General features: G+C 37.6%; 3 protein-coding genes across 6 annotated transcripts; 1 reads left to right on the top strand and 2 right to left on the bottom strand.

Annotated features, from left to right (window-relative positions):
• Positions 1 to 27,891: 27,891 nt before the first annotated feature.
• Positions 27,892 to 36,280, bottom strand: LOC112741870 (pumilio homolog 6, chloroplastic). Of its 4 annotated transcripts, none has more exons than XM_025791031.2 (11): positions 35,798 to 36,275; positions 35,311 to 35,377; positions 34,043 to 34,736; positions 32,432 to 33,804; positions 32,180 to 32,321; positions 31,972 to 32,079; positions 31,205 to 31,417; positions 31,017 to 31,127; positions 29,667 to 29,861; positions 29,072 to 29,240; positions 27,892 to 28,311 (listed from the first exon to the last, which is right to left on the bottom strand). In XM_025791031.2, the coding sequence occupies exons 3-11, from the start codon at positions 34,673 to 34,675 to the stop codon at positions 28,286 to 28,288; spliced, it is 2,970 nt and encodes a 989-aa protein (XP_025646816.1). In that variant the 5' UTR covers positions 34,676 to 34,736; positions 35,311 to 35,377; positions 35,798 to 36,275; the 3' UTR covers positions 27,892 to 28,285. The 4 variants fall into 4 exon arrangements, with proteins under 4 accessions (XP_025646816.1, XP_025646818.1, XP_025646820.1 ...); XM_025791033.2 differs by having other exon boundaries at positions 35,845 to 36,265; XM_025791035.2 differs by lacking the exon at positions 35,311 to 35,377 and having other exon boundaries at positions 35,845 to 36,280.
• Positions 36,281 to 39,282: 3,002 nt separating this feature from the next.
• LOC112742458 (uncharacterized) lies at positions 39,283 to 40,439 on the top strand. The gene is made up of 2 exons (XM_025791692.1): positions 39,283 to 39,922; positions 39,994 to 40,439. The coding sequence occupies exons 1-2, from the start codon at positions 39,283 to 39,285 to the stop codon at positions 40,437 to 40,439; spliced, it is 1,086 nt and encodes a 361-aa protein (XP_025647477.1).
• A 19,711-nt stretch (positions 40,440 to 60,150) lies between these two features.
• LOC112742459 (uncharacterized) lies at positions 60,151 to 60,723 on the bottom strand. Its single transcript, XM_025791694.1, has 2 exons — positions 60,444 to 60,723; positions 60,151 to 60,287 (listed from the first exon to the last, which is right to left on the bottom strand). Exons 1-2 carry the CDS (start codon positions 60,721 to 60,723, stop codon positions 60,151 to 60,153), a joined length of 417 nt encoding a protein of 138 aa, XP_025647479.1.
• Positions 60,724 to 72,089: the final 11,366 nt, after the last annotated feature.

The raw sequence follows: 72,089 nt of genomic DNA on the forward strand, positions 1-72,089 counted from the left end.
TTAAATTCGTTTTTTAAAAATTTTAAATTAGTCATATTAGTCCTTCTATCACTTTATTTATTGATGGTATCAAAATTTGCTAATGTAACACGTTAAGTGACATTCCAATACATACCTAAAAATCTTAATTGACTATCAACATAATAAATTTATGAAATTATATCAAATCAAAATCTAATTGTGAGGAAAACTTGAGACGTTAAAATCCTTCAATTTAGGGTTAATTTGGTATAATTTTATAAACTAATTATGTTAATAGTCAATTAAGACTTTTAAGTATGTTTTGGAATGTCACTTAACGTGTTACATTAATAAATTTTGACACCATGAACAAATAAAATAATAGAAGGACTAACATGACTAATTTAAAATATTTAAAAAACGAATTTAATTAAAAAAAATTTTCAGAGACCAATTTAAAGAATGAATAATCTTTTAGAGACTAGTTTAACTATTTATTTTTTTTGTCTTTAAATTAAATAAATTTAATATTTACCGACCTGAGTATTGTGCATAAAATCCCATCAAAAATACATTTCGAGTATTGAGACATCTATGTTAAGTCCGGAAAAATTTTACAATTTATTGTGACGAGAAACATTAGATTGAATAATTATAATTTAATTGTTTGTGCTAAAAATTTTTAGATTTAGAAAAGACATTAATACTTATTTGATTTAGAAAGAATGAAGTTATTACGAAGGAGGTATGATGCTGCTGGAAAAAAGGAAATAATTATTCTTTAAAAAAAAAATTGCAGTTGCACAAACAAAGAAAAGTATCGTATCTTCAATGTAAAACAATGTGCTGCAACGGTTAGTATTAACTTGATTTTTGGATATAAGAAGAAGAACCATATTTAGATAAAGGTAAGGAGAATATTTTAGAAATCAAACATTGTATTTTGATTGTCGTTTTTCTTCATTTTTGTTTCTATTTAATATTCAGTTTTTGAGTCTTTTTAGTAGTAAAGAAAAAGCATATGATTACATGAGTGATAAGTTGAAAAAGCTTATAAATGATAAGTCATAAACTAAAAATAAAATACAACTCAGTTTTAGATTAATTTTATCTTGGTTCTGTTTTATTTTGGTGAGTTTGTTTGTTTTTGGAACTAGTTTGAGAAGTACGGTTAATTGCTTCATTTTTTGTCTTGGGAAGAACCAATTTGGGTTGTTTGTCTTTGTCTTTGCGTTTGTCTTGATCTTGGTATTAGTGATTATACTCTTGAATTGGATATAGTGAAATTTCACCATTGTAGAGACTAGACGTAGAACTTATTGTACTTTGAGGTTGAACCAGGATACTTACTAGTGTTATTCTCTCTACTCTCTCTTCGTTTATCTCCTGTAGTTGCAAGAGACTAAAACCGAAAAGTCTTCTGCTTACTCTGTTTCATGCTTTTAATTTTAAAGGAGTGCTTTTTGATTCAAATCCCCATTTCTCAAGGTTTATAAAATCTTCAATTGGTAACAGAGGTTAGGCTTTAGGAGTCAAGCTTAACAGTTTGGAGAAAAGATCTATGGCAACCAATCAAGTTTCTTTCAACCTAACCGAAGGTCAATCCTACCATCATCCACCTTATTTCAATGGAACTAACTATTTTTACTGAAAGAAGAGAATGAGGATTTTTATTCAGGGCACAAATTACAATTTGTGGAAAATCATCATGAGTGGACCTGAGATTCCAACTAAGCTAACAATTGAAGGACAAGTCGTTCCAAAGGAAGGTCGAGAATGGACGGAAGAAAAAAAGATGGAGTCAAATGCAAAAGTAGTAAATATGATGCATTGTGCCATAAGCTTTAAAGAGTACAAAAAAGTCTCCAGATGTAAATCTGCTAAGAAAATATGACAGAAACTTCAAGTTATGAAGAAACAAATCAAGTGAGAGAAACCAGAATCAATATGCTAATGAAAGATTATGAGCTGTTTTTCTTGAAATAAGAAGATTCTGTAGATAAAATATTCGAAAGATTTTTAATCATAATCAATGGACTCGATGCACTGGAGAAATAATTCACTAAAAAGAAGCTGATTAGAAAGATTTTAAGAAGTCTCACAAAGAAGTGGGAGACAAAAGCTACAATAGTATAAGAAAAAAATAATCTTAATCTAATCACTTATGATGAGTTAAGAGGGAAGCTTCTAGAATATGAAACCACTCATTTGAAGATAGAAAATAGGAAGAAAAATGTTGCTCTGAAATCGAAGGTTAAAATCAAATTAGATGAAAAATGTTCCAGTGATGATGAAATAGTCTTCTTTGCAAGAAGGTTGAGAAAAATGATGAGATATAAAGGTAGAAAAATAAGTTCTTCATTTAAGGAGGACAAGAAGAAAAACTAAGGAAACTGTGACTACTATAAAGAACCAGATCACTTTAAATCTGAATATCCAACGCTGAAGCGAAAAGAAGAAGGCAAAAAAGAAAAAAAAAGTTTTGATGACTTCTTGAAAAGATTTAAAAAATGATACATCAGATGATGATGAAGATGTATGTCTTATGACTAAGGACAAGAAATCTAAAAATGAGGTAAATCTTTATGATTGTACTACTGAAGAATTGCATGAGATTATTGATGATTTAACTCATAACTCTAATAAACTTTTGTTACTCTAAGTATAAGAAAGAAACTAAAGTTTTGAGATATGAGATGTCTTCTTTGAAAGTAAAATTAGATGCTTATGATAACACATCTGTTGTGAAATTAAAAAACAAAAATAATGTCTTGAAAAGAGAAATGAATGATTTAAAAACTGAAATTTAGAATTTACAAGAAAAATTTGCATCTAATCTTGTTAAGGCTAGTGCTGAAAATAAAAAACTGCATAAAACCATAAAGTCTTTGAATTATAATTTACCAAAATATGTTTAAGGATATAATAACTTGGATAAAATTTTATCCGTTCAAAAACCCATTACATAAAAAAATTGGTTTGGGATATGAAGAAGAAAGCACTATATATTATTTTCAAAAATCATTCCCATGAAGCTTCTACTTTGTACAATCAAAACAGAAATTTTTCATGCAATTTTATAAATTCAGCAAAAAAAAAATGTTCGCTATAGATGCAATAGACATGGACATACTCATAAACAATGTTTCATTTCTTTAACAAAGTATGGAGACAAAGTTTACACTGTTGTGCTAGACCACAATGACCTTGAACAGCCAAAAAAAATTCACATTAAATGAAATTTGGATACATAAGTCTTCTTAAATCTTATGTAGATTTGTCTAATATCCAAAAGAAAGAAAGACATGTGGTTCATGGATAGCGGATGCTCACAGTACATGACAGGAAACTCTACATTTTTTTTTATCAAGTTTAATGACTATGATGGTGGTTTTGTTACTCTTGGTAATAATAGCAAGGGTAAGATAATTGCCATTGAAAAAGTCAGTAAAGATTTCTCTACTTTTATAGATAGTATTCTTTTAGTTGATTGTTTGAAATATAACTTAATTAGCATGATCAATTATGTGATCTTGGCTACTTAATTTCTTTTAATCGCCTTGAATGTAAAGTTGTTAATGAAGAAAATGAATCTATCTTATTTATAGCCAAGAGACATGATAATGTGTATAGCCTCACACTAGATTATTTAAAAAATTCAAATATAAAATATTTCTCTTCTTTTGATTCTGAAAAATGGTCTTGACATAAAAGATTGAGACATGTTAGTATGTTTCAAATTTCAAAATTAATCAAAGAAATTTAGTCAGAGGTCTTCTTAATATCAAATTTGACAAAGACATTATTTGTGATGCATGTCAAATAGATAAACAAACAAAATCCTCTTTTAAAGCTAAGGAAGATGTCTCAACTAAAAGAGTTTTGGAACTATTACATATTGATCTTTTTGGTCCTATTAGAACTCAAAGTTTGGGTGAAAAATCTTATGACTTAATTATTGTGGATGACTACATAAGATATGGTTGAGTTTTTTTTATTGCTCATAAGAATGATGTTTTTCTTGTTTTTGAAAAATTCAACTAAAGAGTTCAAAATGCAAAAGATTGTAAAATTGTTTCTATTAGAAGTGACCATGAAAAAGAATTTGAAAACTATTTGTTTAAAAATTTTTGTGATCAAAATGAAATTTCACACAATGCTTCTTGTCCAATAACTCCTCAATAAAATGAAGTTATGGAAAGGAGAAATAGAAGTCTCTAAGAGATGGCTAGAGCCATGCTATGTGAGAATGAACTTTCCAAGTTTTGGTTGAAACTATTAACACAGCTTGCTACATTTTGAGCTAAACCATCATTAGAAAATTTTAAAAAAAGACACCTTATAAGCTATGGAAAAGAATTCCTCCTACTTTACACTATTTTCATGTTTTTGAAACAAAATATTTTATTTTAAATATCAACAAAAATCTAAAAAAATTTGATTCAAAATCATATGAAGGAGTCTTTGTTGGTTACTCCACTTCTAACAAGGCTTATAGGATTTATATAAAAAGTACTAAAACTGTAGATGAGACTATGCATATTACTTTTTTTTATACTAAAATTTTTTCTAGTGTTTCTAAAGATAATTGTGCAGATATTCCAAACATTGAAGCTATAAAGGTCAATACCAGTCGAGAACAAGTTTCTGTTCCAGAAGCTATTCAGGAGCATTCTGCATGAGATAATTCCATTTCATCTCCTGCTACGCCTGCTGAAACCACTACAATAGAAAGTAATAATAAAGCCACTGATTTTGAAATAACAAACACTCAAATTAAACCCAGAGAATTGAGATCTCATGTGAACTATCCTCATGAATTTATTATTGGATATCCATCAATGGGAAGAATTACAAGATCAACATTAAAATAATCAAAATTCAAGTAACTTGGCATTTATCTTAACTATTGAGCCTAACAATATTGAAGAGGCTCTATATGATCTATTTTGGGTGAAAGCAATAGAAGAAAAGCTCCAGCAATTTAAGAAAAACTAAATATGGACACTGGTGCTTAGACCAATAGGAAAGAAAGTTATTGGAACTAGATGAATTTTCAGAAGCAAGTTAGGAGAAAGTAGAACAATAGCTAGAAACAAAACTAGGCTTGTGGCCCAGGAATTTGATCAAGAAGAAGGAATCGATTTTGATAAATCGTTTGCTCCGGTGGCTAGAATGGAGGCTATTAGACTGCTACTAGCTTATGCCGCACATTGCAGATTCAAATTGTTTTAAATGAATGTAAAATGTGCATTTTTGAATGGAACTATAGAAAGAGAAGACTAGTTAAATAACCCCCTGGTTTTGAAAATGAAAAATGTCCTAATCATATTTTTAAACTAGATAAGGCTCTTTATGGATTAAGACAAGCTCCTAGATTTTGGTATGAGAGACTTAGTCCCTTTTTAATTAAAAATAATTTTTAAAGAGATATAACAGACACTACTTTATTTATAAAGAATTTCAATGAAAATTTTATTTTAGTACAAGTATATATTGATGATATTGTTTTCGGATCTGCTGATGAATATCTTTGTGCAGAATTTGGTAGCTTAATGGCAACTGAATTTGATACGAGTCTCATGGGTGAACTCACCTTCTTTATTGGGCTATAAATAACATAAATGAAGGATGAAATTTTTGACAAAAAAAAATATATCAAAGAGTTGGTAAACAAGTTTGGAATAGAGCTTGCTAAGAAGATGAGCACTCCTATGCATCCTTCCACTATACTTGACAAAAATGATAATGCAAAGGATGTTAATGGGATAAGATACCGAGAAATGATCGGCTCACTAATGTATTTAACAGCCTCAAGACCTGACATAATCTTTAGTGTGGGGTTGTGTTCAAGATTTTAATCCCAACCTAAAGAGTCTCACTTAAGTGCGATGAAAAGAATCATTCGATACATCTTTGGCACCATAAATTATGGGTTATGGTATCCTAAAACTAACTTATTTAATTTAGTTAGATATTTAGATGCTAATTTTGTAGGTGATAGAGTAGATAGGAGAAGCACCGATGGTATTTGTTGTACCATTGGAAATGCTTTAAATGTATAGACTAGCAAGAAACAAGGGACAGTAGCGGTGTCCATTGCTAAAAAGCTGAGTATATCGCTGCCTCTCTATGTTGTTGTCAATTTCTTTAGTTAAAAACTCAATTAGCTAACTACAAATTAAATATATCTAATATTCCTTTAATGTGTGACAACATGAGTGTCATTAACATTTTTAAAAATCCAGTTTTGTACTCTAGAACAAAAAAAAATTAAAGTTAAATATCACTCTATTAGAGAACATGTCTACAATAGAAATATTAATATTCAATTTGTTAAGTCTGAAGATTAGCTAGCTGATATTTTTACCAAACTATTAGTTGAAGAGAGGTTTAGCAAGCTTAGAACTGCTCCAGGAATAATTTGTTTCTCTTATTTAAATTAATTTTTTGTTCTAACACTATTTTTCTAATTTTGTGTTACAGATAAACAGAAAATTTTTTTCGCAAATGATGGTACTGACTTATCATCCACTAAAGAAAGTTTGGCTTATGATCTAGATCATATGTACTGTGACTTGTTGATAATTGCATTTGCAAAATTTGTTTTGGGTTTTAATTTTGTTCTGAATGCTTTTTTGATTTAATTTTTTCCTTCTAAAATCTTTTCTATTCGATTCATATCAACATATCTCATTAAAATCGGTTTATCTCCTGCAAATCATATCTTTCCTTTCTCATATCATATCCCTTTACTTCTTCCAGGTCATATCTTTCCTTTTCTTTTTGATAAGTAATTGTCCTCCTTTTCACTACCTCTACATTTAAATCATATTATTGAGTCCAACCTAATAATGACTAAGTGTTGGATTAATATTCTGAAGCAGTATATCAATGATCATGTCTCTAAGCACTATTTTTTTAATGATGAGGATGTTGAGGGAGAAGAACATTCTGCCAGTTCTAATACTTAGTGATTCTAGTCATTAATTTGTTGTTTTCTTTTTAAGACATTTTTTGGTAACTGTATAACCATAAAAATATTTATTTGCTTCAGTTTTCTGCTCTTGCAAGTGCTTCATTTGCTCCCTTGATGACAAAATGAGGAGTAATAAGAATAGAGAAAAACTGTTACTTATAGTTCTTTTTTTTTTTTTTTGTCATGTTTGCTGAACTTGTGGTCTATGTTCTAAGACTTGGTTTATTAAAGTTTATGTTTTTGTTTAAGACTTGGTCTATTGACTGCAATCTCTTGATCACTATAACATATAACTATTATTGTTAGATGCTTGTATTTCTACTGAACTCTGATATTTTAGCTCAAAGACTCTATAGCACAAATTCAGGGGAGCTCTAATCTCTGGTTTTAGAGGGAGATTGTTCTGCATATGAAAGGAAAGTTTTTCTACTCTTGTTAAGTTTTGTTAAAATCTCTCTATTTTAAAATGTTTATCATGAAGGGAGAGATTGTTAAATCCAAAAATAATTTTATAATTTATAGTGATGACAAATAGTAGTCTAAATTGAATAATTAAATAATTGATTTAATTATTTGTGCTATAAAGTCTTTAGATTTTGGAATGACATTAATGCTTATTTGATTTGGAAAGAATCATCCATTAATAGCAAGATTTGAAGTTATTATGGAGGAGGTGTGATGCTACTGGAAGAAAGAAAAGAATTGTAGTTGCACAAACAAAGGAAAGTATCAAATCTTCAATGCAAAGCAATCTGCTGCAACGGCTAGCATTAGCTTGATTTATGGATATAAGAAGAAGAACCATATCTGAGTGAAGGAAAGGAGAATATTTCAGAAATCAAACACTACACTTTGGATGTCGTTCTTCTTCAGTTTTGCTTCCATTTGATATTCAGTTTTTGAGTCTTCCTAGTAGTAAAGAAAAGGTATATGATTATATGAGTGATGACTTTAAAAAATCTATTAGAGATAAGTCATAAACTAGAAAAAAAATACAACACAGTTTCAGATTAATCTTGTCTTAGTTCTGTCCTATTCTGTTTTGTTTTGGTGAGTTTGTTTGGTCTTGGAATTAGTTTGAGAAGCACAGTTAGTTGCTTCATTTGTCTTGGGAAGAACCGGTTTGATTTATTTGTCTTTATCTTTGTGTTTCTCTTGCTCTTGGTATTGGTAATTGTAATCTTGAATTGGATATAGTGAAATTCTGCCATTGTTGTGTTAGAAATTGGACGTAAATCTCATTACACTTTGAGATTAAACCAGGATACTTACTAGTGTTATTCTCTCTACTTTATCTTCATTTATCCCCTATAGTTGCAGGAGACTAAAATAAAAAAGTATTCTGCTGGCTCTGTTTCACGTTTTTAATTTTAAAGAAGTGCTTTGATTTAAACCCCTCTTTCTCAAGGCTTGTAAAACCTTCAACCTATATATGATAAAGTCGGTTGTTGCACATCTCGAGTACACCCGGGATAGAAAATAAATGCATAAAAAGAGTACTGAGTACCGAGATATGTATATAATGGTTTAGGTACTCAGTACCCAATATATGTTCAAACACCTATAAAGACGAAGCACACAATATATGCTCGGTACGTAATTTATATGTACTCGTATTATCCTACTCGTGTAACTAATTAAATACTCCATTTGAAAAGTAACGATTTAAATTCTTTTAATTAAAATATTAACAATTTAAAATCTTTAAAATTATACAAGATAGGTAAAAACCTCTTGATACGTCACTATAATATTTTGGATAGTGTTATGTTGGGTTGATATTTATTTTTTTTTATTTCACCCAATTTTATTCAAAAAATTTAAAATTACAAAATTTTGAATTTAAAATTTAGATGGATATAATTTAAATTAACAATTTAATTCAATTTAATAAAAATAAATGTGCTCATAATTAAACATACAAGTTAATATGAGTACAATAATAGCATTTTTTTTAATTATCAAATAGTCTTCTAATCTTTGTACTTATATTAAAAAATTTAAAAATTAATTAGACACGACTCATAATTAACTATGCGATTACATCTAATTATTCCTTGTATTAGTATTTTCAAGTGTGTAAATACACTAGTATTATATATTACAAGTTTATTTATTTTTATTGGATTGAATTAAATCATTAATTTAAATTATATTCATCTAAATTTTAAATTTTATAATTTTAAAATTTTAAATTATTTTAATAAAATAGGATAAAATAGAAAAATAAAAATCAAACTAACACAATACTATCCAAAATATTATATCAATAGTATTGGTGGGTGATAAAGAGGTACATTGGTAGTTGTTCATATCCTGCCCCACAACTTAGCCAGGCCTAAAATGAATAAATCCCGATCAACACTCTACAGATATTATTCAGATCGATACCTACCCGACCTCATAGAGGTTAGACACGGCGATATGGGCCTAGCCCGACCTAACTAAATAAGTAACTAACTCCTATAATCCCTCCGATTCATCTAGAAAGGAGATCTCAACAACCTCCCTACCAAAAGGGAGTAACCAACCCTCCACTAAAGGTGGAACTACCCAAAAGGTGGTTATTGACTCTACGTCTACACTTATAAAATACCCTAACACTCTCAAGTATTCTTCAAACTCGAATCTACTAAAAATCTGGCTAAAATCCTTGCTAACTTAAGCATTAGAGTTCCTTGCAGGTACCACCTCCACCCTCACCAAGACATTGGATCGGACAGCGGCACCTCAATAGCAGAGACATCAGACACAACCCCAATACGGACTTGGATCTCACGTTCAGGCCCAAATCAAAATTTTATGTAACTCCTAAAATATTGGCATCGTTGCCAGAGACCTAGTAATCGACACCGTACGTACGATGGCAGATGACATTCTAGAAGATAGACACACGGCTTTCGATTCTGAAATCCAAGAAGAAGAGCAGTACAATGATGATCAAGCATTAGTTATTCCTCCCTGAGCTAATAAAGAAAAAGCTGTTGTCAGAGACGCACATCAATCAAACTCGGAAGGACACGGGATGAGCTAAAAATTCACCGATCAAGAGGATCATGCATAAGAGATCTTACAAAAATTATGGGGCTTGTCCACAGAGATCAAAGTCTACTGGAATAACTTAAGCAGGAGCTTGAACGGTAACACGAATATGAACGAGCTCTGGAAAAAGAGGTACGACGATGTAGGAAATGTGAAGAAAAGCTCGAGAAGCTGGAGCCCAACCTAAGGGGTAGGAGACCCCGCATTGATCATGAAGAGACACCTTTAGGAGGTGAAGATCCATTCATAGAGGAAATCATGCGGGCTAGAGTCCCCAGAAACTTTAAAAGCCCAGACATGGACGTCTATGATGGAATGACTGACCCAAGACACCATTTAACCAAGATTATCAAGCTCGGAGCAAAGACAAAAAGTAAAAAAGAAGAAGAATACAACTCGAAAAAACCTCAAAGATGTCACACTTATACCCCGTTGCGAGTTTTTCTTATTGACGTGTACAGAGAAATCTGCCACACTAAAAAGATACTACCTCCTAGACACATTAAAAGTAAGAAAGGTGAAAATTGATCAGAATATTGCGAAATACCACAAGATATATGGCCATTCCACCAAATTATTGCTATGATTTAAAAAAATGTCATCGAACAATTGAATAGAGAAGGTCGGTTGGATAGGTATCTTGCTGAAAGGTCAGACGATCACATCAAAATAAAAAGAGATGAAGATCAGGACAAGCAAGACCGATCTCAACGAGTTCCTGAAAAGCATGTCCACATGATTGTCAGAGGGTTCACAGGAGGGGAATAGCAAAATCCTCCCAGAATAGGCATCTAAATGAAGTGCACCAGGTCGGCTGGGATGCTGAAATACACAACCTACCCACAACTGCCTTCACCAAAGAAGACGCATGAGGAGTGATGCCCGGGCACGATGACTCAATCGTAATCACAAGGGAGCTCGAAAGATATTCTGTTCAAACTAGCTTTTGATAAGCTAGGCCTAGAGGAAAAGGACTTGAGAGCATACCCAGATACCCTTTTCGGTCTCAGAGATACTTCTATCCAACCTTTGGGGTTTATTTCTCTCTACATCACTTTTGGTAAGGGCCTAAATGCAAGAACCTTAACCATAGACTACATTGTGGTAGACGTCGCATCTGCCTACAACACCTTGATAAGACGGAAAACATTAAACTGACTTGCGATAGTAGTCTCAACTCCTTATCTTTGGATAAAATTTTCCACTCTTGAGGGAATAACATCTGTAAGAGGAGACCAGAAACTGACAAGAAAGTGTTACAACGAAAGCCTGAACTTACGAGGATGTGCAAAAGGGAAGAAAGTCAATACCATAGAGTTTGAAGGTATCCGAGTTCGGGAGGAACTGAGACCCCAACCTGAAAGAAAAATTGAAGAGGTCCAGATCAGGGACGACGTCAGGAAGACAACGAACATAGGGGCTAACTTAGAGAAGTAGCTGCAACAAGAACATGCTAAGATCTTATGGAACAATTCTGACCTCAGAAAGCCTCTAACATGCTCGGCATCCATCTTGACCTCATGAGCCACAGGCTTGCTGTTTACCCAGGCTTACGACATGTTCAGTAGAAACGACGAAAGATCAGCTCTAAAAGAGTAAAAGTCATAAAAGAAAAAGTCCAGGCACTGTTAGAAGACGGGTTTATAAGGGAGGTAAAATACCTATTATGGCTTTCCAACAGGTACTCTTGAAAAAACATAATGAAAAATAGAGGATGTGCGTCAACTATACCAACCTCAACAAGCCTGTCCCAAGGATCCTTACCCTTTTCCCCAGCATTGATGCTTTAATAGATTTAGCTTCAGGCTACAAATACCTGTCCTTTATAGATGCATACTAGGGATACAACTGAATCTCAATGTACAAGCCGGATCAAGAGAAACATCTTTTATCACTCCTAGAGCAAACTACTGCTACGTAGTAATGCCCTCTGGGTTGAAAAATACTGGGGCTACATATTAATGAATGATGAACAAAGTGTTCTCACCTCACCTCGGAAAATTGATAGAGGTCTACATAGATGACATGCTTGTCAAGACCAAGGAGAAAGCCAGTCTATTGCCCGACCATGCTAAAGTAATTAACATGTAAGGCAGCACAGGATGAGATCAAATCCCATATAGTGTACCTTTGTAGTTGAAGCCGAGAAGTTCTTGGGATTCATGTGCACACAAGGAGGCATTAAAGCCAACCCGGACAAATGTAGGGCGATCATGGAGATGAAAAGCCCGACCTATCTAAAAAAAGTTCAGCAGCTAAACGGCAGGTTGACAGCCTTGTCTAGATTCTTGGCAGGGTCAACTTTGAAATCCCTACCCTTGTTTGTAATTCTTAAGAAGGGATACCAAAACCAGTGGACTCAAGAATGCGAACAAACTTTTCAAGACTTCAAAAATTTCTTGAGCCAATTACCTATCCTTACCCAACCTGAAGAAGGAGAAAAGCTCGTGTTATACCTAGCCATCGCAAACAAGGCTATAGCCTCCGCCCTCATCTGAGAAGATAAGGAGGGGGCAGTGACCTGTCTACTTCACGAGCAAGGCATTGCAGGGGCAGAATTGAACTATCAAAAAATAGAAAAATTTGCCTATGTCCTCATTCTAGTCTCTGGAAGACTACGACCTTATTTTCAAGTCCACACTATTAAACTCTAAACTAATCAACCCATGAAGCCTATCCTCTTGAAAATAGATATTGCAGGACAGATGTTAGAATGGGCTGTGAAATTGTTCGAGTTCGATCTAAAGTATGAAATTTGGACAGCCATCAAGTCACAGTACATGGCCGACTTCTAGCTAAATATACAGGAGAACTACAAGGGAGCTCTACGACTTGGCATCGGTCATCGAATAAAGCTGGTAATGGGGTAGGAATCATTCTTGAGAATGAAGAAGGAAATCAGGTAGAACTTTCACTAAAATTCAAGTTTCCAGCCTCTAACAACCAAGCGGAATTTGAACCCATGCTTGTAGGCTTGAGACTTGCCAAAGAGGTTGGAGAACCAAAAGTCATAGTGTTTAGTGACTCCCAAGTAATAACCTCTCGAATAAATAGGGATTACTAAGCTAAAGACCCTAACATGAAGAAGTACTTGGAGAAAATAGTAGGTCAAACATATAACTTGGGAGCTCAATTGTTGAGCTGATGCCCTCTCAAAATTGGCCATCACCAAGTCAGGGGGCACCATCAGTGGTCAAAGAAGTTGACAAGACAGACACACTGACAATTTTCAATCTAAACTTGGGTTGGATGACTCCCATTATCGAATATCTCTAATTCGATGTCCTCCCTAAAAAAGAAAGGGAAACAAGAAGACTTATAAGGAAAGCACAAAACTACACTCTGGTTTATGACATCCTTTATAGAAGAGGAGTATCTACACCCTTATAAAGTGTGTTCTGACCTCCAAGACTGAAGAAGTTCTAGAAGAAATCCACAATGGCATCTACGGAAACACTTAGGAGTAAGGTTACTAGTTAAGAAGGTATTATTAGCTAATTTTTATTGGCCAAACTTATAGAGGGAAGCAGCCGATTTTGTAAAGGAATTCCCACCATGTCACATGCATGCCAACTTTCATGTGGCACCACCAGAAAAGTTTATAAGCATCACTTCACCATGGCCTTTCACAAAATGGAGTTTAGACTTGCTCGGGCCATTCCCTCCAACACCTGGACAGGTGAAATACCTTATAGTAAGAATTGACTACTTCACTAAGTGGATTGAGGTAGAACATTTGGCATCCATCACAGCTCATAGAAGTAAAAAATTCCTCTACAAAAATATTATAACCTGATTTGGAGTCCCATACTCTATCACTACGAACAATGGTACTCAGTTCACATCTTCGAACACCAATTCACATCGGTAGGGCACCCTTAGGCTAATGGACAAGCAGAACCTGCAAACAAAGTCATATTAACAGGGTTCAAAAGAAGGCTATAAGAAGTGAAAGGAGCATGGGTAGAAGAACTCTTCCAAGTTCTATGGGCATATCAGACAACCCTTCATTCTATACTGAGAGAATCTCTGTTCCAACTTACTTATGGAATAGAAGCCATAATTCCCATAGAATTCAACGGAGAGATCCTAAGGGTAAGATTCTACAATGAAGTAGGAAACATCCAAGCTCAAAAGAAGAAAGTCACCAGAAAAAACTTTGCCACAAACGACCTTGTTCTCCTTAGAAATGGCATCGGGGTACATAAGTTGGGTGAAGGAAAGTTGGCTGCAAATTCAAAAGGACCTTACAAGATTATTAAACTCTTGGGGAAAAGTTATTATAAAGTGTTTGAATTACTAGGTAACAAACTTCCTAAGTCGTGGCACACATGCAACATGAAGTGGTATTATAGCTAGAAAGCAAACCTTACTCCCTGGTGTACTCTTTTCTCCGAATTCATAATTTTTTTTTTTTCCGAGAAAGGTTTTCCTGAAAGGGGGTTTTAACGAGGCATCATATCAAGGTCTAGGAGTTAAAATAGAAAAACTCTTAGTAGCAAATAGCGAATTCACTTGTAAATTATTTTTAAATGATATTTATCCCCATTTTTATGATTGATTATTCTACTATACGCACCAATTTAAGCTCCATAAAGTGCAAAAATCATTGCCCGACCTAGATGGTCGGCAAGATAAAGTGACAAAATCTAAATTGGTGTAAGAATTTATATAAGAAGATCGTGGTCTGACCTCATCAAACTAAACGTACAAAAATAAGTTAGCAAAAGAGACAAACCTAAAACGAATCACCAAAGTAACTTGATAAAAACGTACCCAACCTTATAATGGTTTGTTAAAAATAAATTGAGAAAAAGAGGGCAATCTAAATAAGTGTCTAGCCTCTCTAAGTCGACATAGCAAGAACAAGTTATCCGACCTCATAGAACAGATCAACCAAACAAGTTGAAAAGAGAGTCCAAAAAAATTGTAAAATTATTACCAACTTTTAGAAATGATTCGGAAAAACATAATTATGCAAAAAATGTTTAGCAAAGAAGATAACATTCTCAGTTAATAAAATGTTTTCCACTGATATTCAAAATTCACAAAAAAGAAAACAAAACTACTATCATGCAAGCCAAAACTAAGAATACTTATAAACCTACAAAATAAGTGTGAAAAGTTAAAAGCTAAAGCATTGAAAATCCCAAATTAGGGCAAAACAGTATCCAAACTATGACTATTACAAAAAATAAAGTGTTCAAAGACCCATAAATTGGGTCATCAAATAAGGATAAATGTTCAAAAATAAAGCTAAGAAGGAGGAGGATCCTACTCCTCGGTAATCATGTCAGCTGCATCATCAACTTAGATCGGAGAAGCAGGAATATTCTTAGTAGTTTGGATAGGGGATGGTCTTAGCCTTAAGAAGAACAATCTTTCCATCAACCACGATTTTTTCAGGATCAATGGAAGCAAGATCCACCTCGGGCGCCAGAACTCAGAATTGAGCTTTCAAATTCTTCGTCATCTCATCCATCCCCTGGGCCACAGACTTTTCCAAGTATCCATATTCTTATCTTAGCCTCTCCAACTCCTCCTTTAGGATCAACTTCTCCCAAAAAATATGGCGGTAGTTCTCCTTAGCCTTCTTCTGTAAACCTTCTGCCAAAGCACAAGTCGCCTCGGCATGCTTCACCTTTCTCGAAGTTTGGAGAGATCAGAAGTGAGGAATCCTTTCTCGACCTCTAACTCCAACTTGGTCTCTCTCAAAGAAGCCACCTCAGAATGAAGATTGGCCAATTTCCTTCGAGTAGCACCAAGAGGAGTCTCATTAAGTGGTTTTAGAAAGGCTGCACAGACCCTAGCTGTCCGAGTTCCTCCTCGGGCTAGCACCTCCAAATGTCTCTTCAAAGAAACGTCATCCATGCTTATGGAACTATGAGGAATAATGTATTCCTCACAGAAAGCAATGGCATCGAAACTTAGGTTGTAAGCACACAACCAGAAAATTGCTTATTACAAATAGATTTGGTCTCTTTTACCAACGAAATTACCGACGGATTTTGTCCCTCTGTAAAAGCCTTGTCGGAAATTGCTTACCGACAGATTTTTTTGTCAATAATTTACCGGCAGATTTTTATCTGTTAACGACAGAATTTCCCTTGGTAATGATCCCCCTTTCCACAAAAAAACCGTCAATTTTTTCGACGGATTTTCTGTCAGTTCCGACTGATTTTTCTTCGGTAATTGTCACTTCACTTTTGCTTAAATCGTCAGATTTTTCGACAGATTTTTCGTCGGTAACTAATGTTAGATTTTTCAACAGATTTTTTGTCAATAATTGGAGCCTGGAAAAGCATTCTCAACTTTGAATATAGACAGAAAATCCGTTTGTAAATCCGTCAATAAGGTAAAATAACAAAGCCAACAAAATAAACTGGTAGAACACACATATTTTCAACATTCTAAACCAATACAAATTGTTTCTCATTAGCAGAGTAGCTAACAAGAACCACTAAACTGTTGAACTATGCTAGACCAAACACATTGCCGTGGCTTTGATCACTTACAGCCTGCCATAAAAGAAGATCATTCACAAGCAAAGAAGACGGTAGTACTAGAGTTACTTCAGAAAGACAGCGCAACTCCAATTCTCAATCTAACCCCATCGCTTATTCCTTTCACAATCACTGTATTCTGATTCCGCCTGACTAAGACATGCAAGACAACCATAAGCTTGCTTCAAGCCACAATTCTCGTAGGATCGACCCTGACTCACTCAGGTATTACTTGGACGACCCAGCGCACTTGCTGGTACTGCTGCTGTTGTACAAAATAGTGTGGGTTTTGCGTACGCGCGCACCACCTCCCTACCAAAGGGAGTAACCAACCCACCACCAAAGGTGGGACTACTTGAAAAGTGGTTATTGACTCCACGTCTATACTTATAAAATACCCTAACACCCTCAGATATTCTTTGAACTCGAATCTACTAGAAACTTGCCTAAAATCCTTACTAGCTTAAGTACTGGAGTCCTTTGCAGGTACCACCCCACCCTCACCAAGACGTCGGACGACGGCACCTCAGCAGCAGGGACGTCGGACACAACCCCAAGACGAACTTGAACCTCACATTCAGTCCCAAATCACAATTTCAAATAACTCTCAGAACAGTAGTCATACGTGCACCAGAAGTACCATCTCGCAAGATAATGCTAAACTGGACTCTAATACAATTGTAGAAGCGATAATACTACTTTTTAACAAATAAGGATAATACTAATTTTTAACAAATACTTAAGATAAAAGTAAACTAAACTTAGTTAACAAGGTATGCTAATAATTACTAATACTATTACTTTTTTAATTAAGTATTCAATTAAAAGATAATTTATTAAATAGAAACCGCTGCTAAATGAAAAATGGCCCCAATATCGGTGGAGTGTAGTGATGTTGGTGCTATTACGAGTGCGAAGTAAAAAGTAAAAATATGTAATGAAGACTATGTAATGAGTGATAATTGTGAAGATAATAAATGTATTTTTGCTTGTATTAACAAGCATCCTGGCCGTACAGCTCAACAAAGATGCCAATTCTTTCACAATTAGCTGATTTTTGTCGTTGCACTCTTTTGTGTCCTACTATGGCTAGAAAGTTTTTGCCTTAAATTTAAAATAAAAAATATTGAACATTCATTAACAACCTGTTAGATGACAAACTTAGCTATGTATAATTAAGTTTTCTTTCTTTTTGGTTTGTTATACTTCTATTGCTTCCAAAACAGATGACTTGTTATTTGGTCTGTTTGTAAGAGGATGAGAATTAGAATTTAATTTTAAATATTAAAAGTATTATGTGATCTCTTGTTTGTCGTTAAATGGATGATTGTTATGAATAGATTTGTTACCGTATATACTTGACCTAACAAAGCACTATAAGTTTGCAATTCAATACTTATTATGTTTTAAATTTTAAGGGTTTTTTCCGTATATAAAATAAAGAGAATCAAAATTATATGTTTTTTTGAATTAAAATTGAAGACGCGAATTTTCTTGAGTCATATCATATCAGAATATGTATATTAGAACTTCCGTTAGTTGTTCGCTAAAATGGAATTTTTTCTGAATTTTGATTTTTTTTTTTAAATAAAAATTTAAAAGGTACGTGATTAGGGGAGAATATAATATAGTGAAAGAGAGTTGGTAAAAACTAAAAAGTAAAAAGTTGCTCTCCATCATGTTCTTTTTTTCTATTTCCCTTACTTTTTTATCCTTTTTTTCTCTTTTTTATTGAAAAACTCATACTTTTCTGCAAATTTTGAGTTTTTGTATAGATAAATTTTATAATGTCTATAATTTGATATCTAATTTTTATTTAATTTATTTTTTAAATAAAAATTTTAAATATTTAATAATTATTTATTTTTATATTTTTAAATTAAATATTAATTTTTAATTCTTTTTAATAAGTTAACAAACACTTTAAGCATCATAACAAAAGGAATCAATCCATTCCAATGAATGAATATCTTCATCAGCTGAAGAATCAGCACAAGTCAGCTGCAGCAGCATCTCCTTCTTCCTCAAGATTCTCTTCTCCTTCTTCCCTCCCTCCCCTCTCCCCTCCTCAACCCTCACCGCAACTAACTCAAATTCACTTTCCTAACTTTAGCAGCTCCTGGCAAAAGAAGAAGGAACCCATCTGACCAGCGCGATGGAAGAGAGGAGTCAAACCACCTCCAGCGGGACGCGACTATAGTAAGAAATCGAACCCACCTTGGCTTGCTTACGTATGATACCGTCAATTTCGTACGTTACTCAACTTTAATTTGATTTCTTCTTTCTATGATTCTTGATTTTCTTCAAAATTTTGTTATTTTGTTTGGTTTTATGCTGTGATTTGTGTTTTAGATACTGAGCTAATAATTAATATATCCGGCTTTTATACTTTTATGTTTTTTCCTCATTTTATCCTTAGTTATGTGGTGGAAATTTTTGGTCTTCATAATGTGCACTTCTAAGTCCACATGACTTTTCTTCTCTTAGGTTTACTTAACTAGATTAGATGTATGTCCTAAATCAATAAAATGCATTGTGGGTGAATTTTAAAAAAGTAATGCTAAATTTTATTACAGTTAGAGTGTGGACATTGATGCTAGTGTATGGAAACTGTATAAAACATCTCTACAGTTTAAGAGAGTTGTAAAATAAAAATTTACTTATTGCAACAATCTTTTTTATGTTCTATTTTCTTTAAGTTTGTTCAGATTTGTGGTATTTTTATATATTCTTTTTTCATTCTCAATGGTCTGTTCTTTTCAAATTGAAAGAATGGAAGTCATGGCAAAGTTTCTAGCTGTTGGGAGTTTTTGTCAAACTATTGTAGGTAGAGAAAGATCCTATCTTTGAATTTTTATAATTTTTGTGATTGTGTTTTATGCCTGAAAATTGTTCATATGCTTAATCAAGAATTTAAAATATTAAAAAATACAAAAAATTAAATATATATGTATTAGTATAATTTAAAAAGTACTGTGATGTTTGATTCATGAAACCACCCCATTTGGTGAGACAGTTCTAAAGTAGGTTTTTTTTTATTTAAATAAAATAAAAAGCAACTAATATTACCTAATTTTTCTAAACTAATTTTTAAAACATAAATCTCCTATTCTTAATAATATATATATCATCTCAGGGCTGTGTATTTTGATTTGTATGTTAACCAGTATACCTTAGGACGATTTATGCTTTGAAGTGCTCTCAAGAAATACACATAAATTGTTCTAAGGTACTGAGCTTTCAAAATTAACATAAATTGTCTCAGGGTGAAATGATTGACACATTTTACACCTAAAACACATTGGGAGAGGATGATTTATGTGCAAAAGCTAACCATCATTAGCCTAGAGTGATTTATGTGTAACTTCCAATTGCATAAGGGGGTGTGACAATTTCTCTCCCTAAATCAATTTTCAAAACGTCAATCCCCTATTCCTAATAATATATAAATTGTTCCAGGGTTGTGTATTTTGAATTATATGTTAACCATTATACTCTAGGACGATTTATGCTTTGAAATGCTCTCGAGAAATACACATAAATTGTTCTAGGGTACTGAGTTTTCAAAATCAATGTAAATCGTTCTAGGGTATAATAATTTACACATTTTATACCTAAAATACATGGAGGGAAGACGATTTATGTACAAAAGCTAACCCTCACTAGTATAAAATCATTTATGTACAACTTTCAAATACCCAATAGGATGGAACGGTTTACGTTGATAATAATAAAGCTTTTGCACTTTTTCTTTTATCTTCTTAAGCTATCATGTGATACAATAAGGAGGGGTAATAGAGTCAAAAGAAGCACACTGCGGGGAGAAGGAAAATATGGCTCCAACTAACTGGAAGCAAAAAATAATGCAGAAGAAGGGAATATCAATAGCTGGAAGGAACTAAGGGAGGTCGTTGAGCATTGTGAGTCTTATTCCTCTCTGATTAAATCTTCTCCTCTCTTCTATTCTATTATCCTCTGATTCTTATCATGATATGCTATTATTCTCTTCATGCAGGTGATCAGTAAAGTTCCATATTTCCATTAATTCTTCTTCTTCCTTCAATTTGTTTGAGTAAAATTACTGTACACACAACAAAAAAAACCCCGCAACCCCCAAATTATAGTATCATACTTATACTTACATATCTTCACTTTGAATTATTTCTCTGAGATCGTATTATTTGGTGCCTTCATTGACGACATGGCTAAGAACACTTGTTTGCAGTCTATGTAAGCCGCCATCAATAAACTCGTTGAGCAATCCAATGGTCACCATGAACAACTCGCTACGATTACACAATCCCTGGCGTCAATTCAGATACAGCTCGCCCAGAAGTTCGAAGAGTCACCGCGTTAACCTTCCCCCTCTCTCCATTTTCGTTGCTCCGCAACAAATGAAAGTTGATTTTCCGTGATTCTCGGGCAGGGATGACGTATTCCAATGGATCTTCCGGGCTGAGAGATTTTTCAGGATCTATGATATTCCTGAGAATCAGAGGCTCTATTTGGTTGTTGTTGGCCTCGAGGGCAGGGCCCTGGCATGGTTCCAAATATGGGAAAAATTGGATCAGTTACATGATTGGCTTTCTTTGTCAACGGCATTTCAGATTCATTTTGGCCCATCTCAATTGAAAATCCTAGGGAAGAACTCTTGAAATTGAAATAATCTGCTTCTGTGAAAGTTTATTTTGAGGCCTTTAACGATTTAGCTGCTAGGGTGTTTAGAATGGATGATACTTTGCTGATGGATTATTTTATTGGGGAATTATTGCCTGAGTTGTGATGTGAGGTGAAATCGCGCTAACCAGCTTCCTTAATACAGGCAGTAGCTCTAGCCAAGCTTTTTTAGGAGAAGTTTGCTCCTAATACCCAGAGGTGGAGATCTCCATCCTTACCACACTCAACTACACCGCCTAAAATTACTCCTGCCATCACACCCAAACTGCTGGCCATTTTCCCAACATCCCAACTATTAAAATAATCGTCAACCTCACTTTTACTACCAACACCACCAAAACCAGCCACCATGCGTAAATTGTCACTTGGACATTCAGTTTTAACGGGAGAAGGGCCTTTGTTTTACTTGTGATGAACGCTACTCCCCTTCACACCGTTGTGCTTCCAAACACTATTTCTTAATCCAATCTGTGGAGGAATTACCCCGGAAAGAGATTGTTGTGGAAGAAAATCTCGAAATCCAGCAGCCACCTTCGGTTGAATCTGATCTGCCTGAGCCATTACACCTCTCTTATAACATTTTAACAGGAACTCCAGGCAAGAGATCAATTCGATTCTCTGGTTTTGTGAATGGGAAAGATGTCCATATTTTGATGGATGGCGGTAGTTTGGATAATTTCATACATCCAGCCCTCACCAAGCACTTGTTGCTGGCTGTTCACCAAGCGCCACAATTCAAGAAGTGGGCAGTGGTGATCTCCTCCAATGTAAGGGAGAGGTAAGGAAAGTTCTGGTTCAGATCCATGACCATACTCTCTTCATTAATGCTTTTGTGTTCCCAATTGCAACTGAGGTATTCATGATTAACACTTATCTTCTTATACTAAACATGATATATTGTGTAGCTTGAGATTTGTGATAACATATTTAGGACTAAGATTTTTGACAGCAATTAGTTGCTCTGTTACAAGGACCAAATTGACATATAATATAATTGATCGGGGATCTGTTTGACTTATATCATAAACTTTAAAGGACTTATTTGACTTATAAGATACATCATAAAGGATTGAATTGTCCTAATAAATTTGCTCATGTATGAGGTAACTCAGCCTGAGACACCAACAAATGCTGTTGTACCAGATATTGGAATGAATGTAAATGTTGCAAGTGTAAGTATGCTTGATAATGTGTTTTACTACTTATCCCTAATACTAAATACTAATATCTTCCTATCTTGGACTCTCAGTCTTGGTAGGGTAGTCTAATTGAAAATGAGTTCATGCATATCTTATGTTAGAATACTCAAAATTGTTTACAATTCTATCAGGGAAGACAGGCTCAACCTCAGCCTCAGCAGCCTTAGACGTCCAAAGTAGACAATAATTAGGCCCAAGAGTCAGGAGAGTGTAAGTGCTGAGACAATGGCAACTGCAAGTAGTGGCACAACTTCCAGAATGTTCAAATTCATTCCAACTCCCAGACTGAACTTCTCTAAGAAGAAATGATGCCTTCTTGAAATTTATTGTGAAGGGGACAAGACCTTGTTTTATTATTTTGAAGAAAATAGACCTCTACTTTTAATACTTTTTGTCTTACCACTTTAAATCAGTGTGTGTAGAAGGAAAAAGACCTTCTTTGGTTTGTTTTATATAGCTACTCAACTTAGCTACTTATGGGCATACTCTATTTTGATGCTACTTTATGTTAACATTTTGATACATGATATTTGTATATTTTGGTTTGGATTATATACTATGTTTTATAATATCTACTTGGCTAAGTTACTTACACGCATACTCTGATTTGGATATAGACTAGCTTCTGTTCAACATCAACGTCAACCTCTAGTGTCCATTTAACTAAAATGAGCCATTCCAATACAATATTTTTTTAACAAATATACAATGCTAATTGCTCAAATAACCACTACATAGATGCAAAACAAAATCACAACTAGAAGTGCACCTATTATTACACCCCTAAACAACCTGAAAATGCTATCTTTCTTGAGTTATGGACTATCTTCATTCTTCTTTATTAACATCTCCTCTAATTGTTTCACTCTCTCCTCCAAGCTATAATTTAAACCTGCAACAAATTTTTCACCCACGCATGTCTCCACAGAGTCCAATCTACTACTTTCGACTACATTATCAATCAAATACCCAAAAATCTCATCAAACTATACAAAAAAAATCACAATAACCTTGCTTTTCCTGCAATCCAAATAACAAAACAAAAATCATAACATTAGTCTTAAACCAATTGTCAAAATTATAACACCACAAAAATCTACCACTCTAAATTACCTTGAAGTGAGGACAGCCAAAGAACAGTGTATTTGGGTTCTTTGCTGTGCAAGACCTAGATATTAAGGCATATGTCCTACACTTGCACTTAGGATGTTCTCCTCTTCTAAGTCACCCCTTGGGGAAGCCAGTCGAACCACTGTCAACACTGAAGACATCAGTGATATTTCTCCGACTTGCAACTGACGTGCTACCTCCACTCGCCATCACCTCCTTCGAAGCTAAAAACTCTCTCTCTCTCTCTCTCTCATACTAAGATACATGGGTTGGAGACAAAGAGACAGGGGTTGAAGATGAAGACCTAATTTTATGTTGGTCTCCCTTTTGAAATAGTGACGTATTGTGCCTCTCATAACAATGTCGTTTTATAACATTTTTAGGAGAAAGGTTGGGGAATAATCTGTCCCACTCAAAATGACGTCGTTTGGATAAGCACTTAAACGGCGTCGTTTTGGCCACATGTGCAAGGATCAATGTGTCTTGCAAGCGATGCGTAGCGTTAAACCTGACACGTCACACTGATCACCTCCATGTAGAAGAGAGAGTGTTTGGTTAACCGGCTAAACCTGGATCAGGGACGTATATGGCATATATCTAACAATTTTGGGACCAAGAACTTAGTTAATTTTTTTGGGAGACAAATCTGTCGGACCGCCAAATTCTTAGGGATCTATTTGAGATATTACTCTTAAAAAAATAATAGCTTGGGATATTTTCATGGAAAGATTATTTTTAGAGTAAAGTGACAAATAACTAATTTATCAATTCAATATGTACAGCAAACAATAATAACTAATTATAACTAATTAGATACTCTAGTTAGCTATGATCTAAATAAAAGTTAATTTTTCTACCTATACAAAAAAAATTTTGTGTTAACTAAATACCTTGACTAAATAAATTAAATTATTATTAACTAATTGGACTCTTCTTGAGACTTTAAATAGATCAATAAAACAAGAGTTGGATTATTAAACCAAAATAAGATTTCGTAGCTTTTGATGAAGCTAAGGTAAAGGAGACAATCTTTCAAGTGGATGCACATGGGTCTCTGGCTAGGTTAAGAAAAGAATGGAGGGCTGAAATATAAATCGTCCTTTCATATTTTGTATTTCAATTTGAACATAAATCACAATAGACAACTATAATTTATGAATTTTTTCTTTGGTTAAGTATGATTTTGGGAGTTAAACCCCAAAATGATCCCTAAGATTGGTGTCATGCACTAAAATCGTTCCTGAGATTCTAATTGCACCAATTATGTCCCTAAGATTGAAAAAAATGCACCATATTAGTCCCTTACCTATTTTCCATTAACGACGTAATGACATGGCATGATGACGTGGACTGTAAGTGACACGTATCACTTCATGATTTGGCCACGTGAAATGGTATGATGATGTGGTGAACAGTGACACGTGGCATGCTGATATTGATGGTTGTGCCACGTGTCACAATGTTATTTGGCCACGTGTCTATTTGTGCCACGTGTCGCAACAGTATTCGTCCACATGTCATCCATTATGTCATCGTTGTATATGCACCAAATTAGTCCCTCACTTTGCATTAAATGACTCATTTTAGTCCCTGAAATTGAATGTCGTGCACCAAACTAGTCCCTTCACCAGTTTTTTCTCATTTTTTTTCTATAAATTCAAAATTCTCAATATTTTTTAATGCATTAATTTCAATTCTATTTTTCACATGTTCTTCAAATAAAAATATTTTTATAAAATATTTTTTCTCTTGTGAATACCCTAACCGCCGACCTAGAGTTGACGTGAAGGCTTTTCAAGCACCTTCACTACCATCTCTGATCTCTTTCAGTACTTTTATAAAATATTTTTTTCTTGCGGATATCCCTAATAACCGCCGTCTTGGAGTTGACGTGAAGGTATTTTAAGCTTCCCTCATTACCATCTCTGACCTCTTTCGTCTAGACTGTAGAGGTCAAAGATGGTAGTGAAGGTGCTTGAAGTGCTTTCAATCTAACTCATTTATACATAACGAAAACGTGTATTTCATAAGAGAAAAATGTTTATTTTAATTATTAATTTATTGTTAAAAACACATATTTTTTTATGAAAAAAATGTGTCTAATCAATCATATAATTATTTTTTTATAATAACATACTTATATATTACAAAATTTACCAATGTTAAATTATTAAAAAAAATTATATAATTAAAACTAAAATCTTAAAAATTTTTATAAAAACACTTGTATTTGAACGATATATAAAAAAATAGAATTGAAATTAGTGTATCTAAGATATTAAAATTTTGAATTTAAAAAAAATGAGAAAAAATTGGTGAAGGGACTAGTTTGATGCACGACATTCAATTTCAGGGACTAAAATGAGTCATTTAATGCAAAGTGAGGGACTAATTTGGTGCATATACAACGATGATATAATGGATGACACGTGGACGGATACTGTTGCAACACATGGCACAAATGGACACGTGGCCAAATAACATTGTGACACGTGGCACAACCATCCACGTCAGTATGTCACGTGTCACTGGTCACCACATCATCATACCATTACACGTGGCCAAATCATGAAGTGACACGTGTCACTTACAGTCCACGTCATCATGCCATGTCATCACGTCGTTAATGGAAAATAGGTCAGGGACTAATATGGTGTATTTTTTTCAATCTCAGGGATGTAATTGGTGCAATTGGAATTTCAGGGACGATTTTAGTGCACGACGCCAATCTCAGGGACCATTTTGGGTTTTAACTCATGATTTTGGTCACTAACGTAGATGTTGAAAATTTATTTCGTCTTTGGCCTTTTTTTTGCTACAAAATGATCCCAAAGGTTTAACTTAATTTTAAAATCGTTCTTCGGACAAAAATACCCCTTCCTTCCCTTTTCTTCCTCAACACCCATCTTCTTCCTCAACATTAACCAGAAGCAGAAGCGCAAACGCAGAAACAAAAGCAGGCAACAATGGATAACAATCAGCAGAACAACAACAACAATAACAATGGATAATGGAATTAGAGCGACAACAAAAATAAAACCAGAAGCAGAAACAAAAACAGAAGCAGCAGAAGCAGAAGCAACCAAAATATCAACAACAACAATAGAATAAAAGGAATAAACAAAAGCAACCAGAAGCATCATCAACAACAACAACAATGGAATCCTTTAAATCTGAAAAATTAAAGAAAAAGGGAATAAAAAATTAAAACAGAGGGAAAGGGTTGCAGCGGTGGTGGGAGAGGAGGGGCTGTGGCGTTGAACGACGATGTGGTGTTGGTGGGGCTACAAATCACCACGAGGAGCGCGCTATGGTGGTCAGCGGCGCTGTGGAGGGCTTCGTTCCTCTCTTCTCTTTCTCTCTCCCTCTGCTCTCTCCTCTCTTGCCATTAGTGTAGGGAGCAGTGGCGGATCACAGGCGGCAGGGCGGCGGAGCGGCAGTGTGCCGATGCGGCTTCCCTTCCCCCTCCCCCCCTCCGATTCTGTTTATCCCTCTCATGGCCTTTCTTTCTTTTTTTTATTTATTTTATTTTATAATTTTTTAATGAGAGGTAATTTGATAATAAAAAAATAAAATTGGTAAAAAGAACAATTTTAAAACAGAAACCTTTGGAACCATTTTGCAGCAAAAAAAAGTTGGAGATGAAATAAATTTTCAGCCTCTACGTTAGAGACCAAAATCGTACTTAACCCTTTTTTTTAGAGTAATACTATACATTCAAGTCTTTTTATGAACTAAGTTCAACTAAATTAAACCATAAGACTTGAAATAATACTAGCCATAACTGATTTTTATTATGTTAAACCAACTTGCTTAGACTTAGTTAATAAAAAGACTTAGAATTATTCTTTTTTTTTATTGCCTCACAACACTCTAGCACAATTAACTATCAATTCAAAATAAATTTGTTAGCATAAATCGTGAAAAAATCAATTTTTAATTTTTTTTGTACACATTTTAGATTTTGCTGTCTATATTCCTCGCAACCAAAGTAAATAAGATAAATAACAAAATGCAAAAACGTAAATATTTCTATAATTATGTGTTAATGTTATATTTATTTTATTTTATTAAAGAACCCCTGGAAACAGCACACTAAATAAAAAGTAGATTTTACTGGAAAAGTTGTTTACGCAATATTCAATTTTTTGGTGGTAAAGTTAAATTCTCATAACATAAAATAGTTCTATTAATACCAACTTAAGTTCTAATTAATGTTTACTTTTACAGACATATAATACAACCACCTCTGTATAACCAGCTCCATAAGCCTAGTTGCGTAATGCTTAAAATATAACCCCAATTAGAAACTCGTAAACACAATAACCTACCACTTCATATTGTTAGATCATTTAAGTTAATGAAGCAGATGGGAAACAGAAACAACAGAAATCATATGACTAAACTAACAGACAAAACATGCAACCACAAGAACTAAGGAGCATCAATTAGGGGTGACAAGCACTAACAACCACTGCTCCCATCTATATCCAACAGCACACACTAAGCAGAGACCATCCATTAAAATTTACATCAGGAAGGTTTCCTTCCAAATAATTATACTCAACATTTAGAACCAATTATTTTTAATGACATAATTACAGTAAGTCCCAAGTACAGATGTATATATATATATACTAATGTCTCATGAAATCATCACTTGATTCTTGGAAGCTATCAAAGGTGTTGCAGTAATAACAAGTTCAATGTCTTAGCAACTTCCTATGATCAGCAACCAAATCTAACGGGTTGAGGTTGTGAGATTTGGATGCCACAGAAGCAGTCCTGAAGACCTGTGTTATCTCTGTATATAGTCATCCTGATCTGGATGTTTGATCCTCTGCATGAAAGCGTATAACATAAGACAAGGTCTCAACTAATATATATATGAAGGCAAGAAAATTCTCACTAAGGACATGTACAAAGTTCTTGATTGAGCAGGTTGAAAGTGAGAAGATGGGAAACAGATAGTACGTTGGAGACGTTTTCCAACCACGGCAAATAAATTAAAGATAACCAAAACCTCAATGCCATCCTCAAATTGAGTCTTAGAAAAAAAAGCGTTTATGTGACTGATCAATCCAAAAGGCTTGAAGATGTACTTGTTGATTTCAATTGAACATGATTCAATCCAAAAGATCCCTAGTGCTTCTGCTATATCAACACCAACTAAGCCTAGATAGAAACTCTTACATCAAAGTTTGATCGGACATTCTTATACTAGAGCATTAAAGCCACTTGGGATAAGGGTAAGCAAGGAAGAAGGTCTTTTTACTATATTCTCCAATAGATTCACTACTACTAGTGAAGATAACACCAACTTCTTTAACTATCAGTACCGCTGAAACATAGAGACTAACAAGTTGATATCAAAAGAGAGAAAAAGACTCAGTCCCCTCCCCATTGTTCCCACCCAACTCATTAGTCCAAGTGTCCAACCATTGATTACATGATATAAGCATAGTTAACAGAAGTAAAACCATGATACGATGATACGATTTCTCAACATATAATAAAACAGGGATTTTCTCCCATGAATATGCAAACTATCCAATTCTACATCAATATGAATTCATATATGCTTTAGTAGTAGTACACACCTCCAAATTGCTGTTCCAACCGAGCCACAATGTGTTTTCCGTAAGTGTATTTCTTCAAAGCATGAGCATGAACTCTGATGTGAGAAAGCAAGATTACTCGCTGATTTTCAGAACAGATATCAATAACCTTCTGGATCACATAATTTGCGAATTGGTCTTTCATCATGATCTGCAGTGAATCAAAATAGGATTTAGTAATAAATGTAGCCAAAATCAAATGCCTCGCAAGTAGAAAAATGATACTGTTTATTAGTGTTATACAGATGAACTTAAAAAATCCCAATGCCTGTAATGAATTAGAACAGTCATGGCATGTGGAAGAATCATTGATACCGTATAAGCATGCAAAACACAAGTTGACAACTATCATAGATTCCTCATTTTCTATGGAAGCTAAGGAAGCATAATCTCGACATTTGAAGCATTAAACATTCTTCTCAATCCTAATATATTTATCATCAATACATTTCAAGGATTATGGACAATTTTCATCAATATCTTACAAGCCAGTGAATGAAGAGTTCATTTCTTGTATGAGGCCAGTTAAAATTCTTAAGAATTATAACACAATTAAACTTGTCAGGTTCACACTTACCAATAAATTGTCATTTCGTTCTTCATGTCCAATAATCTCGGAAATTAACAACTCCCGTTCAGTGGCATCTCCATACTCTAAACATTTCTCTATGACATTTGAAGCGAACTTATGCTGGCTTAATTGAACAATATGTCCTGATAGCTTGCTAATGATTTGGCTCCTTTCCTGAGCCTTTCCTCTCTCCAATACATGCTATAACAAGAGAAACCATCAAGGCTCAAGTTGACCAAACTAACATATGAAAGGTAAGTAAATCATTACACTATGCATGCTTTCATGTGCATTCATCATCTGCCTATGTTACACAAAATTCAAAAAGAAAGAAGATGACTAGAAAGATTTAGGAGGGTAAGAGATCCTTCTTGAAGGAAAAGAACAAATAGTAGCACAAAGAAGTCAGTGATGATTCTTTATACAACAATTACAATCTATGATCAAAAACAAAAAACCTGACAATGAATTTTGTTTATTTAATGCTGCTGTTTGATTACAAAACTTGTTACCCACATACTGTACAAGAAAAACCTGAGGCCACAAAAACAATAAGAAAATAATTTGCAGTGTGACATACATCTAACAAATTCATTGTCCAGAATATACACCCAGCTCAATTCATCACATTCTGTCATGTAGGACATAATGGCATACTACATAATTCTGACTACTGGACATTGACTTAAAATACCATCGGAGCAAGGAGAACGCACATTCTCATTTTCATTTCTCAATTACATGGACTAGCTCCATAATGTAAAAGTACCCCAAATTCCCCAACAATTCTGAAACTTCACTCCACATAAACATCTTATAAATTGTAAACCTTTTGTAATGAGAAGCACTTCATACATAATGTACAAGAGAATAGGATCTAAAAACTATGAAAGAATAATTTAAAAAAAATATATATCAAACTAGAAAAGACATGGAAACCTCATCATTAAATTAAGGTATCATCAAAAAGACACTTGGCAAACAGAAAAAGAATATTTAGGAAGGAAAGCAATTGGAAGGTAGAGTGGGAAGGAAATGCAAAGAAGACATGAGCATGTGAAATAATGTAACTAATAATGAGACTAACAAATTATGCTATTTAGCAGGCACGGCAAGGTTGTAATACATGTGCTGATAGTGTCTGGTGGCTTGTAGCCATAATGCTGCTCATTCTGCAATAACTTAGGCCTGATACAAATGCTACATCTTAAAATCATATACACAATGGAAGGGACAAGCATATAACTACATGCAACTTGTCACTCGAAAGACAAGACACTTTCTTTTGTGTACCATAAATACCAGAAGCTAATAATCAGCACTATGATATAATATTAGAAGGAGCAAATGACTAACCTGGGTCACATAATTACCATACTGATCTTGAGCAAGTGCATAAACAGACTCTAAGATTTCATCCACAATAAACTGACACTGAATCTCATCCGTACAATGCTCTAGAACTCTCTACATGAAGAATTATCGTCAGACACAATGCATGGGGAAGTTTAAGGAATTGCTTTAGGGAAGGCAAAAGCACTTACCTGTATGACTCGGCAACCATAAGGGTGCATTGACAGAATAGCAACTTGACCACGGAATGCAGAAATTATAAATGCAATTTTCTTGGTTGGAATAGATTCAATGCATTTCTGTATAACATGATTCCCATTTTGATCACGTACACATCTCATAACATGTCCATCTAGCTCACGAACAAGCTGGGCTTTTTGTTCAAGTTCAATGACCTCAAGTGCCTGCATGGGAGTAAATCAAAATAAAAACATAATACTATTAAATTTGGAACAGAGACAAGGTTAAAATCATGTTCAAAGCTTGATAGTAGCCGTTATCCTTCAAAATTCTTGTACAGCTTTTAAGGTAAATAAAGCTAGTTACCAGGGACAACCAACCAACAGAATTGTGGCTTAAGCACTTAGTGCAACAATGGAGTTTCACGTAGCCTAAAATAAATGAAAGTATAAGATGCTTATTATGCACAATCCTCACCATGTCCAACAAAATTGTTTGACAAAATTCATCCTGTTTTGCCCCCTTCCATTCAAGTGAAAATTTTGGATTTTGAGATTCTTTATGACTTAACTGTTTTGATGTGTTATAAATTCTAATAAAGCAGCTGAAGAACAGATGATGCTGAAGCAGACATATTTTTCTCAACCCTCCGGATGTAGAATAAAGGGTAACAAGAAAAAGAAAGAAGATCCAATTAAAGATGTGGCCTATCATCCACATGACTAAATTAATGCATACTAATGCCATAAAGCTACAAGAATCAATATGAATTGCATACCTTTTGGATTACACGGCAGCCATACATCTGCAGACTTAAAGGCAATATCTGACCACCTAGTCGACTAGCAAGTTCCCTCCTCTGTTCAGGGCTTCCATACTCAAAAAACTACACGGAAGAAAAACGACTAGTTAGAGCCAAATGGATTTTGGACAACCATAAACCACTCTTGAAGTTAATGACAATAAACAATAGATGACAAGCACACCTTCTGTATTACATAGTTACCAAATACATCAGTCATTAACTTCGAAGCATGTGGAAGAACTTCTTTGAATACCAATGCCTTCTCTTCAACACTGCAACTTTCCAACTTCTGCTGTATAAATCGACTCCCATGCTGATCAGCACTGGGGCCAAAAACTATGGTTTAGTTTTCAATGTGAAGAAATTGATAAGTTAAATAGGTGGAAAGAGAACTGGACAAGAAAAGGGAAAAAAAATACAAAAGACTACTTGCCTAAATTCAACAATGTGTCCAATAATATCAGATAGCTCAAATCTGCGACCTTTGCCAGATTTTAACTCTTCAAGAAAATTAACAATTTTCGGGTCATGGGCACTGTCAAAGGATCTATGTCCTTGCCATCCAGATAATACGCCTCCATTTCTACCAGAAGCTGGGGAAAGCTTCATCTCATTCCTTACTCCTGGAAGGCTAGGACTTCCTTCTGGGTATCCAGGCAAAACAGGACAAGGAAGCGGTGAACTTGGATACTGCATTACATAACCCATGTTTGTTGGCGGACCAAAATAATTAGGGATGGGGATTGTCAATCCTCCTCTTCTTAGGTTCATATTTGCACCACTTCTCTGATGATGTAAATTCTTATCTTCCAAATAAGCACCACTTGTGGGCCTCTTTTGTGAATCAAAAGGACTAATCTGGCTAACACCACTTGCCCTCGGTGCCATTGGATCAAAATGACCAGAAACACCATATCCCTCGACAAAAGGCTGCTGGTGATATTGCATGTACATAGGATCAGTGAAAGAAGGCTGCATAGTAAATCCGTATTGCCCAGGGAACTTGTTTGCATGTGTCATTTCAGCTCCATGTGAAATGCTTCCTCCAGCAGAAAGCCCTGGTGTCATTGGGGTATAACTGGAACTAGTAGCCCCATCAACAATATATGGTACAGCACCATGAGGAGGGTATGCAGGAATATATGAAGGAACAACTGAGGGATTTATAGTGTATCCACCAACATATTGTGGAGTATACATGCCTGAGGCCTGCAAATTAGTGTAGAACGGATTTGGTGAAGTCATGTAAGCTGCTGCTGCTGTGGCATATAGTGGAGGTGTAAACCCAGATGACTGCAGTAGTGGCTGGACATCAGAGGAGAACTTGCTAGCATTATGAGGAAACTGCTCTCTAACAATGTAGGCTGAATTCACATTCTGAGAGTTGGCATTGGGAACTTCACATGGATTGTTTTGTTGCTGGAACATCTGTTGTTGCATTAAATTATTCTGGTAATCAGTCTTCCATTTTTCTTCATAACTCGGGCTTTCTGAATTTGATAGATTAGATACACTTAAAGCCTTCAATTGAGACTCCACAATTGAAACATCTAAGTCACTAATACCCATGCTACCAGTGGATTCAAGAGATGATGAGCTTGCAAGAGGAGCGTTGGTACCAGCACTTGATGACATCCTCATATCGTCCGCACCTACAATGGGTTTACCAACCTCGACTGAAGGGACAGGAGGATCACGAGAAGAACTGGAGACAGCATCCAAGTCAATTGGTTCATCCGCCAGTCCACAACGACTGACAGAATGAGAATTACTATATACAGGTAACATGGTATGGGGGAAATCTTCCTGAAAGTTTGAATTTGGAACAAAAAATTATGCTTCCATAAATCTCAATATTATTTTGGAGGCAACCAAGAGTCAAGATTTAAAAATAATAATAGTAATAAACAACAGTAAAACTGTGGGATTAGTACTAAAGGAAGCAAGCAAAAGGTGAAAAGGATCTAGCAAAAGCACATGGAACTGTAACACACACAACTGAATAGATTTCAGACAATTTAGAAGTTGATATAATAGTAACCACCTGAATTGAGTCAACTATATTTTTGCACTGTGACGGTAATGATGCTGATGCATCTGGTCTACTCCATAGACCATCTGTCTTAACTAGCTCATTATCATATGGCTGCTGCGGTGAATCATCCTCAGACTCCTCCCTATGCGTTGCAAGAGTTCCTTGTGGTAAATGAAAAGAAATTTTACTGCTATCATCTGCAGAAGAAAATCCCCAATTATTCCTAAAATTGCTAATATGATGGCGATTTTCCCGAGAGATAAGAGGAGGAGGAAGCCTAGGGTTTAGGTTGACATTGGAATTGTAATATGCCAAATAAGCTGGATCGGCTCGTAATTGTTCCTCAGAGTCATATTTTTGCATAGCTCTGCTCAAAGTTGCCAAGCTTGCATTCTGAGTGGTGTTCTGTTGGGATAACAAGTTTTCTATAGCAAGAAATGAGCCTTCCATACTGGGAGGAGCACTTCCACTGCGATTGGGTGCCATATCCCTTCCACTACCATGGAATCTATGCCCCTGTACAAGTATACCTAAATCTTCTGTTGCCATGTTACGAGCTGGTGAACCAAAAGTAGAACCCTCCTTAAGAGAGGGCCACTTACCCCCAGCTTCTGAAATTCTAATTGGACTTTCGGTTGCCATAGTACTGCAAGATTACTTTGCCCCTTTTATTGAAATGGAGACCATAATATTACATTGCCTCCTAAAGGACACAACCCAAAATTGTAAGGTCAGCATAAACAACTTCAAACAGGAATTAAACCTTTTAGTATTAATATTACTGTATCAGAGAAGAAAAGTAAACTAACAGCATCGAAAACAATACACTCAATCCATAATTTACAGTGAGTAGTGACAAATGGAATTAATCGGACACTTCAGACAAATTGGCAGGATTACTAACCACATGCGAAACTACATAATGTTAAATGATGCTGATGTTGTGTTTGTTAAATTCATTGCAAATCCAAAACGGAAATGTAAAGCCACTAATATCACACTAAATTGGAGGCTCAAATTTTACTCAGGCATACATATCCACCCACCTTTCGTTGACAACAACCATTTCAAGTAAAATTATAAGTTACAAACTCCTACCCATCCATTTTCCAATAAAATCACATGCACAGCACAAGATGGAAAACAGGAAAACCACGATATCATAAATTTTCAAAAGGGTTAAAAAAGAAGAAAAAGATATCAAATTCAGTAGCCCATAAGTAAAATAGAAGAATCTGAACCAATTGCACTCTATGAAGAAACCAAGTCAGTCAAACCTTGTAGAAAGGGTATAAACACTAAGCAGCAGCATGTGCAGAAATCATCCCTCCATTTCAGGAATGCCTGAAGGAACAATCAAAAGACTTCAATTTTCTTTCCAGATTGAAAAGAAAAAGGAAAAACATAAAACAAAACATTTGTTTGTTACCACAGAAAAGAATTCACTCATCACCATGTTTCCACCAATTAAAAAACAAAAATAACTAACAAGCCAAATTCACTGGTCAAACTACTTTCTCACCCCTATCATCTTCTCATTGACCAAATAGGTGAAGAAAGAAGAAAGGGGGGAAAAGAAGCCCCAACTTTGCACTTAGGACTAAAGATCACGATCACAAACAAACATCATAATAATCAGAACCAAAACATGAAGCACCCAATATCACTAATTCACACATATCAGAAACCCATGAATAAAAAGGAAAGCAAGAAGTTCATGAGAAAATTATTCATGCACATATGCAGAGATAGAGAAGAACTAACATGATAATCAAAAGGGAGAAGTTGAAGCACGAAGAAAACGACACAACCTTAGAGGAGGATAGCGAAGATTCTCCTCAGAGTGAAGATTCACTATTCCAAAACCCTAGATTCTTGAGAGAGAGAGAGAGAGAGAGAGAGAGAGAGAGAGAGAGAGAGCGGGGATAGAGAGAGAAAGCGGGTACTGATGGGTGCGTTTTGCTTCGAGTCGCTCTCTTTCTCTGCAAAATTGAAAACAGAAGAAAAAAGAAAAAAAAATTGATGGGTTAGTTTTTGGGGTCAAATAGGTGCAGTGTGTTGTTGAAATGGAAAGAGAGAGAAACGGATTGTATTGATTGTTATTTTTAAAAGACTGCGTCTGCAAATGGATAAAAAGGAATGAATTTAGGGGTTACTCAAAAAAAAAAAAAAAAAAAAAGAAAGCGTTTATTCTGGACATAAGGTTCTTTGGTTAATTGAATCCTCGTTTGTGAATTGAGGCAGAATGGGACAAAGTAGGTAAGTGGCCAAAATAATAATACGCATACCATTAAGAGTACACGTTTCCCCTTTTTTTTGTTTCAATTTTTCCATTCAAAGACTAATCTTTATTCATACAGTATACAAGTTGGCCGTTTCTAATAAATTTCCAAAAATTAATTCAATTTTATTTTTAGTGTTTAAAACAAATTTCAACTTATGTAAGAATATTATTTCAGTTTCTCAAATTAATTTAAATTAATCGAATAATTAATTTATTTATCTGTCTAAATAAGTATTAAAATTTATCACACAAGTGAATGAAAAATAAAAATATTAATATCTCAAAATCATCATTAATAAGACAGAGACAATTATACTTAAAATACATGGATATTCCAATGTAATATTGTATGCAATTATATAAATAACTCTTGAGTTCTAGTATACAAAAAGATCATATAGATAGATCTAAGGTTGTCAAATCCGCGAGTATAAGTAAACTCGTGGAGCTGACCTAGATTCGACTCGCGAGTTAATTCGTAGACTCGTACGAGTTCACCTGTTATGAAGTTTATATATGTCATATATAATGTATATTTACTCAATTCTAACCATTCAAAATTAATAATATCAATCTTAAAGCACATAATAAATTAAAATAATAGCATACATTATAACAAATACTTTAAAATACACATTCAAATCCTCTATAATTATTCTTATACAAGTACAACATAGAACACACAAAATTAAAAATTCTAAATCTGTAATACTAAATCTTTAATTGAACATTGAATAATATTAAATAATTAAATTAACTCTAATCAAAATAATTAATTACTAATCAGCCATGAATGGATGAACCATCTGGCCATCTAACATAAACGATAAGCAATAGGCTAAAATTAGAAGCAATAAAATTTAAAAAGTAAAAAAAAAAAAAAAAACTAAATCAAGAAGCAAAGGCTCAAAGAAAGGCAAAAGGCATTCAAAAAATAGAGGATACAGAAGAAAAGAAGGGGAAAAGTCCCAGCAATAGCAGATCGAAGACAAGGGTGCAGCAGGCAGCGGTGGTGAGGGTGCAGCAACAGCACGAAACAACGGCGACAAATAGTCATGGACAAAGCAGAGGGAGTTGAACAGTGATAGCACGATGGAGTTGCGAATAGTGGAGATGTGAAGAAATACAAAGCAGAGGGCAACACAGGTAAAATTCACAAAGACAATGGCGCAAATCAGAGCAGAGGTAGCAGACACAGGCGAACAATGGAAGCTCGACGGGGAACGGCGACTACGGCAGAACATGGAGAAAGTGAGACTTGAGAGAAACGACGCAGATGAGTGAGTTGTGAGTGAGTTTTCTTTTATTCTTTGCGAGTGTTATCGTAATACAAATAAAAAAAAGTGTTTTTTTAGTTTCAAAATGACGCTTTTTTTAGGAAAAATGAAAAAAAACACAAACTCGCTAACTCGGTCCTAGACTCACGAGTTTGTCCGAGTTTGGCCGAGTTTAGCCGAGTCTAGCCGAGTTTACTCAAGATAGAGTCTATGCCCGAGTCAACTCGATTCCATATCTAAACTCGTAAACTCATACGAGTTTACGAGTTAACTCGAGAGTTTGACAATAATCATAGATCTCAAATTAGCATAAATCAAATAAGAGTATTGTTTTCTGAAGTCAGTGTATTTGGCTCAGTTTGCTCCTTAGTTTAAAAAGGAGTAAGACCCCCTTCTCTTTCTTCTCTGCTTTCCTCCTTTTCTCTTTCACCAAGCTTGGCTCCTCCCATCAACGAGGCTGGCTAAAGAAAATGAATAAAACTATACAAGGAAATATAAATTTGTAAATAATCGTAACTTCTCATCCCAAATATTATACTCATCTAAGAATTTATCAAATCCACTTAACATATTGTCACTTGAATTCTTTAATGCAAAATCTCTGGCTAAATTTTTTTAAAAAAACTCCAACATCACCTCAACCTTAGTTACTTTTGTCCATGAGATAAACATAAACATTTCTACAAATTCAACACAAAAATAATGAGCATATAGTTACATTTATGGGAATCACAATCAAATACACACCTAAAATTAAACAATACACGCATATGCACATGATGAATGCACTGTGAACTTACATATTAGTTATATTGTAAAATCCGATAGCATCCGTTAACTACAGCGATACATAGTTGTTACGGCCTGGCCCAAACATCACACGGGCCGACTCGATCCACAGACCACCCGACCCAAATGGTTGGGTGAGAGTTGCTCCATCACCAATCCGGACACATGTCCTTGACAGCTCTCCATTACAGCTGTATGAGGAAACTTCGAGGAAGGTGGGTCTGCTCTTTCAGGACCCAGTTCTGACACGGTAAATATGGGTAGGGCCCTACCCCTCCCCCAAGGTATGTCACATACAATTCTCTCACTTTTCGCCTGCACCCCCTTCAACCCAGCGACCCGACACCAGGCGATTCCCCCTCTCATCAACCGAAGTACCAACCCGAACCGTCCGATACCCGACCTACCGTACATTTAGCGCCGTCTGTGGGGACGCCTGAATGGACGTTGTACTGGGCCCAGGAGGAACAGGCCGCGAGGCCGAGTGCAGAGGGGAAGCCTCCGTAGCTTCCTCCTGGGAGCGCACGAGGTCTCCTCCACGACGAACCGAGCCGTCTTCATGATCTCAAGAAAGACGCCCCTTTGGGGGAACAGGTGACAACAGCACCAGGATAATGCAGGAACTGCGTCACAGGATGCAGAACCTAGAGCGCCAACTGGCAGATCAGGAACATCATCGACGATCTCCCGAATCAAGCTACTCCCGGTCTCCTCCAAGAAGTCATTCCCGGCGGACGCCGAGCCCACGATCTGAACCCGAGAGTGCCCGGGAGGAAGGACGCCCAAGAAGACGCCGCGACCCCATCATATACACCAGATGAGAAAGGAGACGCGACCGGGAGGACGGGCGACGGGAAGACGGCGAGGGAAGACCAAGGAGAGCGCAGAGACCCGTGATAATGGGCGCAACCCCATTCCATCGTTCCATCCTCGAGGTCCAGCTGCCAAAGCATTTTGACAAGCCAACGGACATGAGGTACGACGGAACACAAGACTCACAGGAACATCTTATGGCCTTCGAGGCCAGAATGAACCTGGAAGGAGTGGGTGACAAGGTAAGGTGTCGCGCTTTTCCGATCACTCTCGCGGGACCTGCAATACGGTGGTTTAATAGCCTCCCGCAGGGCTCGGTGGCCAGGTTTTCGGATATTAGCCATGCCTTCCTAGCCCAATTTACTACCAAAATCGCAAAGGCAAAGCACCCGATCAATCTGCTCAGGGTGACACAAAGGTCCGGCGAGCCGACCAAAAAATATATTGACCGGTTCAACGACGAATGCTTGGAGATCGACGGGCTAACCGATTCAGTAGCTAGTCTGTGTCTGACGAACGGACTTCTAAATGAGGACTTCAGAAAGCATCTCACCACGAAGCCGGTGTGGACGATGCAGGAGATCCAAAGCGTAGCCAGGGAATATATCAATGATGAAGAAGTTAGTCAAGTCGTGGCTGCCAACAAGCGGCAGCCCTCCTACAATCAACCTAGGCAACACGGCGGCGGAGATAGACAAAAGGGACACGCCAGAGACGGCGGTCCGGGCAAGACACCCAGGCCGTTCCCTCGAGTCGGGAAGTTCACCAATTACACCCCCCTCACTGTCCCATCATAGAAGTTTTTCAGCAGATAGCCGAGAAGGGAATTTTGTCGAAGCCCCGACCTCTGAAGGACCGAACCGGGGGGAACAAGAGCCTCTATTGTGATTATCATAAGGGCTATGGACATAAGACACAGGACTATTTCGACCTCAAGGATGCGTTAGAACAAGCGATCCAGGACGGAAAACTGGCCGAATTCTCCCATCTCATCAGGGAGCCGAGAAGACGAGATCGCGACCGCGAGGGAGAGGACAAGACCCGCGCAGTAAAGCGACGTCATGACCAGGACGACAACGAACAAGGCCTCACCATAGTGAACGTGGTAACAGCAAGAGACGCGCCTCCAAGGTCAAAGTCGGCACACAAGAAAGATGCCAAAGTTCTGGCGGTTTCCTCATCTTCCGCGCAAAGCCCCAAGAGGTCGAGGTCACCACCCATCTCATTCGGTCCAGAGGACTAGTGGTTTGATGAAGTCGCGGAAAGCCCTCCCATGGTCATCACGGCCAGAGTGGGAACCGGCCTCATCAAGCGCATCCTCATAGACACCGGGGCTAACTCGAATATCATGTTCCGCAATGTGTTCAATGCCTTGGGTCTGCGGGATACCGACTTAAAGACCCACCAGCACGGTGTTGTAGGATTAGGCGACCACTTCATTAAGACAGATGGGATAATCTCCCTGCCGATATCAGTAGGACTAGAACGGGGGCGAAGATCGGTAATGGCTGAGTCCGTGGTTCTGCGCGACTCCACAGCCTACAACATCATCCTAGGGAGGAAGACCATCAACGATCTCAGGGCAGTGATCAGTACAAAGATGCTGGTAATGAAGTTTGTGGCTGATGACAGGTCCGTGGGATCCATAAAAGGAGATTTGGAAACGGCAGTCGCCTGCGACAATTCCAGTCTCTCCTTAAGGAAGAAGTCCAAGGAAGCATCAGGAGTGTTCCTTGCCGACCTAGACGCTAGAGTCGAAGACAAACCCAGACCCGAGCCGGAAGGGAACTTAGAGAAATTCAGAGTCGGCAACAAAGAGGAAAAGTTCACCTTCGTGAACAGAAACCTACCACACGACCTGAAGGAGCCCCTAATGGAAATTATCAGAGCTAACGGTGACCTGTTTGCTTGGACGCCAGCCGACATGCCGGGGATAGACCCCCAACTCATGTCACATCACTTGGCTGTCAAGGCGGAGGCCAAACCAGTGGCTCAGAGGAGAAGGAATATGTCACAAGAAAGAGTGAAGGAGGTGGCCAGGCAGATGGCCAGCCTCCTAGAAGTGGGATTTATTCGAGAACTCGACTACTCGACATGGCTGTCGAATGTAGTTCTAGTGAAAAAGCACAATGGGAAATGGAGGATGTGTGTGGATTACTCAGATCTCAACAAAGCATGCCCCAAGGACTGCTACCCCCTACCCAACATTGATGCCCTCATCGACGCAGCGGCGGGATATCAGTACCTGAGCTTTATGGATGCTTATTCTGGCTACAATCAGATACCGATGCACCGGCCTGACGAAGAGAAAACAACGTTCATAACGCCGGGAGAGATATACTGCTACAAGATAATGCCGTTCGGCCTGAAGAACGCTGGGGCCACGTACCAAAGGCTAATGAACAAGATATTCAGTGACCTCATAGGCAAAATGGTGGAGGTGTATGTGGATGATATCCTTGCAAAGACCACACGGCCTGAGGACCTCATAAGCGACCTGGGAAATGTGTTCGCTTCCCTCCGGCAACACCGCATGAGGCTCAACCCACTCAAGTGTGCCTTTTCCATGGAAGCAGGGAAGTTCCTAGGATTTATGATAACCCAAAGAGGGGTGGAGTCCAACCCCGAAAAGTGTCAAGCAATACTCCAAATGAAAAGTCTGGGCTGTGTCAAGGATGTTCAGAGGTTGTCAGGAAGACTCACTCCCCTATCCCATTTCCTCGGAGCGTCGGCTGCTAGGGCGCTACCATTTTTCAACCTTATGAAAAAGGGGATAGCGTTTGAATGGACCCCGACGTGTGAGGAAGCATTTAAGCATTTCAAAGAGATCCTCGCAACACCACCTGTCCTCGGGAAGCCCAAGGTCGGAGAACCGCTTTACCTGTACCTGGCCATAACGGACGAAGCGATGGCAGCGATTTTGGTACGGGAGGAAGGGAAGGTTCAACAACTAATCTACTTCGTGAGTAAAGCACTGCAAGGGGCAGAATTGAGATACAATAAATTAGAGAAGTTGGCACTTGCACTCCTAACCTCTTCCCATAGATTATGACAGTACTTTCAAGGTCATCAGGTAGTCGTGAGGACGGATCAGGGAATCCGCCAGATACTCCAGAAACCCGACCTGGCGGGAAGAATGATGACTTGGGCCATTGAGTTGTCCCAATACGACTTGCAATATGAGCCCAGGCATGCGATTAAGGCACAGGCCATGGCCGATTTCTTGGTAGAAGTAACAGGGGACCCAGCCAAGGCAACGGGCATACGGTGGAGGCTCCATGTAGATGGGGACTCTAACCAGACGTACGGAGGTGCCGGGATCATCCTAGAGAGCCCCGCTGGAGTCATATATGAACAGTCGATCAAGTTCAAGTTCCCAGTATCAAACAATCAGGCAAAGTATGAGGCCCTTCTGGGCGGCTTAATCTTAGCACGGGAAGTCGGCGCCACCAGGCTAGAAGTATGCAGCGACTCACAGGTCATCACTTCACAAGTCAATGGGACCTACCAGGCTAGAGACTCCCTATTACAGAAGTATCTGGAGAGGGTCAAAGAGTTGAGCAAACAATTTGAGGAGGTCGCGATCCAACACGTTTCGAGAGAAAGGAACACACGGGCGGACCTCCTATCCAAGTTAGCAAGCACAAAACCAGGGGCGGGCAACCGGTCTCTGATCCAGGGTCTGGTAAAAGAACCAGTAGTCGCCCTCCATTTGACAAAGACAAACCCCTCTTGGATGGACCCGATAACCGATTTCTTAGAAAACGGCAAGCTCCCTGATGACTAGAAGGAGGCCAAAGCATTGAGAAGGGAGGCAGCCAAATACGTGACATACAGGGGCAGCTGTTTAGAAAGGGACTCAGTCATCCTTTGTTGAAGTGCCTACACCCCGACCAAACGGACTATGTGCTTAGAGAGGTCCACGAGGGGTGCTGTGGACATCACATCGGGGGCAAAGCCCTAGCAAGAAAGCTCGTCAGAGCCGGTTATTACTGGTTATCAATGATGAGGGACTCCAAAGAATTCGTAAGAAAATGCGTCAAGTGCCAGGAAAATGCCAACTTCCATAAGGCACCGGCTTCCGAGCTGAGCCTGTTCACGTCCTCCCAACCTTTCTCACAGTGGGGAATCGACCTCTTGGGGCCTTTCCCAGTTGGTCCGGGGCAAGTCAAGTATCTCATTGTTGCTATAGACTACTACACCAAGTGGATAGAGGCCGAGCCACTAGCCAGTATATCCTCGTCCAATTGTCGAAAGTTTATGTGGAGACAGGTGATAACCCGATTCGGTATCCCAGAAGTCGTTATCTCTGATAACGGGACGCAGTTCACCGACAAGAAGTTTGTGGAGTTCCTCGCCGGTTTGGGCATAAAGCAAAAATTCTCATTTGTAGAGCATCTCCAGACGAACGGCGAAGTTGAGGCCGCAAACAAGGTCATCATGCTTGGCCTCAAGAAGCGGCTTGACAATAAAAGGGTGCATGGGCTGACAAACTCGCCTCAGTTCTCTGGTCTTACCGAACGACCGAGCAATCGTCCACAGGAGAAACCCCTTTCCGCCTGACGTACGGGGTAGATGCTATGATACCCGTGGAGGTTGGCGAGCCGAGCCCACGATTACTTCTGCAGGGAGTGGAGGAAGCCGTAGAGAAGGACCTAGTAGATGAGGCTAGGGAGATGACCCATTTGTCAGAGGTAGCACTAAAGCGAAGGATGGCCCTGCGCTACAACGCCAAAGTACTCAGGAGAGAATTTGAACAAAACGATCTAGTCCTGCGGCGCAATGACGTCGGGCCACCGACTCCATCGGAAGGTAAGCTGTCGGCAAACTGGGAAGGCCCCTACCGAGTCAAAGAAGTGATTGGCAAGCGTGCCTACAAGTTGGAGAGGCTCGATGGCAAGTGTAAGGCCCACATCGGTTGGAGAGGGGAACGAAGCATGCCTTATAAGGGTGTGGATACCTCTCCCTAGCATGACGTGTTTTGACGAGTGAGTGTGGGGGGCTTCGGCTATCATCCCTATCGTCAAAGGCAAAACCGTGAGGCCTTGTGTGCCAAAGCGGACAATATCATGCTAGCGGGTGGTCTGGGCTGTTACAGATGGTATCAGAACCAGAACCCAGATCGATGTGCCAGCGAGGGCGCTGGACTCCCTTAGGGGGTGGATTGTAAGGCCCAAATCGGTTGGAGAGGGGAACGAAGCATGCCTTATAAGGGTGTAGATACCTCTCCCTAGTATGACGCATTTTGACGAGTGAGTGTGGGGGGCTTCGGCTATCATCCCTATCGTCAAAGGCAAAACCGTGAGGCCTTGTGTGCCAAAGCGGACAATATCATGTTAGCGGGTGGTCTGGGCTGTTACAGATGGTATCAGAGCAGTTCTTCCTGTAGAGCCTAAGGAATAGACTGACTATGCTTCAGTTGTATACTCTGAGTATTTGTCATGTATTAGGTCTTGTCGAATGACGAGAATTAGAGCTTTCTGCACATGACGATCTATTGATTAATGCGTTAGTCTTGCATTGCATAATTCCTGATATTAAGTTTGGCCGGCTTAATACTAGTGAAATATGTATATGAAAGCACTAATGAGTTATCATAGATGATATACGAGTTTTAAGTAAAGTGAATCGCGGGTTTTGTGAACGTTAGAAACTATTTCTCGAGGCTATTCAGTTGTGAGTCTTGAATTCTGTTCGAGTCGACTTGTTCTTTCATATCCTAACTTGAAGTTCTTGTTTGCTAATCCCCTTGAAAAGTAGTTTGATGTTCCACTCTATTCCTCTATCCACATGCATTCTTGTTTGATCTTAAGTGCATATGTTTGTTTGAGATCCTTGTTGCACCTACCTTCCTCTGTTTGAGTTCTTCTTGATTCAAGTATTCTTTGATATAGCCTTGAACTTGTCTTAATGTGCTGTGACTTTTAACTCCGGATGGCCGAGTTGGGTAGCGCTAACTTGTGATCCAAGTGGGGGCTTTAAGGTGATGGAACAAGTGCTGTGGTTAGCTAGGTTGGGCCTGAAATTGCTCTTTGCTGGCCTGCCCACTCCAAGTTAAGAGTTGGGCTGGTGGTCTAGGCGAAAGCTCGGGCTTCTTGGTTTCTAAATTGAAGGGCAAACCGTGAGGCCTTGTGTGCCAAAGCGGACAATATCATGCTAGCGGGTGGTCTGGGCTGTTACAGCAAGGAAGTCCCGAGAACCTGGAATGCAGGTAACCTAAGAAGATTTTATTCTTAGCCCAAACACGCGGAGTAGGCGATTTGCCGTGTTCCAGATAATTTACTTTTGTTAAGAACTTATCATTGCAATGGACTTGTTCAACTGTCGAATAATGTTCACTTGTTTAATTTAACCCTAAATTTCTAATACATGTTAAAACGGGATGACGGCACGGTAACCCGGGACTGATCACCCCAGAAACCGACCAAGTTAACGCCATAACAAACGGCTACAGCGATGGCGAAGCCACGACCTGGCTTTGTCAAGTTACCAACAATGGTAAACAAACACGAACGACAAGCCAATACCAACAGAACGGTAATAAAATACGCTGCCAAATAAGCGGAAAAAGACAATAGTCATAAACCGACCAAGCGACTATTAAAATAATCCGAAAATCACAAGTCTACAAGTTCATCAAACCGTACAGCAATTTCTACAATAAAATTACAAACTCTATGCAAAGGAACAAGAGATCATTTCTTCGGCATATCAACAATCTTGCCATCTCTGATTGTTTTGAAAACCCCGATTGCCGACGTGTCGAAGTCAGGAGCCACAATCTTCACTTAAGCCTTGAGGGCCTCTTCAGTCATCAGGATCGCACTCTTTCCCTGCTTCACGGTCTCTTTATGCTTCTTCTTAAACTCTTCGGCCTCAGCTTGAGCGGCCTTAGCCGATGAGACGGCCATATCATGTTCCTTCTCCAAAGCGACCACCCGACATTGCGCGGTATTGAGTCGGCTCTCCAAAGTCATCTCCCGCTCGGTTAGACGGGAGACGGTAGCATCAGAAGTCTTCAATTTTTCCTCGGCAGACGCGGTCTTCTCCTCGGCAGCCTTAAGCTTCTCCTCCACCTTGGACAGCTGCTCTCGAAGTGTTTCAACTTGAGTCTTGAATTGATTATTGGCCTTAGCAGCAGACTCGAGCTTCCTATGCAGCGACTGTATCCCCGACAGCTCAAACTCGGCCTTCCGAGCTATGGCAGCACCGTGGAGAAGAGTACGATACATCCACCTTGCCTGCCCCGCAAGATCGGAGCCGTGGAAGTGTTCCTCCGTGCCGGGAAGCAGTTGGGAGTCTATGAAGGTCCCGGCGTCGAAGTTCCTCTCCATCACGGTAAGGACTCCTTCAGGACTGGAGGACGACTTCTGCCTCTTGGGATTGGGGATAACCTTCAAGTCATCCTCCTCGACTTGTCGGGCGGAGGTCGAATCCCTAGTACTGGCCGCCTCCTCATGAACAGGAGAGACGCGCGCCCCATCAGAATCTTTGTCCGACATCTCGATGTCACGAGGTGAAGGCACGGCCTGATCATCCTTATTCTCGGGAGGGGCCTCCGGCTTCCCGTCAGCCTTCTCTTTATCGCTTTCCTCCAAAAAAGTCTTGAACAGACTCTCAAGGCCTGTCACCTTGGTAGACATTCGCATTGCAATAAATAAATAAATGACTTAGTCGTTAAATCGGCATAACCAATCAAAGCAACTGTAATGCAAGGAATACAAGTTAGAGCCACTCACAAATATAACTTCTGGCGACCTCCCGGTCACCCATCAGAAGGTGAGGATTCACATGGTTTCTCCCAAAAACGGGCAACAACACGTCGGCAATCTTTTTGTCCACAGCGGACATCCCCTTGTAAGTCACCTTAATAAAGGTATTGGACCCCGCCCCGAAACTCCAATACGTCGGGATGAGGTGTTCCCCTTCTAACGACAGCCAGAAGGGGTGGCGACCTTTGGCTGGACGCACCTTGAAATACTTGTCCTTATACCCATGGTAAGAGTCCTCGAACAAGCCAAAAATCCTCCGATCCTGGGCAGATCAGAAGGACATGAACCCTTTCCTCGCTTTCCCTTCTTTGGAAGGATTCGTAAGGTTGAAGAAATAAAGGAAAACATCGACGGACACCGGCAGCTCTAAATATTCACATACCATCTCGAAATAGCGGATGGAAGCCCAACTGTTCGGATGCAGCTGCGACGGCGCCACGGAGATCCGGTTAAGTAGTGCCATTTGAAAAGAAAAAAAGGGAATACAAACCCCCACTTGGGTGAACATTGACTTGTAGAACCAAATCCAATCGGCAACCCGGGGAGAATGAAAGTTGAGTTCGTATAACCGTTCGTTGGGGGCGGAAACGAAAACGTCGTAGTTGGCCTCCTCGTCAGTCCCGCCGCACAAGTACTCGGCTTAGCAGAACTCGGTAAGCTCCTCCACGCCCATCTGGTTCGGGACTCTTTCACGTCGGAGGTCACCCAAGCGTACGAGTCATAACCCGTGTTGGAGGTGGAAGCTCGTGAGACGATGCGAGGCATACCTACAGTGGGGGCACCACTCGGTTAGTCTACAAGGTCGGGAGCTCGAAAAAGGCCCAGAAACTACATTTAGCCTATTCAACAACTGAAACCAAGCATGGCCGAAACCACTCCTAAAACAAAGCCTAAAAGATCAACGCCCTGGAATGGTAAACCCCCCCCCCAATACACCTATCTAACACTAATGTCATCCAACACACAAGCTCAGTCAGGAAGAGCAGCATGCATACAGGAACATAAAACAAAAAGGTAAAATGAACATGAAACAGAAAGCGAAAGCAAAGGAGGAATACTTACCAGGATTGATTGCAATAACTCGAAAGGAAGTAAGAGGGAGTGAAGGCACGAGGCTGCAGGAATCGCGATAGGAAATTTGAGAAAGAAGAAGATGAGAGTGAAAAGGAGTTAGGCATTGGAGAGAAAATGAAATGCAAAACTGAGGAGGAAGGGGAATTAGAAAACTAACTTGAAGCGCGAAAGGCAAAGGCAAAAGAGTCTTTACTCGCAGGGTTTGAAACAACCCATTATGAGCATTAAATGCCCAACGCGAAGAACGAGGCGACGAACGGTTATCCCAACAACGAACAGACATGCGCGCAAGAGGCACGTCCTCTCCACGAGCGGCTGACCTAGCGACAACACACGAGAGAACATAACACGCCACCAATAGCTCTCACGATCATTGCTGGCGCGTTGGGGGCACTGTTACTGCCTGACCCAAACTTCACACGGGCCGACCCGACCCACAGACCACCCGACCCAAACGGTCGGGTGAGAGTTGCTCCACCACCGACCCGGACACATGTCCTTGACAGCTCTCCACTACAGCTGTATGAGGAAACTTCAAGGAAGGTGTGTCTGCTCTTTCGGGACCCACTTCTGACACGGTATATATGGGGAGGGTCCTACCCCTCCCCCAAGGTACGTCACATACCATTCTCTCACTTTTCGCCTGCACACTTGACTGACTAGAGCGTCGGAGTGTCTTTGCAGGTGACACCCCCTCTCCACACAAAGAACTCGGGACATCGGCTGCACCCCTTTTAACCCAGCGACCTGGCACCAGACGATTCTCCCTCTCATCAACTGAAGTACCAACCCGAACTGTCCGATACCCAACCTACCATACAATAGTCTTTTTATCATACACCTCACAATAGAAACAACTAAAACCTCCTTCTCTATCTTAGAGAGAAAGTGCGTTGTTATTTTCTTTCTAAAAAAACCTACCTGAAAATTGCATGCGCTTATATAGGACCGTCCTTATTACTATCAGAAAGAAATCACATACAACCAATAGTATTAACATCGTAATTCCTCATCAATATATTCATGCTAATATTATCACAAGAAAGTAACAAATCTCAGTACCAGATCAAATCTCATCATTTCATTTGTCATCGTATTATTATATTATAACATCATCATCAATATTATTTCATTCAAACATGTTATGTGTCTTATGTGTACACTAAATTAGTTACTAAAATTAATTATTAGTACAAAATATATATTAGAATATAAAATATATATTAAAAATAAATTAAATAATATATATATTTATATAAAATATATAATAGTTGATTTTAGTATATAAATAATATATTTTTGTATTTCATTTATGATCATCATAATGTCACCTTGGGTTTGACTTGGATCATTATATACGGCCTATATATGGGTCTAAATTATCTAAAAACAACTTTCTCAAACTCAAGGTGATAGTTTTGAGTTGTCCCGGGCTCACCAAAGTTATCTTCTTTTATGTATGGAAGATGCTAGTCAGTCAGTAAAGCTTTGCGTATACGTTGAATTCTGACATATGTGAAGTTTCTTTCATTGCCTATCTCTTACGCCGCAGCTCTTTTTCATGCAGGCAAGCAGGGGCGGAGCTAGAAGAAATATTAGAGGGGGGCAAAAAATATTTACACAATAAAATAAGACTAAAATAAAATTTTAAAGGGGGGTTAAACTGAAATTTACATATAATTTACATGTAAAAAATTAAAATTAGGGGGGGTCATTGCCCCCTTTCCTTGTACCTAACTCCGCCCCTGCAGGCAAGATTTCGTTGTGTATGCAGAGATACAATTTCTACCAATGCGTTGCGTATGCGAGATTTCATCATGTACGCGAGATGCCATTGCCTACGCGTAGGTCCATTGCTGCCAATTTTCCTGCATATCTTACTTTTCAACGCCACAGTACAACTTTCAAAATCTATATGAGAAAATATGGAGACAATAAATTTAGTATACATGTACAATATAGATAAAATTAAAATTATAATCATTAATAATTAATTTAATTAATTTCTAATCATTTTAAATTTTAAAAACATAAGAATTTTGTTATGAAAAAGTTTACCTATTCTTTCATTTTATGCTGCGAATAATGTGCTGCAATTTCTTTTTCTCCGACAATTTTTTCAATCTCTCCGAACTAACGCCGTGAAGCTCACTACCGTCCGTTGACTAAGAGAGGGACTGAATCCGAAAGAGTTGTGATCTTCATCTACTAACACTCTTGGATCTGGTTTAAGTGAATGATGGCGACACAAGTGTATTCGGTGTGGGCGATTCCACCGCTTGACGTGGCGGCAACGTTGGGGAACCTCATGGCGGGACTTCGATTGGAGTTCGGTGGTCTGCATTTCGAGCCGCACATTACGGTGGTCGGAGCCATCAGATTGACCGAGGCTCAGAACAAGCTCCGATCGGCGTGGGAAGGATTCAAGGCCTACAATGGCACGGTTGACCGTTGTACTTCGCTTCAAGTGGCTTGAAGAATGACAAATTTAGATGTTGGATATTCAATTTACTAAGTATGTATATGTAGATGGTTATTTTATTTCTTAATTGGATGGTTATTTTATTTGTTTTAGTTTAACATATAGTTAACAAATGGTAGATGGTCATTTTACTAGATAATCGAATAATTATTTTAATAACTACATGGATGGTTGTTTGATAGCCGGCGAAAAAACTTCTAACGCCGAAGAGATTGAATGATTAACGAGAATTGAGTAAGTTAAGAGAATAGAAGAAGATATTCAGGTAAATTTCATTGCTAAATTAGGATTGGGATAATTAATTTTAAATTTTTTTCTTGTATTGGACTAAATTTAAAATTCATTGTATACATTGTCAAGCTCTCTAGTGATGTTCAATCTATAAAAATTTTCACAAAATCCTATAAATTTCGCTCTTCAAATATATAAAATTAGACGAATTATAATTTTTAACGAAGCAAATCTCATCTCAATAAGACTCCAAAAACTAAGTTATATAGCCTAGCCAAAATATTTCAAAATCTATAGAATTCTGCATATAACTATAGTTCTTTTTGAAAAAGTATAGGTAAACAATGAAAATATTAAACAATGTAAATAATAGATATATCGGATGTTCATTTTACTAGTGTACAGATGGTTATTTTAATATTAAAATTTAGAAGGTTAATTTGGAGGTGCAGTGTGTTTTTATTTGATTGGTGATTGTTTTTATTTGATTAGTGGTTGTTTATATTGTTCAACAAAGTCATTATCCCCCTAGCGTTCCCCGTTCTTTTTTACAAGCAAAGCATTCCTATTCAGCTTCATCATAAACCAATATCATCGTTCTTCTGGTTAAAATGCCAAATCATAAATTTTTGTTAGAACAAAGAACTAAAACTCATCAATATCATGAAATTGTAGGCCTTATTAGGAAGCCAAATCATAGCTTCAAAAAAATTACAAGCACATTGTTCCAAGTATTATTTATTTATAACAAATATAACAAGTCAAGCGAAACCAGATAAATAAACAAATAATGAGAATATTAGAAGACTAACATATTTTATTAATATTAGCTAATATTTTAGTTTAGTGTTTTATTTTTATAACATTAAAATTTAAAATTTAATATATAAATATTTTTGTTAACTAAATGTTAACTAAAATAATAAATTTTATTTATCGTATAACATTATTGCTAATTAATATTAAAGCAATGCAGGTCAAAGCATTTTAATGAACTGGTTCTCTAATGAAAATACTTTAAATATTGGTAAAAATTCGGGTGTATTCAACTGCACATGAAATTGATAGTTAAAAGTTGTTAGATAAAAATTTAATCAAATCAGTCAAATCATCTAATGGTTTTCAGTTATCAACTTCACGTGAAGTTGATTGGAACTGAATTTCTACTTTAAATATTAGTAACTGATGATATTTTATAAAGAGAATCTGGCTAATATAATATTTATTTCAAACTTAGAAAAATTATTTAAATAAAATACACTGAGAAGTGAACTTTTAAATGAAATCCCAATTTAGAATCACTATAGTGATATAATGGTAATTAAATTTCAATGTCTCATTTTACTAATTTTCTCTTTTTTAAAAGCTTGATCCCAGTTTAAAATACCTAGGATTCCTACACTAGAGGAGTATCCAAATTGGTCAACGCAAAAGAATTTATTAGAGCCAATACATATGTCTATAATACACTAAATTTCTCAATATAGACTCTCTGATATCTACTCATATTCTATTTTAAGAGTACTAATTTAACAAATGCTTTAAACTTTACTCAAGAGAAAAGCTATTGCGATCAAATATATGCCTGAATTATGTAGGAACTAATGCGTCTCTAAATCTTGATATAAAAAATGTAGAAGAGTAATTTCTATTTTTTTTAATAATTGAAATAAAATAAAATAGAAGAAGAAAATGCCCAGCAAGAGAAACAGAACAAGGAGAGAGATAAGGAAAGAATGAAAATTTATTATTTTTTTTAGACTTCTACGTTAAAAAGAAAAAACTAAGGCCAATTTTTCGATATAGATGCAGAAATAAATTTATATATGTAAATTTATGTTGGAAGAACATCTGATTGACAAGGATTCGTTCAAAAGAATAACTTTTGTGAATCATTAAATGACAGCTATACAAATATTAGTAGAAATTTGTGAATGGTGGTGTGACTTTTGAGAGAGATTGATTAAATTAATTAAAAATGATGTCATTAACCATCACTTGGACACGTTTATATTATATTGGGCTAGACATTCTTTGGGTTAAAAAATCTTAGAACAGTGTATGATAAAACTTTTTTATAAATGGGCTTAAGATTTTTTTGTAACAAAAATATTTTTAAATGAAATGCATTGAGCCGGTTACAACTACTAGCACTACTAATTATATTCTCAGCAATAATAACAATTAGATATACTTATTACTAGTAGTTATAATATTAATATTAATCATAAATATTAATAACAGTACAGATAACAAAATTCGTAACAACAACAATAATAATAATAGCTAAAAGATAAATAATGTTATTTATATTATTAACATTATGATTTAATATTTTTTTTATCCTAATAATTAATCCTAAAATAAAATAAGATAGACTAATTTAGTAATTAAAATTTGTTTAACATTAAGTTGTTCGATTAATTATTTTTTAGAAAATAAATTGAAATAATAAAATATAAAACAAAAAATATAAAACAAAAAAATTATGTGTAAATATTATAAAAAAAATTAGGGAACCTTTTATTATTTTATTAAATTGCATTATTAACATTAATGTTGGTAATAATATTATGCTTTTTGTTATTATTAATCAAGGTTGCGAGAACTGAACCAGTCAATGAACCGATCAAGTGACTGGTTCAATGGTCTAACCGGAATTGGACTGGAATCGAACCAGTTTAATTAAATATACATTAAAATTATTAAATATTTAAATTCAATATTTTTAAACTAATTTTAATTCAATTACAAATTTTAAATATAAGACAAAATTCAATTCTATTTAATTACAAAACTCAATTACAAAATATAAGACAAAATTTCAAATATAATTGTAACACAACAAAATTCAATTCAATTACAAATTCCTAAATTCGCCCAATATAGGAATGCCAAAGTATATAATCATATTTTTTTTGGAATTCTAATCAATTAGTTTAATCAACATGTTCTCATTTCAGAATCCAAACTAATCTAAAAATACATCAACAACAAAAGTAATTGAATGAGCTCAAAGAGTGTGAGACAGAGTTACCTAAAATTAAATTCAGAATCAATTTAACATTCAAGTAAGTAATTGAGGAAATAACATTTGCGAAATAATTATTATCAATTTAGGGTAAGAGTGAGAACTATATACAAGAAAATCCCATTCCCTCTGTAGTGTCACTGTTGTGGCTGATTTGAACAGAATTTCGGAAACAAATTCCATTGACTCCACCAAATTTCTGGCATTCCATAAGCCCTATTCCATTGAATTATAAGTATAGTTTACTGTGATAGACCGCAAATAGTTTGTCTTCAATAATTCTAGCAGGTTTGGTTTAACATTCAACAAATCAAATAAATAATCCAATTTCAAACTCAGAATAGAGACTCAGCTCAGAATCTTCAAAATTAGTTGGAAAAAAGATGAATGGCGAAGACAGAATGAGCTCGGAGAGTGTGAGACTGAGTTACCTAAAATCAGAGAAGAAGAGAAGGGGCGATAGCCAAAACGGCGAGGAGGGAGTAGCAAGACCCATGGCGAGGAGTGGAGCAACGATGACCCATGGCAAGGAGCGAAGAAGCAGTGACGGCAAGAGAGCTCGAAGAGGGACCTTGAGCTTGGACAAAGACCGAGAGAGAGAGAGAGAGAGAGAGAGAGAGAGAGAGAGAGAGAGAGAGAGAGAGAGAGAGAGAGAGAGAGATTGAAGATGACACCCACGGTTTGTCCCGCTCGTGGCCAAGGAGAGGAGATGAATGATGGAGAAGGTGGTGGCTAGGGCTTCTAGTGGGTGTTTGCTCTGGTAGGGTACAATTTGGGATTTTGGTGAATACTGAATAATGAGAGAGAAGGGAGAGGGGGTGTGTTTTGCTTCTGCCCGTTTGGGCTTTTCCTTTTTTTTTTTTAAGAATCAAAACGATGCAGTTTTGAATTCGAATAGAGAACCGGCTCTCTAAAAAACTAGTCCGATTTATCCGCTTCACCGTTTTGATAGGTTTTTTGCAGGCTAGTTTTAGACATCAACCGGACTGGCCAAATGACCGGTTCTCGATTAACCCGGTCGAACTGGATAGTTCGGTCCGATTTTCAGAACCTTGCTATTAATATTCTGTTTGTCCTAACGATATTGGATGATATATACGCCTCAAACAGATTTGAGCTTTCTACTGATATAATGACACATCCAACAATACCTTGTAACCATGGTGGAGGGGTCTTCAGTCTCTCAGTGATTCTCTCTTTTTTTTTTTTAAACTGAAAACTCTATTAACCATTAAGAATAATTAACTATTGAATAGTGGTAGTAGTGGATCAGCCTTTTCTTTTTGTTTTGGTCAAAGGATCATCTTTTTATTTAACTTGGCTTTTTGTTACAAAAATAATTCCTGAGCTTATTTAACCATTTGGTCCCAAAAATAAACATCAATGAGAAGAAGCCTAACTAAAAAAAGAAAAACTAACCAACTTGCTAATTAATCTTCATCATCGTAATTAACAATGCTTACATGCTAAAAACACCTGACCACTTTATCTGACCACTTGTTATTCATACACTTATTTAAAGCAAAATCTACACATGTAGATGTCTTCTCTCAATCTACATGGAAGACTTGGCCAAAAACTAAACTATCTTTTCATTTTATTATTGGTCTCAGCCTCTCCCTTCTCTTTTTGTTTTCTTTTTTTAAAATAGAGAAAGTACACGTAACCAACTAGTAATGTAGCCAACTAGAGAAAAAAAATAAAAACAACCAAAGAGTCATGCTACATGCTTGTTGACCAAATTAATTTTGTGAAGATCATCTGTTAGCTACGATAAGCCACTATAGGATCGTAGAAAGTGTGTTCTCAGTTATTCAAGGAGCGAAAGGGCTCAGCAATCCCATTCACAATAAAAAAATAACACAAACCCTTATCCTTCTCTCTATAGTCGCACGCGGCGCTGTCTAGCCGCAGGTTGGTGGTTGACGACTTCTGTCTCTCTTTTTCACCGGGGCAACACACGGAGCAATGGGTGGTTGCTGGCGGGCGAGCAACGAGTCTCCTTCGCCTGTATGTCACGGGGCGCATGGTGTGGTTCGTCGTAGACGGGTAACGTGTCCCCATCAGCAATGTGAGGCATGACACACGGAGTGGTTTCGTGGCAGATGTAACACCTTATCACACAAAGCTTTATGCTTAAGCCATAAAATAGAGGTGGTGTGGTATTATGACCTCTAAAATAAAATATACATAATAATAGTTTGAAAGAATCAGATTTCTGGACTTTACTATGAGTTTTTAATTAATAATCACATTTCTGGACTTTACTATGAGTTTGTGTATTTTTCTATGATTTCAGGTATTTTCTGGCTGAAATTGAGGGACCTGAGTAAAAATCAGATTCAGAGGTTGAAGAAGGACTGCAGATGCTGTTGGATTCTGACCTCCCTACACTCAAAGTGGATTTTCTGGAGCTACAGAACTCCAAATGGTGCGCTTCCAATTGCGTTTGAAAGTAGACATCCAGGGATTTCCAGCAATATATAACAGTCCATACTTTGCCCGAGTTTAGACGATGCAAACTGGCGTTGAACGCCAGTTCCATGTTGCAGTCTGGTGTTCAGCGCCAGAAACAAGTTGCAAAGTGGAGTTCAACGCCAGAAACACGTTACAAACTGGCGTTCAACTCCAAAATTGACCTCTCCACGTGAAAGCTTCATGCTCAACCCAAGCACACACCAAGTGGGCCCCCGAAGTGGATTTCTGCATCAATTACTTACTTTTGTAAACCCTAGTAGCTAGTCTAGTATAAATAGAACTTTTTACTATTGTATTTGATATCTTCGGATCATCTTTGATTAGTTTTATGCTATCTTAGACTTTCATGGGGGCTCGCCATTCGGCCATGTCTAGACCATTATCACTTATGTATTTTCAACGGTAGAGTTTCTACACTCCATAGATTAAGGTGTGGAGCTCTACTGTTCCTCATGAATTAATACAAAGTACTACTGTTTTTCTATTCAATTCAAGCTTATTCCTATTATAAGATATCCATTCTCACCCAAGAACATGATGAATGTGATGATTATGTGACGCTCTTCATCATTCTCACCTATGAATGCGTGCTTGACAAACACTTCCGTTCTACATGCAAACAAGCTAGAATGAGTATCTCTTGGATATCTAATACAGAGGACCGAGTCCGAGATATTAGAATCTTCGTGGTATAAGTTAGAACCCATGGATGGCCATTCCTGAGATCCGGAAAGTTTAAACCTTGTCTGTGGTATTCCGAGTAGGATCCGGGAAGGGATGGCTGTGACGAACTTCAAACTCGCGAGTACTGGGCGTAGTGACAGACGTAAAAGGAATGTGAATCCTATTCCAGTATGATCGAGAACCTCCAGATGATTAGCCATGCAGTGACAGCGCATCGGACCATTTTCACAAAGAGGATGGGAAGTAGCCATTGACAACGGTGATGCCCTACACAAAGCTTGCCATGGAAGGGAGTAGGAAGGATTGGATAAAGACAGCAGGAAAGCAGAGGTTCAGAGGAACGAAAGCATCTCTATACACTTATCTGAAATTCTCACTAATGAATTACATAAGTATCTCTATCTTTATTTTCTGTTTAATTATTATTATTATTCGAAAACTCCATAACCTTTTAATATCCGCCTGACTGAGATTTACAAGGTGACCATACTAACAATCTCCGTGGGATCGACCCTTACTCACGTAAGGTTTATTACTTGGACGACGCAGTGCACTTGCTGGTTAGTTGTACGAAGTTGTGAAACAGATATAAGATCATGTAGGTGCGCATTGAGTTTCTAGCGCCGTAACCAAGGAAGCAATGATCACGATTTCGCACACCAGTACGCATGCCATATTTTGCGTACGCAGGGGTGTCATTTGTCCAACTCGCATATGATGAATCCATATTTGATGATAAATTTTGGCTTTAAATGAATAGATTTCATCACATAATCTCACATTTATTCACTGAATTAGCATGCATTTGTGATTTCCTTCCAAATTGCACTTAATTACAAAATCATGCTTTTTAGGCTCCAAAAATGCTAATTTTATTTCTCTTAAATTCTATTCGAGACCTTGATATGTCTGTTAAGTGATTTTAGGTCTTAGGAATCAAGGTTATTTTGGAAGAGATGGAAAAAGAAGCAAGCAAGAGTAGGAAATCATGAAAAAAATGAAGATTTTGGATTTCTGCATCTGTGCGTACGCATCATTGCAGCTGTGCATACGCACACTTCATTTTCTTCTCGCTCGCATACGCGGACCACACTGTCGCGTACGCGAGAATGCTGTCATATGCCTCATTAGTGGAAAGACACTGGGGGTGATTTTTGAGCTAATTTTGGCCCAGTTTGAAGCCCAATTCAAAGATTAGAGACTGGGGGTGATGCAAGCTTGAGGACATACATTCTATTAGCTTAGTTTTACATAGTTTAGAGTTTTAGAGAGAGAAACTCCTCTTTTTCTCTAGGGTTTAGTGTTCCTTGTTTATTTTCATTTCAATCCATAGATTATACTCTTGTTAATTTCAGTTTTTATTACTCTAATTGTAGTTTCTCTTCTCTAATTTTACTTAGCATTCTTGAAATTTTAATTATTTTGGGTTATGATTTTGGATCTTGTTGGATTTTGATTTTATTAATGCAATGAAGTTTTTCATGTTCCAATTGTGTTATTTGAATTGTTATTGTTGATTATTGCTAGTGGTACCTTTAATTTGGATTGTTTCCTCAATTTTATGATGCTTTTTACCATTGCTCACCAAATGTTTGAAGAAATGTTACTTATGACCCATGTCCGCAAACGCGAGCCCCTCAGATAGAGGAGATGTCCCGCATCGCATGGCACTTGCCTGCGTACGTGAGCGTGTAAAATTTCCCTCTCACGTACGCATGTCCTCTATAAATGTTAAAAAGTTGGTAAGTCCTGTAGAATTCATTTTTACACACTAAACTTCCTAAACGCATAACTTTTTCATTAAAAATTATTTTTAGTCCGTTGTTCGAACGGCATAAACTTCACGAACAATTTTCCTTTTAAATAAGTTTGGAAAAGTTTGAGGGTCTGGAAGCCGAGTTATAGCCTGCTGAAATTCGGTCAAAAATAAGATTTTCATAGAATTTACCAAACCTCCATTTTTACCACATTCTCAATTTTAAACCAAAATTTCTAAATCCCAAACCAGCAATAAGTCATTCAAAACATGTCCACATACTTCCATTCCTCTCAACAACACACCACCACCTCAAACCATTCACGAATTCCTCTATTTCCTATACATATCACTCAACAAATCCCACAGTCATAAAAAATCATGCACCATTCTTTATCAACCACGTTAATTAACACAATTTCATAACAAGCTCAACATTTTCATCAAAATTGCTAACCATTAACATCCTAACATAATCCAACCTATCCTATATTCATCTAGCCTATATTTTCACATGACATTACATATTATATACAAGAAACCAAAACTATACTTTAGTCGATTCCTTCCTAATACCCAAAATGTCTCAACTTCCTCAAATTGCAAGCTCCAAGTCTCCACCATCAAGATTTCAGCACCCAATGCTTAATTCAAGCTTCCAACATCCTCAAATATGTTTCAATTCACATTTATACTACCTAATTTATATCATTACATCCACATACACAAGCTCAATACCCAACCTCATACAATTTCAAGAATTCACAATGATTTTGAGGGTTCTTACCTTTCTTAAGCATCAATGGAGCAAAATCCAATAATTCTCTCAAGCTAATTCAAGCCTAAAACATCAAAATCACATAATCCATCAAACTCAAAACTCCAAATTTTCAAATTAAGGAGAGGAAAGCTAAGTAGATAATTGAAATTTTCTTACCAAATTAGTTAGTAGTCTTTGTAGAGCTTGGCGGGTGGCCGCAAACGGTGCGGCGATCAGAGCTCCGGATTGAAAGTTATGTGGAATAGAAATTGAAGTGAGGGTTTGGTGTTCTTGATTTCTCTTTCCCCAAAATTTCCCAAGTGCAGCGTGTGTTTTCATGAAGAGGGGAGACGTGGCTGCAGCCATATCATTAAAGAGGTGTTTGGGCTGGGCCTTGGGCCCGGTTTGATTCTGGTCCAACTGATTCGGTTCGTTCGGCCCAATTTTGGGCCAAAACCTTTAAATTTGTGCTGAAATTCGAATTTTTAATATTTTTATCCCCTTTGGATTAGTAGAATTTAATTTCATAATTTATTTGATTAATAATTAATTTATTGACTAATTATTCACTAATTACACGGGGGTTTACATCCTAACTAGCTAAATAAAAATTTTACCCTCACAATTAAGATTTAGTTACCTAAAAAGAGGTGTGGGTACTCCTTCCACATTTCGGATTCAAGTTCCTAAGTATGTGTTTCAATTCCAGCTTGACTCCAAGCTACTTTAACTAATGCAACCTCTTTTCTGTGCAACTGCTTAACGCTGCTATCATGAATTTGAATCGGAGTCACTGGAAGTGTTAAATCTTCTCTCAACTGAACTGATTCAGGTTTCAATACAGAACTAGCATAAGAAGAGTACTTCTAAAGCTGAGAGACGTGAAATACGTCATGAAAGTTCGAAAGATAGGGTGGCAGAGCTATACGGTACGCCACCGACCCAATTTTCTTTAGAATCTAAAACGGACCAATTTAACAGGGATTCAGCTTCTTCGTCTTGTTCAATCTACCCACTCCGGTTGTTGGTGTAACCTTTAAGAACACATGATCTCCCTCATCAAATTCTAGAGGTTTCTGCCTCTGATCGGCATAGCTTTTCTGGCAGCTTTGAGCAGTAAGTATTCTGTTTTGGATTTTCTTAATTTGCTCGGTGGTCTCAGCTATTAACTCAGGCCCCAACAAACTTGATTCCCCAGTTTCATACCAACATAGTGGAAATTGACATTTTCTCCCATACAGAGCCTCACATGGAGCCATTTCGATACTCGTATGGAAACTGTTATTGTACGAAAACTCTACTAGCGGCATATACCGATCCCAACTCACTGGTTGGTCCAAAACACAAGCACTCAACATATCTTCTAGGTTTTGAATAGTCCTCTCTGATTGGCCATCGATTTGAGGATAGTACGCTGTACTTAAACTTGACTGAATTCCAAACGCTCGTTGGAAAGCTCCCCAGAATCTCGAGGTGAAACGGGGATCTCTGTTAGAGATTATAGTGGTAGGTACACCATGCAACCTTACAATTTCCTTGATGTACAAGTGCGCTAGCTGATGACCGGAATTCACCCCATATAAAAATAATGAATCCGTTCTTTTGGCAAGCGCACAAAAAATATTGTCAAGTAATAACCCACTAGGAGTGGGATCGTAGCCATAGAGATTGGTAGATTTGAGCAATTTTAATCAATGGGTGAATTAGTCAAGATGAGCAAGATAGATTGTGATTGCAGAATTATAAATGAGCAGAAATATAAATGACTCAAAAGTAAAGAGAAGCAGTAAAGTGTAGGAAAGGAAATGGCAAGAATGTAAAGTGCAGAAACATAAACGACTTAATTGTAAATGGGAATGGGAAATAACAGAATGTAAAGAAAGCTATAAAGAATGTGCAAGATAAGAATATGGGAAATTCATTGAGATAAGGAGAAGTTGTTCTCTTTGGATTAAGTCCAGCTCATCTCATCTTCAATCATGCAACTCATTGACCTCTTGGCAATCATGATTGATTGAACCTCAATCCCTTGGTGATTCAATCTCTCAGATCTTGATCAATAGCCAATTCCTTGGTCTAATTGCTCATGAAGAGAGATATGCTTGGTCCCTGATTATACCACACATTCTCATAGATCCAAGTAGAGGGTGGATTATATGTCACCATATCCAATCACTAAAACCTAGATTCTACTCAAGTGTGAGAAGGGATTTCTAGCATGATTTCATGTTTCCTTTTTCAAGGTTCCCATGAAACCCATTTTGTATTCAACCTCTTTCCCAAGATGATTGAACACTAACATTAAAATGAAATTCCTTCTAGCAAATCAAACAGAAGATGAAGAGAAGAAGAAATTCATGATCATTAATCCATCAAGTACAACAAAGCTCCCTCTCTCAATGAGAGGGAATTTAGCTACTCATAACTTAAGAGAAAAGTACAAGAGATGGAAGAAGATGATGTGAAAAGTAAATCTAACTATACTTCAACAAAATTACTACTCAACAACCCTTTCTCAGTACTTTCAGGGGTTATTTATACTACTCCTATCACTAGAATTAAGAAAATACAAAAAGGAAAAGAAAATTACAATTGGACGGAAAAGAAAACTCAATAAACGTGACCTTCCAGGCTTGGCGTGTGACTGGCGCTTGAGTGGCGCGCCATGCCTAGCCACTAAGTTTGGCTTAGGGCGCCACGCCCAGTCCTTCAAGTGGCACGCCCCATGCATCCATCTCCCTGGTATGCCACGCCTTCGAGCCCAAGTGGCACGCCTAGGGTCTTTTTAAACCTTGGTTAGCCTGGCGTGCCACGCCTTCAAGCCCAAGTGGCACGCCCACGGTCTTTTTAAACCTTGGTTAGCCTGGCGTGCCACGCCTTTGAGCTCAAGTGGCAGGCGCAGGCCTTTTCCTTCTTCTTCTCCTTTCTGGAAAGTTGAACTAGCATGACATGCCCAGGGTCTGGCGTGCCACGCCCATTATGTGCGCTTGGTTCCTTCTCTGGAGAGTTGAACTAGCGTGGGACGCCCAGGGTCTGGCGTGCCACACCCCTTGTATGTGCTTGGTTTCTTTGATGGCGTGCCAAGCTTAGAACTCAAGTGGCACGCCCATGGCCTCCTAGTCTTGGCGTGCCACGCCTTGAAGCTTAAGTGGCACACCCAAGTGGGAAATGGTAGCTGTCGTGCCATACCTTCGACACCAAGTGGCACGCCCATATGTTTGGCCCTCTACCTTCTCCTCTGGAAAGTTGTCCTGGCGTGCCACGCCCTAGTGTCAAGTGGCACGCCCATATTGGTGTGTCCCTTCAAGCTTGGCGTGCCACGCCTGGGTCCTCAAGTGGCATGCCCAAGTGTTGGATCAGAGTTGGTGTGCCACACCTTCGACATCAAGTGGCACGCCCAAGTGTTTGTTCAGAGTTGGCATGCCACGCCTTCGACATCAAGTGGCACGTCCAAGTGTTTGGATCTTCAACCTCTTTTCTGAAAACTTGAACTGGCGTGCCACGCCTTGATGCTCAAGTGGCACGCCTAACTTAAGGTGGCTTCTTTAAGCTTAGCGTGCCACGGCTGGGTCTTCAAGTGGCATGCCCAAGTGATGGGTTGGAGCTGGCATGCCACGCCTTCGATACCAAGTGGCACGCCCAAGTGGTTGCCCCTTCTGGATTGATGAACTGGCGTGCCACGCCCAATGGTTCAAGTGGCACGCCCATAGTGTGTGATGGACTTGGCGTGCCACGCCCAGCTTGGCATGCCAAGCCCATTTTGTGGCCTTCAACATTGCTCTCTGGAAAACGACACTGGCGTGCCACGCCCATGTATAAGCTTTGAAGATCCTTTCTGGAAATCATTTCTGGCGTGCCACACTCAGCTTCTGGCATGCCACGCCCATATACTTTCATGGCGTTTGTTCCAAGTGGCACACCAGTTTCACACGCCCAGCTTTATTTTGTTGTTTTCTTCCCTTTTTGTTGCTCTTTTCACCTGAAATTCAGCACAAACTCATTTCAAAGCAATGTACCATAATATTCATCAATTAGTTCATGAATTGCAATGATTAAATGAGATTATGTTCTTTTATGGTCCTTTTTAGATAAGAAAAAAAAGGTAAATGATGCAAGTCATCACAACACCAAACTTAAGCTTTGCTTGTCCCAAGCAAATCAATGTGAGTAATCTTTAATTGGATTGAAACTTGACCTTAGAGAGAAGCATTCACTACCAAAGATAGGACTAAGTGTTAACTCATGCATGAATCTTATTGATTTGATGTCATAATGAACTCCTAGACTCCTGAGGCTTCTTTTAAGTATTTGCCTTAGGCTCCCTTTCTATTGATTGTCACCTTGAAGTAGCAAGGATTGTTTCTTTTTCTTTGATTGTTCTTTCATTTTCAGTTCTCCTTTTTCATTGACTATGACTCTAAATGTTTTGTCTCAAGACGACCCTTTAATTAGGCTTTCAATTAGCACTCCCAAACCAGTTGGCTTTAGGGTACTAGGTATTGAAACACCCCTAAGAATTTACTTGCCCAGGTCTCTTTTCTTGACACATCTTCACCACAAGCATCTACTAGGATTTCTAACTCTTTTGAGCTTTTTAGTGTTTCCTTCCATCTTAGTAGTTGATGCTCAGAGCCTTGGGTCTTTGTTGCTTACTACTTCTTGGTTCTATGGATATTCAAGGGACATCCCTAGCCTCTACTTGTCATACCCTCCAAGTCTAGTTGCTCATCATGACTCATTTTCTTTCAAGTTCATCCAGGGTCCTATACTTTGTTCCTTATCTCTTAATTTTGAATGGTCTCAATTGGTCTTAGTCTCTTTTACTCTTGTTTTTGTACAACTCACCATAGACTCTTATGGAAACAAACTATTCTTTTATTGATGATCATGAGACATTAAACAACATTGTATTTTCTTTCTTGTAAGCATAAAGGACTCATAAAAGACTTCAGGACATGAGAAAATTAAACATTAAACATAAACTATCCTAATCATTGCAACTATCATTAAACAGAAATTAAACATAAGGAAATTAAGCAGAAATTCAGAATTTCAAAAGTGTCAACCATGGGACTCAACAACCTTGAGCAGCTTCAGTTCATTGGCCCCTTTTCCTTGTCTTTCTTCTTGGAGGAGGAGGAGTCATCATCATCCTTTTTGGAAGATCCCTCTTGTGCCTTTGTGTCCTTGGGCTTCCAAAATTCCAGCCTTCTCATGTAGGATTTTACATTTTCTTTGTGCTGGTATGCAATTTTTTCCTGCCTTGCACTGAGTTCCTCTATCTTTTTCATGTAGGTTGGGTAATTAGGTTCATGTTGGCTACTGCATTACACAAGTAGCTCAATTTTGTTTGTGCGTAGGAGTCATATTCCCTTCTTGCTATGGTTCTGGCTTCATAAAGATGCCTAAACTCAGCAAGGCTCCCTAGTTGGAGTTGTTGTTGTTCCATAACTATTTTGAGGCTGCCTTGCATCTCTCCCCAGTTGAACTGGTCTTGCTGCTTCTTCATGTATTCCATACTTCCTTGGAGTTGTTGTATGTTCTCATTCACTTGGTCCCATTATTGTTGTTGTTCCTTGAGTTGGTTGACATCCTCTCTCAGGTGGTGTATATCTCCTCTCATTTGGTGTATGTGTCCTTGCAATTGTTCCCAGTTGAATCCTTCAGGGAATTGAGGGTTTGGTGGTGGTGGAAGTGTTAGGTATTGTGGTTGATTTCCAGCCTCTTCTTCTTGGTGTGGTTGTCCTTGTGGTACATGAGCATGAGCTCTGTGCTCCCTTCTCCTCTCAAGTGGGTTGACAGCCACCACTTTGGACATTTTCTTGGAGGTTATGGGATTGTCTTGGTTGATAAACCACTATTTTATGGTTTATCTTGTGCTCAATTGAGTGGTTTCATAAAGTCTTTGCACACTTATTCATACAAATTGCATGGTTTTACAATTCCTTCCTAGTTTTGTTCTATGGTTGAAAACTTGATTCCTAAGCCTTTAATTTGTGTATTTTAATTCCCCTTTATACCATTCAGTGCCATGATCTGTGTGTTCAGTGATTTTAGGCCTTATAGGGCAGGAATGGCTTAGAGGATGAAAAGAAAGCTTGCAGAAATGGAAGGAGCACGAGAAATAAAGGAGACAACCAGCGAGCATCGACGCGCACGCATGGCTCACACGTGCGCTCAATCTGGAGATTTTTACAGTGACGCATGCGCGTACATGACGTGTACGCGTGGATTGGAGTTTTGCTAGACGACGCGTGCGCATGCTTGACGCGTACGCGTGACTCGCAAAGATGACCAGCGACGCGTACGCGTGCGTGACATGTACGCGGGACATGCGCGATCTGCAGAAATAAGAGAAAACACCGGGGGCGATTTTGGGCCGAGTTTGGACCCAGTTCTCGGCCCAGAAAACACAGATTAGAGGCTACAAAGTGGGGGAATCAAAGAGACATTCATATACAATTTCATTCATTATTCACACTTTAGGTTTTAGATGTAGTTTTTTTAGAGAGAGAGGCTCTCTCCTCTCTCTAGGTTTTAGGATTTCTCTTAGGTTAGGTTTACTTCTTCTTCATTCCAGGTTCAATGTTCCTTTAATTTAGTTTCTCTTCTACTTTTATTTATTCTATTACTTTAGTTTGTTTATTTTCCCAATTTGGTTTATGAACTCCATGTTAGATTTGATTTCTTTATTTAATGCAATTTGAGGTATTTCAGATTTATGGTTGCTTTCTTCAATTTATGTGATTGATGCTTTCAATATTTAGATTTCTCTCCTTTTGGCTTTGGTTGAGTAATTGGTGACACTTGAGTTATCAAACTCCCTTGTTGATTGATAATTGGAATTTGCTGGTTGATTTGGATCCCTCTAAAGCTAGTCTTTCCTTAGGAGTTGACTAGGACTTGAGGAATCAAATTGATTAGTCCACTTGACTTTCCTTTATTTAGTAAGGGTTAATAACTAAGTGGGAGTAATGAATAATTCTCATCACAATTGATAAGGATAACTAGGATAGGATTTCCAGTTCTCATACCTTGCTAAGAGCTTTATTAGTTATTACTTTAATTCTTGCAATTTACTTTTCCTGTTCATTATTCAAAAACCCCAAAAAGATAATCTTCCATAACCAATAATAAATACACCTCCCTGCAATTCCTTGAGAGACGACCCGATGTTTAAATACTTCGGTTATCAATTTTATTAGGGGTTTGTTACTTGTGACAACCAAATTTTTGTATGAAAGGATTCCTTGTTGGTTTAGAAACTATACTTACAACGAGAATTTATTTGTGAATTCTTTACTAGCAGAAATCCGATCATCAAAATGGCGCCGTTGCCGGGGAATTGCAAACGTGTGCCTTATTATTGGTTATTATAAATATTTACTTTTGCTTGTTTATTTGTTTTTGTTTTTACTTTTTATTAGCTACTATGAATTCTCACCCCTGTCGCTATGAGTTTGGTTCCAATGTTGTTGTAGGGAATGGAAGCTATAATAGGAACATGCATCAAGGTTGGAATAATCAAAGATGGGAGGAGCCACAAGGATTTGATCAACCCTCTTGGCAACAACCCCCTCCAATGTGCCATGGGCAACGACCGTTCTACGATGCATTCCAAGACAATAGTTATGGTGGACCCTTTCGTGACAACCAACCTCCACCAAATTATTATGGTCAAGAGCCATTCCAGGATGCGTACCAAGATGATGGATATGGTGGACCCCCTTGTAGTTACCAATAAGTCCCACCATATGCCTATGAACCCCCTCCTCAACGTAGCTTTGAACCACCATACTCATAAGCCCCTTACAACCAAACACCCCCATATGACCCCAATCCTTATCCACCATACCAACCACCATACGAGCCACACATAGAACCACCCCAATTCCAAAACAATTTCCCCCCTTCATCTTCCTATGACGAGATGCTTCAATCTCTTGCACAAAGATAAAATACCATGGAAAGTGCACTTACCGGTCTGACCTCCGCTATACAAGCCCTCGTCTCCCAGATTGGATCATTAAATACCTCCAACATTCAATCCTCAAGCTTTACTGCATCACCACCCTCTATGGAAGAGCACCCACATCCATCAATCCAAGAGCAACATGATCCCAATTATGCTACTGACCCAGAACAAGAGAGAAGGGATCGGTTTCACAAATTCATACTTCACAAGAAGCTAGAGGAGGCCCTAAAGGAAGAGGTTGAAATTGAAGAAGCTTGCAAGGAGGTGGAAGTAGTCAAGGAAGAGCTCAAGGAAATGGAGCTGAAAATCACTTTGCCAAAATTGTTGGAGACCTCTCCCCCAAAGCCATCACCATCCATTCCTTTATTCAAGTGGGTAAATCTTTTATCTCTAAGCTTAATTAGCCCACTTGCATATGCTTTACTTGAGACAGATGGTCAACTTAGAGCTCTTTGTGGCTTTAAGAGTAAGAGGGAGATGGTTAGTGGTAGGAGCCGCCCTCCAAGGTTCAATAAGGTTGCACGCTCCAAGTCTAAGTGCAATGGTTGGTATAAGTCTCAATTGAATGGGTCTAGGCGGTTGTTTGGATGTCTCAGTGAGAATTTCGATTGCTCACCACCCAAATGAAAAAATGATGATCAACAAGAAGACGAGTGCAAAAGCAAGGTTTGGGACCCCAGAATTCATTCTAACAATCAACACTCTTGGGGCCTTGTCACTTGCTTTAACTTACTTGAAGGCTTTATGCAACTAGTGTGGGATCCCGGAGGCTATTGGAATTACAAACACTGGTGGGGATTCCTGGATGAGTTCAAGCACAGGCCACCATAACAAGGGACCCACCAAATGTCCAACTTAAGGACTTTAACTAAAAGTGCTAGGTGGGAGACAACCCACCATGGTATATTCTTTCCTTTTTGTTTTTAGTTTTATTTTATTTTTTTTATTCGTGTTCATTCATAATTTCTGCATAGTCATCTGCATTCTGCATTTTGCATTCTGCATTAAAAAAAGGGGGGATCGACGCGCAAGCGTCCACGACGCGCACGCGTCGTACGTATCTGCACAACTAGGCAGAGAGTTACGCGAGAGACGCGCAGGAGGGGTGCGTGGCGCACAAGCCACACCACGCGTACGCGTACACCACGCGTACGCGTCCCCTGTAGAAAGTTCAACCCACGCGTAAGCGTCAGCGACGCGTACGCGTGGGCATGAAAATCGGCGTAAAAGCGTGCTGATCCGAGAGTTGTGCTGCCCTTGCGATGGAATTGTGCTAGAGGCACAAAATCACTCACGCGAACGCGTCCCTGACGCGTGCGCGCCACTTTGCTTTCAGACCACCCATGCCTACACGTGGGCGACGCTTACCCGTCGAGTGGCCAATTCAATTTTCACGCTTACGCGTGATGCCCGCGCTCGCGTCACATCCTGTTTTGCATTCCTTTTTCTTTTCTTCTATCTTCTCTCTTTCCTTCTGTCTCCTTTCTCCATTTCTTCTTCTTCATTTCGTTAATTTCTATCTTTACTGCATGTGCATATTTTTCTTCATTGCATTTTACCTTTATGCATATTTTTATTTTCTTTTCTACATTTATTATTTTACCATTGGTGTTAATTGTTCTTATTCAACTGTTGTATCTTTTCTGGTATTATTTTGGTACTTAGTGACTTGCTTTACACTGTTGGGTAATATTATTTGAGTCAATGCTACTCTTTTATGATACTTGTATTCCTTTTACATTGACATGAGTTTATACTATCTCTCATTACCTACTATCTTTTTTCCATTGTTGAAATTTTTGCACTATTGATATGCCGTTTGCTCCTACTATTTTCTCATTTGCATGTTGTAGCTACCATGTAATTGAGACCCTCGTTATTTGGCATTAACCCACCCATATTTTCTTTATTTTCTATCTTTGTTTCTGGGTTACTTTTCTTCCCTTTTTCTTTCAGGATGGCCACCGAAAAAGGAAAAGAGAAGCTTCTCAATAGGGCGATAGACAAGTCCATCTGTAAAATCTATGGAGAAAAGCGTCAGTTGGAGCCACCCGTCCACTTGCACATCTTAGCATGCACCGAGGACGGTGTAATCTTTAAGTGTGGGGAGGTCGATACCGACTTCCGTGGGTTAGTTACTTCCTATTTTAACACCAATGTTTAATTTTCCTTGTTAAATTAGTTTTTGCATTTGCATGTTTGATTGCATGTTTGTTTGATTTTGTGCATGTTCTTCTACCACTACTTGGTTGGAGTGATAAGTTCTTTTTCAAGACCCTATTTTATGATATTTCACTAATTTAAATTGAAAAATTTGTGTTAAACTTGTTTGAAGATTGTAAATTAGAACATGAATTATAGCTAAGAACACACAACCTGTGAGATTTGAGCTTAATTACATGGTTATACTATTTAACCATAATATTTTATTCTTGTGTATTTTCTTCCCTATGATTGCAATCTTTACTTTGTTTCATTCTATATGTCCAGTGTTTTAGTGTATTTACATGCTTGCATATGATTGAGGCCATCATTTGTTATTAACTCACTTATCCCAAATAGCCTACCATTCCATTTACCTTTGTTAGCCACTTTGAGCCTTTTAATCTCCATTTGTTCTATATTTTACCACATCACTAGCCTTAAGCGGAAAAACAATTAAACACCCAAATTGAATCTTTTGTTAGCTTAAGATAGAGATTGTGTATCAACTAAGTGTGGGAAAACTGTGGGAACATGGGTTAATAGGGAATGTGTTCTGTTTCTACTTTGATAAAATATTAGGAATTTGGGTACCTACTCATGTGAGACCAAAAAAATTAAAAATCCATATGCATTGATATGTTATGTTTACTTATATATATATATATATATATATATATATATATATATATATATATATATATATATATATATATATATATATATATATAAAATAAAATAAAAATTCAATAAATAAATAAATAAATAAATAAATAAATAAATAAGGGGACAAAATTACCCCAGTATTAAGTTAATGAGAGATCAATGCATATGTGATAAAATTAAAGCAAAGTTGATGCATGAGTATGAGATGCAAAAATAGGAATTTTGGGTAGCTAGGCATGATTTAAGAAGTATATAGAGTGTGTATAGGTGAGAGCTTAGGTTAGTCAAGGATTCAATTTATAGCTCACTTAGCCATATATATACCCCCACCTTTACCTTAGCCCCATTACAACCTTGAAAAGACCTCATGATGTTTGCATTGGTATATTAAATATTTGTTGATTGGTTAGGTGAAGAATAAAGTTTAGAAAGCATGACTAGAGAAGAGTAGAGTGATTACCCTATACACTTGAGTGATTAGAGTGCATATACACTATCAGTGAGGGTTCAATGCTTGATTCTATGTTTCCTGCTTTCATGAGCTATCTTCTTACAAGTCTACTTTCCTTTACTGTATGATTTTAATTAGTGATATCTGATTTATGTTTGTCTTGAAGAACTTATTTACTTTTAATCAAGTAGACAGAATCATCTTAGCATATAGTTGCATTCATACATAGGTTGCATTTCATGAGTCTTACTTTTCCCTATTTATTCTTTTGATCTCCTTAAGCTGAGCATGAGGACATGCTAATGTTTAAGTGTGGGGAGTTTGATAAACCACTATTTTATGGTTTATCTTGTGCTCAATTGAGTGGTTTCATCAAGTCTTTGCACACTTATTCATACGAATTGCATGGTTTTACAATTCCTTCCTAGTTTTGTTCTATGGTTGAAAACTTGCTTCCTAAGCCTTTAATTTGTGTATTTTAATTTCCCTTTATACCATTTGGTGTCGTGATCTGTGTGTTCAGTGTTTTCAGGCCTTATAGGATTTCTCTTAGGTTAGGTTTACTTCTTCTTCATTCCAGGTTCAATGTTCCTTTAATTTAGTTTCTCTTCTACTTTTATTTATTCTATTACTTTAGTTTGTTTATTTTCCCAATTTGGTTTATGAACTCCATGTTAGATTTGATTTCTTTATTTAATACAATTTGAGGTATTTCAGATTTATGGTTGCTTTCTTCAATTTATGTGATTGATGCTTTCAATATTTAGATTTCTCTTCTTTTGGCTTTGGTTGAGTAATTGGTGACACTTGAGTTATCAAACTCCCTTGTTGATTGATAGTTGGAATTTGCTGGTTGATTTGGATCCCTCTAAAGCTAGTCTTTCCTTAGGAGTTGACTAGGACTTGAGGAATCAAATTGATTAGTCTACTTGACTTTCCTTTATTTAGTAAGGGTTAACTAAGTGGGAGTAATGAACAATTCTCATCACAATTGATAAGAATAACTAGGATAGAATTTCCAGTTCTCATACCTTGCTAAGAGCTTCATTAGTTATTACTTTAATTCTTGCAATTTACTTTTCCTGTTCATTATTCAAAAACCCCAAAAAGATAATCTTCCATAACCAATAATAAATGCACCTCCCTGCAATTCCTTGAGAAACGACCCGAGGTTTAAATACTTCGGTTATCAATTTTATTAGGGGTTTGTTACTTGTGACAACCAAATTTTTGTACGAAAGGATTTCTTGTTGGTTTAGAAACTATACTTACAACGAGAATTTATTTGTGGATTCTTTACTAGCAGAAATTCAATCGTCATTGGTCCACTA

This window comes from Arachis hypogaea, chromosome 14 (assembly GCF_003086295.3).
Source record: "Arachis hypogaea cultivar Tifrunner chromosome 14, arahy.Tifrunner.gnm2.J5K5, whole genome shotgun sequence".
NCBI classification, from domain to species: domain Eukaryota; kingdom Viridiplantae; phylum Streptophyta; class Magnoliopsida; order Fabales; family Fabaceae; genus Arachis; species Arachis hypogaea.

Bases quoted from the DNA above. Each gene is read 5' to 3' on its own strand.
- LOC112742459 (XM_025791694.1), bottom strand. From the start codon at position 60,723: ATGGCTCCATGTGAGGCTCTGTATGGGAGAAAATGTCAATTTCCACTA. The intron at 60,288-60,443 runs GTTAAATTGGTC...AACCTGAATCAG, and splicing joins GACGAAGAAGCTGAATCCCT to TTCAGTTGAGAGAAGATTTA.
- LOC112742458 (XM_025791692.1), top strand. From the start codon at position 39,283: ATGGGCGCAACCCCATTCCATCGTTCCATCCTCGAGGTCCAGCTGCCA. The intron at 39,923-39,993 runs GCAAGACACCCA...GTCCCATCATAG, and splicing joins CGCCAGAGACGGCGGTCCGG to AAGTTTTTCAGCAGATAGCC.
- LOC112741870 (XM_025791035.2), bottom strand. From the start codon at position 34,675: ATGGCAACCGAAAGTCCAATTAGAATTTCAGAAGCTGGGGGTAAGTGG. The intron at 31,418-31,971 runs GTATGCAATTCA...ACTCCCATGCAG, and splicing joins GCTGCCGTGTAATCCAAAAG to GCACTTGAGGTCATTGAACT. The intron at 28,312-29,071 runs GTGTGTACTACT...GCTTTCATGCAG, and splicing joins GTTGGAACAGCAATTTGGAG to AGGATCAAACATCCAGATCA.